Source organism: Primulina tabacum, chromosome 8 (genome assembly GCF_025594145.1).
Source record: "Primulina tabacum isolate GXHZ01 chromosome 8, ASM2559414v2, whole genome shotgun sequence".
NCBI lineage: Eukaryota > Viridiplantae > Streptophyta > Magnoliopsida > Lamiales > Gesneriaceae > Primulina > Primulina tabacum.
The window spans coordinates 41459672-41531760 of NC_134557.1; the positions used below are offsets into that span (position 1 = coordinate 41459672).

Consider the following 72089-nt stretch of genomic DNA (forward strand, 5'->3'; position numbering starts at 1 on the left):
AAAATATCACAATAAGAACGGTACCTGAGCTTAGGATGCTGCAGGTAGAGGCGGTCAAGGCCACGAGAAAGATACTCCGCCCCCAAAATGAAGAGAAGGGGAGACAATGGATCGCCCTGCCGGAGGCCTCTAGTGGAACCAAAAAACCCCAATAGAGAACCATTGATGTTCACGGAGAAATGACAATGGGAAATACAGGCGAGACCAAAGCCACAACACGCTCTGAAAAACCAAAATGTCTCAAAACGTCAAATAGGAAATGCCACTGGACCCTATCATAGGCCTTGGCCATATCCAACTTCAAGATGACATTACCACCACGAGTGGGGAAATTAATGCTGTGAGTGAGCTCCTGGGCAAGGAGAATATTATCAGATATCATCCGCCCCGGAATGAAGCCACTTTGATTCGGAGAAACAAGTCTCTCCACCACATCCCTCATCCGAGAGTACAACAGCTTCGAGATGATCTTGTTCGTGACAATGCACAAACTGATCGGACGGAAGTCCGACCAAGCGCGTGCACCCTCGACTTTGGGAATCAGAGTGATCGTGGTGGCGGTGAAGCCCTGAGGCATAGGAGAACCATGGAAGAAATCAAGAACAGCACCAAAAACATCCTGATGGACAATCTCCCAGCAATGCTGAAAGAACACCGAAGAAAAGCCATCAGGGCCAGCAACGCTATCAGGATGAATGGAGAAGACGGTCGCTCGGACCTCCTCTAGAGAGGGAATCGCAGCAATACCATCATTCTCCATAGCAGAGATAACCAAGGGAAAACCCAAAAAATCAGGGCAATCGAGCGCAGAGGGCTCCCCGGTAAGAAGATCCTGGAAAAACAAGACTTCCAACTGCTGAATCAAATCCTGAGACGTCAGGCAGACCCCATTCTCCCATATGCGAAAAATCTTATTCTCCACGCGCTTTTTCCTCACCATATTATGGAAGAGTTTGGTGTTCCGCTCACCATCCTCAAGACAATGGCAAGCTGCTTTCTGTTTCCAAACATCCGCCTCCATGACGGTGATACGGGCCAGATCCTCATTGCGATCGGACAGGGAATTCCAATTCGCGTCAAAAGGGTCGGCCTCACAGACAGCCTCGGCTGAACGAACAGCCCTCTTAGCCTCAGTGAGTCTATCAAAGATGTTACCAAAAACATCCCGATTCCACCACCGGAGGTGATGCTTGAGATGCTTCATCTTGGCAAAAAGCCGAGGCATGCCGCTCAGAATGCAAGGCAGATTCCAATTAAGCCTCATAGTCTGCAAAAAACCTTGGTGCCTAACCCACATACGGTGGAAGCGAAACAAACTCGGCCCACAGGCAAAAACAGGAGCGGTAACCAAAAGCGGACAGTGATCCGAGACAATACGAGTGAGATGTTCAACCCGAATCGAGCTGAAATGATCTCTCCAATCAACAGAAACCAAGACCCTGTCCAACCGCTTCCAAATGGTCTTATTCGTCCAAGTGAACGAAGACCCCTCAAAACCAGCATCGATCAGGCCAGAATCAAGAATAAAAGTGTTGAACTCCTCCATGGTTAGCAACCTACCACCACGGGAGCCCAAGCACTCAGACGCATCCCTGACGACATTAAAGTCGCCACCAAACAGCCAGGGACCCAAAAGAGGCTTAACCAAAAGCAAAGAAGCCCAATGATCCCTACGCTGAACATAATCACATCTAGCATAGACAAAAGAACAAAATATCTCTGTCGGCAAGAAAGAGGCAGAGACTCTGATGTGGAGGAACTGAGCATGATCAAAAACACACTCCGCCCTCACATCAGCAGCAAAAGATACCCAGATATGACCGGAGAGATTAGAGATGACTCCAGAAATCCCCAAGCGGCGAGTCATGTATCTCTGATCCAAATCAATCATGGGCTCCAAAACAGCCAAAACCTTAATCTGTTTCTCCTTCACAAAGGCATGCATCCTCTGCTGGGACTACGAACCTCGAAGTCCCCGGATATTCCAGATTAAGAAATTTATGGGGAACGGGTGGAAGAAGGATCCAATCGCTTTTTACGCAATCGCCGACCATCATCCTGAGGTCTTTTCCTTGGCTTGGACATGTCAGTGTCCAGAATACTACACTCAGACCCACAGCTAACTCCAGACACAGAATGTCGATCAAAATTCTGATCAGGATCATCAGCTGACATGTGACTGGGAATCATCTCAAGAATGGGGGGTCCCTGTCGAGCAATCAACTCGTCCAGCATAGAAGTGGCATCAGCAGGGGATGCAGGAAAGGATGGGACCGACTGACTGCTATGATTTTCAATACAAACCTCCGGGGGGACAACCACAGTCACCACATCTGGGCGTGGAGAGCCAAGGTCATCCATGCAATCCACATAATGAACACTCTCATCGTCCTCAGCCACCGTGACCTCAGGGCGGTCAGAAATAGGGGCCTCCTAATGAGAACTCAAACCGACAGAGGGATCAGAAACACCTAATCCAAGCTCCTCAGAACCTATCTCTGTCTCCTGCAAATGGGAAAGAACTCCAAAAGAGTTCAAAGCAAGAGGATCATCCCTCGGGAGAGCTTGACGAATAGGCCTCCATCTCTGTCTACGCCGGGGACCATGGCCATTGACATGAAGCTGGGGCTGTGGTCCCGGAACAATGACAGGGGCTGCAACCTCAGGTGGTGCCTGAGCAGAAGGGGCCTCCGGCTGAGGAGGCCCTCGATCAGCAGGCTTGGATCGAGCAGGTTTAGGATTTTTCCCTTGAGAATAGCAAACGTTGGTCGAATGACCCAACATTTTGCAGTCCAAGCAATACCCAGGGATTTGCTCATAAACAACATCAATCTCTTGAGTATGATCACCACAGCCCACCCAAATTTGCTTAACTGGTGGTTCCAAAACATTCAACTCCACACAGACTCGAGCAAAAGCGCTCCGAGAGGAGTCAGCGGTAAAGTCATCCATTTTCACCAGATTGCCCAAAATCTTGGCAAGGGCAAAAAGACTTTTCTTGTTAAACAGGTGAATGGGCGAACCCGGGAGATGCACCCAAACAGGGGCGATGGGAGATTCATCCTGAAGATTGAATTCCGGGGTCCATTTTGAGAAACGGATCCAGAGAGGTCCCACCATCATCTGCCCACGCGTCCAAAAGAACGCATAATCCTCTTCACAATGAAGTGAAAGGATCAGAAAACCCCGAGGCAAGAACCTCAAATCAAAAGATCGCTTCAATCCCAAACGAGCAAATGCCGTAGAAATTTCCGAGTTTGGGACTAAGGATCTATTACCAGAAATCTTTCCAACTAAAGAAAACATAAAAGGCTCGGTCAGAGAAGACATTATCTCATCCGAGAATAAAATGCCCAGTTTCCCATTCTTAAGAGCCGGCAGGGGCATTTCAACCATAGCATTCACGACATCTCCAAAGCCATTCTTCCCCGAGCGAGGCGAAGTAGGATCCAGAGCATCCCTAAATGACACCGGAAACTTCATAGGCGACCGAGGATCAGATTGAGAGGCTGAACCAGTATTGCTGACTTTCAAGAGAACTCGGTGAACTCTCTGAGTTGACCCGGCTGAGTTGACCGCCGAGTTGACCACCGGAGATTTACCCAAGATAGGCGACGGGGAGGAGAACACAGAATCGGTCTTCAATCCACTAGAACCGGGCAGCAGAGGGGCCGATTGCATCAATGAATGAGAAGAAATTCGATTTTGCCCTAGAAATTGGGGATTTCCGACCGGTGGTCGGAAACCAGAAATTGATTGAGGCAAAACACGACCCATGACTGGACGATCATGATGTGAAGAGGAATTGAAAAAATACGCTAGAACGGCGCCGGAAATCAGAGGAAAATGGGACGAGAAATTGACGTCCAGCGCTGTAAGCTTCGATCTGAAATTGCCGTCGACGATGAACGGCGTTGGGGATGAAACTGGTGCCATTGGAATCGTCTCTGAGTGGGTATCACAGATCGGGGCTTGGATTGAACTAAGGGTAAGTGAATCAGTCGGAATCGAAGAAATCATTACCGGCGATTTCGTGAACAGTAACAGCGTAACTTTGCACGTCGATTCCGGTGAAAATACTGAGTTGTTGAGAGTGGGGCTGGTACCCATGGAACCGTCTGCTCGAGGCGAGTCAGATGTTGGGTAGTCGACGCCGAGAGGAACAGTGGGTGGTGGTCAGCCGGGATCCGGCGGCGGAAGCATGGCGGCAGATAGGCGTGAATAGTGTCGAATTTAGTGTGTTTTTTCGCACCTTTTACTGTGTGTTTTTCAGAGAAAATTTTTTGGGGGCGAATGGTTTTTTTTTTTTGGTATAGGGTTTAGGGTTTTTTTTTTAAATAAAATTTATTTATATACAACAAAAGTGCAGTACAAATAAAACCTAATGGGAGGGAGAATGTATCAAGACCTCCGCAAAAGGCTATACAATCACAACATCAAAACAAAAATAACATACTACAACAGGGCAACCCGAAATACAACAGAACAAAAGCCAACAAACCAGAGGTTGCCCCGAAATACATCAAGCAAAATAAGACAAAAGGGTGGGCAAGGAGAATTCTGCAGTGAACGCCCACCACCTAACACCCAAGAAGAGCAGAAAAGCAATATCAACTGGCGTCAGGAGGACGACCATAGGGCGAACTCGACTTAAGAGCCTTGTTGCGGTAATATCTGCGCTGCTGAGAACGCGTACGTCTAGGGAGCGGTAAAGATAAACACTCAATGGTAGAAGAAGGCACCGAACCAGCCTCATCGCCCACACTCACTGAATCCATCCCAAACAATGGCAAATCAATAGGAACAGCAAGAGCAACCACAAGATCCTGAACAGTAGGAGCAAGCTCAACCACCGAAATCGGAACAACCACAGGTGCAATAACATCTGCAACAGAAGTAGACACCACATCAACCATATCTATGACCTGAGACGATCGAGCCGGAGCCGAAGCTGTCTGAGACGAATACCCTGTAGCAGCATTCCCCTCTACCGCTAACTTACTAAGAAGTGATTTGACTCTTTGTGGATGGGGTTTCACTGTACCAAAAGTCTAACCAGGGCCTGACTCAGTAGGTAAATCCCGCAGTATCTCATAATAATTATTCGTAGAAATAGGTCGACTGACGGAACATCGCCGGACGATTGCGGGATGCAAATGAACTCCGTTTGGGCTGATTTTTGGACCAGAGGATCGACTGGAGGAGACGATTCGAATGGTGTAACAATCGTCGCCGGACGATGATCGAATACAGGTGTGATTCCGGGCGACGGAATCTGCGCAATTTCCGGAGCTTTGACCGTCGATTTGGCCGGAGAAACGACCTCCGTTGGACCTGAAATTTGGACAGCAGCCTCGTCTCGCCGAGGCGCACCTGATCGTACCGGTGGCCGGCCGGAAACCGGGGCCGACATGGGGCGATTTTTAGGGCGAAATTGGGGCTTTTTTGACACTATTCACAAATGAGAGAAAAAATTTTGGGGCGTTTTTGGTTTCGGTTTAGGGTTTGGTTTAGGGTTTAGGGTTTAGGGTTTTTTTTTTTTTTTTTTTAAGATAAAACACCGCTGGAAGCGGGGGGGTTAGGCAGACCCCTACCTGTATATATCATCAAAACAAAAATACATCATAAAACCTAACGAGAGGGGGACTATACCAAGACCTCTCGAAAAGCTACCACACAACACACAGAAAACAAAATCTAGGGTGGCAAATATGTGAGCCAAAAACTAATCCCTAGGTAAGGAGCATAATAGAAATGAACGTCCAGAAGCGACGCTAAATACATGAAAATAAATCGAAACCTATCTAAACAGTAGAAATCCGGCTCAGAAGTAGGTGCAAAAGGCCACCGATGGTACCCATCTCTGAGCCATCTGCCAGTGTGATGCCAAACTGAAAAATACATCCTAATCCGAGATCGGTCCGCTGTACACGATCTGGCTATCAAAATATTATGCAGCTGGAAAGTCACTGTGCTAAAACGGTCGAAACACAAAAGAAGGACCGTAATCCAACGAAAGTCAGAAAAGCTCCAAGACCCAAGGAGAGGGGGAAAACTGACGGAGCTCATAAAATCAGAAATCCAAGCATGACTGTAATTCTGAGAGAAGATGCAACCAATAGAGAACAACCAGAGCCACCAAATCACGGAACGAAAGTAGAAACCATATAAATCCCGACATGAATGAGACTCCGGGCCAGAGAGACCATAGAAAAAGATCATCCAGAGCCACCATAACAATCGGCCAGAGAGCATAAAAGTAATAAAGCGGCGGGCAAGGAGAAGCCTGCAGTGAGCGCCGGCCGGATAACAAGAATGATCCAAAGAAAAGCACCAACGAGGAGAGTGCTGGAACCCACCCAAATCAAAAAGAACAAAACAAGGAGAGTGCAAGTGTCTGGGCCAACTTGCACATCTCAAATGAGATATAAAAAACAACCTCCAAGGACAAAATACCTGCAAGAAAAATAAATACATATATATAGAAAAAGAAAGAGAGCCAAAAGGAAGAGTGGGCTGCAAATGGCTAAGAATATCTGGATCTGAGGTATGGAAGCCCTGAACGATCAGAACGGGCAAGGATGGAGATGTGGCTGGGTAAGGAAGGACCTATCTCTAAGGAAAACTGCCTAAGGTCATGGGCCCTAACCGCCAAACCATCCGCCACCGAGTTACCCTCCCGGTATATATGCGAGATATGAACCATACGCCCCCTCAAGAGAACCAAAATCCTAGACACAATGTGATCCAATCCCCAACGACACTGACGAGAGCGGAGGATCTGAATAGAAATCTGGGAATCAACCTCAATCCAAAGAGGGAAAAGAGAAAGATCAGAACAAATAAGGAGACCCCTCCAGACTGCCCAAAGTTCTGCTCGGCTAGTGGATCCAGCTCCAATGAACTCACTGAACGATAACAAGACCCGCCCAGAATGATCACGAACAACGCCACAACCTGTAGAATCCCCTGGATTCCCTCTCGAGCTCCCATCCACATTAAGCTTAAAACAACCGGACGGCGGCTTAAACCAACGAACAATCGTCGTCTGATGATATCTGTGTAAGCAAACCGAAATCCCCAGTAAGTGCGCCACGTGGAAGAAACCCATCCAATGCTTGGGTTTGACAGTACGCGCAGAATGGGCGAGGCGCAGGTAAGATAAAATCTGGAACTTCACCGTCTCCCCAGATATGGAGAGCTGGCGATGCTTCGCATCATTCCGAGCAGTCCAGAGAAACCACAAAATAATGAAAGGGAGAAACTCCCTCACATGGCCCCCTGGAGCCCAGACCAGATTCCTCTTCCACGCACTAAGGAATAACCTGAAATCCTCAGTGTCAGGGATACGAACCCCAAAGACCGCACCAAAAAAAAGCCAAACAAAGCGTGCCACCGGGCTGCGAATAAACACATGAGTGAATGTCTCAGACATATCACAACACTGACAACGAGACGCTAACGCAAAGCCACGGCGCTGAAGCACCTCATCAACTGGGAGCCACTGATGCCAAAATCTCCAAAGAAAGAATGACATCGTAGGCCTCAACCAACTACCCCAACAGGGGCGATTAATATCAGAGATCGGGGCGCGAAAACGGATCAACTCCCAAGCGGACTTGACAGAAAAAGCACCATCGGAGCTATGGATCCAACGAGCCGAATCCGACTCTCCCGAAAGAATCGGGACCAACACAATCTGCTCCGCAATAGAAGGAGCAACTACAGAACAAAGAAGGTCAAAATCCCAGGATCCCTCAAAAAGAAAATGGGAAACCCGGGCCCCACGATCCCCACGAACCTCAGTCTGACTGGACAGAGGCACATCCCTGAACCAACAATCATCCCAAAAATAAACCTCTCCATGGCCAACACGCCAGCGAATACCACTCTCCGCACGAGGCCTGATCTGGAGCAAACGCCGCCAAGTGGGAGAGATAAAACCAAGGGAAGAGACACAAACTGGGTGCGCCAAGAGACAATACTTCCTCATCAAAAATTTGGCCCAGAGGGAAGAACCCTGCCTGAACCGAAACCACAGTTTTATAGAAAAACTATCCACAAGATCTTTCAATCGGCGGAAGCCAAGACCCCCCTCTACCACAGGGAGGCAAGCCCGAGACCAACGAGCCCAATGCCATTTCTTCTCCAAGGGCCTAGACCCCCAAAGAAAGGCATTAAAGACTCGCTCAAGTTTTTCCATGACAGCCAACGGAGGCTGAACAACCTGAAACAAATATATGGGCATCGAGAGGAGCACACTACGAATGAGGGTCATGCGGCTCCCCGGAGAAAGAGTACGAATCTCCCAACCCTCCAGCCGCCTCCTAACAGACTGTAAGAGGGGCTCAAAAAGGGAACACGTCCTATTACCCCGAAATAAGGGAACTCCGAGGTACATGATCGGCAGATGACCCTCCGCAAACCCAGTGATACGCAAAAGTCTAGAGCGAAGGCGCTCTGAGCATCACAAAGGTAAAATCAGGGAACTCTTGAAAGCGTTCACCAGCTGTCCCGAACAGTTCTCATAGTGATGCAGAAAGTCTAAAAGACGCTACATCCCACGAGACCCACCATTGGCAAAAATAATGATATCATCCGCATAGGCCAGGTGGGAAATCAAAAGATCACAACTAGAATGATACCTAATAGCAGGATGACGCAAGTAGAGTCTGTCAAGGCCACGCGAAAGATACTCCGCCCCTAAAATGAAGAGAAGCGGGGACAATGGGTCTCCCTGCCTGAGGCCCCTGGTAGAACCAAAGAACCCCGAAAGAGAACCATTGATATTAACGGAGAAATGACAATGAGAGATACAGGCCGAGACCAACGCCACAACCTGCTCAGAGAAACCAAAATGGCGCAAAATAGCAAAAAGGAAAGGCCATTGGACCCGATCATAGGCCTTAGCCATATCCAACTTCAAAATAACATTACCACCACGAGTGGGAAGATTGAGACTATGAGTGAGCTCCTTAGCAAGTAGGATGTTATCAGAAATCATCCGTCCCGGAACAAAACCACTCTGATTCAAAGAAATAAGTCTCTCCGCCACATCCCGCAAACGAGAGTACAACAACTTAGAAATGATTTTGTTCGTGACATTACACAGGCTTATCGGACGGAAATCCGACCAAGCCCGAGCACCCTCGACTTTTGGGATGAAAGTAATCGTGGTGGCAGTAAAGCTCTGAGGCAGGGGAGAGCCTCGGAAAAAATCCAAAACCGCATCCAACACATCTTGATGAAATATCTCCGAGCAATGCTGAAAAAACGCCGAAGAGAAGCCATCAGGGCCAGCCACACTGTCAGGAGAAATAGAGAAAACAGTCGCACGCACCTCCTCTAAGGAGGGGGTAGCAGTAATCCCATAATTCTCCTCATCAGAAATCACCGAAGGAAACCCCGAAAAATCAGGACAATCAAGCACAAAGGGATCCCCAGTGAGTAAGTGCTGAAAAAATGAGGCACCCGACTGCTGAATCATCTCAGGAGACGTCAGGCAAACCCCATCATCCCATATGCGGAATATCTTATTCGCCACACGCTTCTTCTTAACCATGTTATGAAAGAGTTTGGTGTTCCGCTCACCATCCTCAAGCCAGTTGCATGCAGCTTTTTGTTTCCAAAAATCCGCCTCCATGGCGGTGACACGAGCCAGATCCTCATTACGATCAGACAGAGTAGTCCAATTCGAATCAGAAGGATCGGCCTCACAGGCAGTCTCAGCAGAACGAACCGCACTCTCAGCCTCAGTGATTTTATCAAAGATGTTACCAAAAACATCCCGATTCCACCACATGAAGTGATTCTTAAGACGCTTCAACTTGGCAAAAAGACGCGGCATGCCAACCAGACTGCAAGGCAAATTCCAATTGAGCCTCACAGTCTGCAAAAAACCATGATGCCGAAGCCACATACGCTGAAAGCGAAACGAACTCGGCCCACGGGCAAAAACTGGAGCGGTAACCAAAAGCGGACAGTGATCAGAAACAGTACGGGCAAGATGTTCAACTCGAATGGAGCTGAAATGATCCCCCCAATCAACGGAAACCATAACCCTGTCCAACCGCTTCCAAATGGTCTTATTCGTCCAAGTGAACGAAGACCCCTCATAGCAAGCATCAACCAGACCAGAATCCAAAATGAAAGTGTTGAACTCCTCCATGGGTAGAAGCCTACCACCACGGGTGCCCAAACACTCAGAAGCATCTCTGACGACATTAAAATCGCCCCCAACCAGCCATGGACCCAGAGCAGGCTTAACCTGAAGAAGGGAAGCCCAAAGATTTCTATGCTCAATGTAGTCGCAGCTGGCATAAACAAAAGAGCAGAAAAACTCAGTCGGCAAAAAAGGAGCAGAGACCTTGATGTGCAGAAACTGAGCATGATCAAAAACACACTCAGCCCTCATCAGCAGTAAAAAACGCCCAGATATGACCAGAAAGATTCGAAATGACTCTAGAAAAGCCCAAACGGTGAATCATGAATCTCTGGTCCAACTCAATCATCGGCTCCAAAATAGCCAGAACCTTAACCTGTTTCTCTTTCACAAAGGCATGCAGCCTCTGCTGGGACTCCGAATTCCGAAGTCCCCTGATATTCCAGATCATGAAATTCATAAAGAATGGGCATCAGGATCACCCTGTCGCCTCTTGGACGAATCCTCAAGATCGTCCACCTTCCTCTTCTTCACCTCAGACATGCCAATGTCTGGAACACCAGACGCGGAGTGTCGATCAAACCCTGTGCCGGGGTCCTCCTTAGACACCTGTCTGGCAACGAATTCAGAAACAGGGGGCCCCTGTCTAGCAAACAGTTCCTCCACCATGGAGGAAACCTCCGGAGAAGCAGGAAGGGAAGGAATCGAATGGCTACTACGATTCTCGAAACAGATAACAGAATCAGCAAACAACGTAGCCACCCCAACTTTCGGAGAGCCCAGCTCATCCGTACAATCCTGAAAAGGAGTAGACTCCTCATCTTCAAAGACCTGATCAGTAGACTGAGCAGGCACACCAACCGAGCCCGAAGGGAGAATCTCAAAGGTGGATGTGCCCGAACAAACAAGACCAACATCCACTGGAGAAATCTGCTCCAAGGGAGCATCACCAGGTAAAGCAGCATCCACATCCCCTAAGGGAATAACAACATCAGGACTGTCTCCAACAACCATGTAATCACTACCTCGCTCCGCCTCCGCCTGCCAAGGTGACAAGACATCAAAAGCGTTCGAAGTGCCCACCGGGACTACATGCCCAGCAGGAGGAGCCCTCACAGAAGGAACACGAGGAGCAGCCCGCCTCCTCCTCCTACGCCTGGGGCCAACAAACTGCTAAGGATTCGGGTCCTGAGGACCCTGAACAACCTCAGTGGCCACACCCTCCTGGTGTGTCTTGCCCACAGTATCTGCCTGAGTCGGAGGAACAGTACCAGCAGGCCTGGTCCGGACTGGACGGGGATTCTTTCCATGTGAATAACAAACAGTGGTCGCATGCCCCAGCATCTTGCAATCAGTACAATAAGCTGGGATCTTCTCATATACGACCTCTATCTCCTGTAAATGATCACCCCAGGACACCCAGATGGATTGGACAGGGGGCTCCAATACATTGATCTCCACACAAATGCGAGCAAAGGCCCCCCGAGTCCCATCGGCTGTATGATCATCAATCTTAATGGGAGTGCCCAAAAGCTTCGCAAGAGCACAAAGGCTCTTCTTGTCATAAAGATGGAGTGGTAACTCCGGAAGTCGGACCCAAACCGGGGCAAGTGGAGACTCCGCCTGGAAATTGAACTCCGGGGTCCACTTGGAGAGTCTGATACCCAATGGACCAATAAACAGACTGCCTCTAATCCAGAGACAGGCATAGTCCTCCTCACGAGAGAGTACAATCACAAGGAATCCCCGTGGCAAGAATTTCAAGGTATACGGTCTCGTAAACCCGAAATTGGCAAAAGCCGTAGATATCGCATGATTGGGCTTAATCGATCGGTTGCCAGAAATTTTACCGACCAAAGCAAACTTAAATGGTGCAGATAAAGATGAGATGATCTCATCCGAGAAGTGAATGCCCGGCTTACCGTCCTTAAATGACGGTGCGGGCATCTCATCCATCGACCCAAGAACATCTTCGAAACTGTTCTTGGTCGTCAGAGAGGACGACGGGGCCAAAACTTCACGAAATGACAGTGGAGGGGTAACTGTAGCAAAAGGACCAGAAAAACCCGAAGATGTACCTGGAATAGTAGATCTGACTGGCCGAGCTCGCGGGTTTGACTTCGAAATGTTGACTGTTGACTTTCCGGTTGACTTTCCTACCAAAGTACCACCGTGAAACGGCGCCGGCGTGATGAACACAGAACCGGTACTAGCCGGAGCAGAACCGGACGGCGGAGGGGTCAAATCAGAGGGAACAGTAGCCGGAAATTGAGACGAAATCGAAATTTGGGCGTTTCCGGCGACGATGGAATTTTCACAAATTGAGACTACAGATGTCTTACCCATGGATGGACGAAGAACACTGGAAGTTTGATTGACAAAAGACGCCGGGACGGCGCCGGAATTAGAAAACGAAGATGAAGCATGCAAGCCGTCCGCCAGAACATTCTTAGATCTGAAATTGCCGACGGATGTGAACACCATTGGAGCGGATTCCGGTGCCATTGTCTTCGTCTCAGAGTGGGGATTCCAGATCGGGAGTCCTTTATCACAGAGGTGGCCGGAGTCGGCCGGAATTTGAGAAAAACACTGCGCCTGGGCAGTGAACAGTGTCGGCGAAGATGGAAACGGAGAAATCTCTTCACCGGCGGAGGAAGGAAGTCGCGGAGGTGTGGCAAAAGCTTCACCAGGAAGAGGCGAGTCTATTGGACTATGTCCGACGCCGAGAGGAGTGACGGCCGGCGTCGGCGAAGCAAGAACAATCAAAGGTGTTTTTTCAGTCGCGAAAATGAGCGGGCTGCCGGAATCCGTTTGTGCTAAGATTTTGCTGGAAGGGTCGCCGGAGGATGGCGGTTCAAGTGAGGGAGGTGGCCGGCCGGGATCCGGCGGCGGTAGCATGGTGGCAATTGGACATGAATAGTAACAAAGGTGGTGTGTTTTTTCTCACGCTTTTAGTGTGTGTTTTTTGAGAGCATTTCTGGGGTCTCGGTTTAGGATTTAGGGTTTAGGGTTTAGGGTTTTTTTTTTTTTTTTAAGCAGAAACACCGCCGAAAGCGGGGGGGTTAGGCGGACCCCTACCAGTCTATATACAACAAAAAGAGCAGTACAAATAAAACCTATCGGAGGGGGACTAAACCAAGACCTCCGAAAAGCTTTTCTAGTAATCACATCATAGCAAAATAAAGACACACTACAACAGAGAGCCCAGACAACAACAAAAAACACGCAAAGACCAACGGGGCACCCCTGAATATATCAGCAATACATATCAACCTGAATAAGGCGGTCGCCCGTAAGGTAACCCCACCTGACTCTTCTGAGTCCTGTAAAATCGGCGCTTCTGAGAGCGCGTACGACCTGGTAGTGGCAAGGACTGACAAGCAGTAGTAGGAGGAAGAGTCAAATCAGCCTCTCGAGAACCACTCCCATGGTCGATCTGAAACGGAGTAATGGGACCACAAGCTGTAGGAACAACGAACTGTGCCGGAGAAGTGGAAACAATCATCGGGTCTGTCACAACTGGAACAACTTCAACCGGAGAAGAGCTTGCCCCAGAACTAGACCCATGAGCATCACCTGCAATAACGGAAGTAACAACCACAGAGATACCGGGAGGAATATGCATCGGAGCCACGACAACCTGAGGCACCAATGAAACATCCTCAACAATAGCCTCTAAAGCATGAGAAGAAGATGATGGACATGAAGATGAACCAACACCAGAACCATCGCCTTGGAAGGAATCTCCTGTAATGGAGTGAAGAACCTCAAACTGATTACTCGAAGGAGGAGCCTGAGGAGTAACCTGACTAGAAGCCTGGCGGCGCCTACGTCTCTGCTGAACCCATCCTGGCACAGCACTCCCAGAACCAGGGCCACTAGAAGGAACCGAGCCATGCGGAACACCCTGAAGCTGACCCGAAGACCCTGGATCAGTAGTCGAAGAAGTCTGAGGCCGCTTCCCCTGAGCTTTGGAACGGCCGTCAGAAAACTTGTAACCGGAACGAGAACAACGCTGCACAGAATGACCTAACATCAGGCATTCCATACAAAAATAGGGGACTGTCTCATAGACCACCCTCAAATTCTGTCTGTAACTACCCCACCCCACCCAGATCTGATCCGGACGAGGTTGCAACACATCAATCTCAATGCAAATGCGGGCAAAAGAACCTCGAGAACCATCAGATGTAATCTCATCCACCATAAGAGGGTTCCCTAGAATCTTACCGATCTGATAAAGACACTGCTTGTCATATAAATGCAGAGGTAAATCAAGAATCCGAACCCAAACCGGAGTAATCGATGACTCGGCCTCAAACTTAAACTCTGGTGTCCATTTGGAAAAACGAATCGAAACTTTCCCAATAGAAACCAACTTCTGAGACCATAACTTCAGAAAATCTTCCTCAACAGAAAAAATAATAACCAAAAAGCCTCGAGGAAGAAATTTCACAGTAAACGAGTCCATGACTCCAAAATGGGAAAAAGCAGTCAGGATAGCACTATTGGGTGTAACACCCCTGTTCCCTGTAACACGACCAATCAACGCAAATTTAAAAGGCACTGACAGTGAAGAAATAACCTGATCTGGGAATAAAATACCCGGGATGCCATCAACAAGAGTCGGCTCAGCAGGCCCCCCCAACAAGTCACCAAACCCTGCAAAGCTTTGTTTGGCTGGAGGAGGAGCAGTGATATCTCGAAATGAAGCCAAAGAAGGGACTGTAGAAACCGGAACAGTGGTCGAAACAGCAGGATCAGAAGAACCAGAAGGTTTGACCACCGGTTGACCCCCGGACAAAGATGGCGAGGTGACCACCTGAACACCACTATCGACCAGGGATGACGATGGGAGCACAGAACTGGTGACCAAAGGAGACGAACCAGTCGATGACAATGGTGATCCACTCGACTTAAAGAAACCAAAAGGTATTTCGACTCCATTATGCATAATAGTACCTAACTGTTCCACATGAGCCGGCAGTTTCATCTGAGAAGGCGAACGAACTGTGGAACGCACCTGAGATCTAAACTGCCCAGTCACTAGGGAAGAAAGAGACGATGAGACAGACACCAATGGAAGCGTCGTGGAGATATGAGTGGAGACCGGAGCCACGACCGATCCCGCCAGAACAAACGGAACAGCATCAGAAGAAGAAGCTACTGCCGTGTCACTGCCGCTGAGTTGACTCGGGGACTCGGCCGAGTTCACCTGCGAGTGGCTGACCGGAGCAATGCCGAAGGTCGATAACGAGGAGGAGACCACAGAACCGGTGGCCAAACACTTAGAATCGGTCAAACACGGGGCAAAATTGACGATTTTTGACGCTTGACTCGGCCGAACACCACAAATTTGGGCGTTTCCGATTGGCATGGAATTTCCAGAAATTGATTGAACCATTAGATTGCCCATGGTTTGTTGAGTACTTGGTAAAGAGGAATTGAATATCGGAGGTCGAACGCCGGAGTAATTAGAGAAAACAACCGGCGCAACATGAGCTCCATCAGTAGATCTGAAATTCCGGCCACTACCGGGATTTAAAGGTAACGGGCCTTGGTTCAGTTGAAGCGCCTTTCCATGAGGATTACAGATCGGGGCTTGGATCATATAAAGATTACCTGAAACCGCCGGAATCGACGAAAACGTAGACGGCGGCGCGGTGAACAGTGGCGTCGCGACTTTACGGGTCGATTTGGGGTGGCTGTCGGACTCCGATTGATCTGAAAATTGGACACAAGGTGCGACTTGAGTAGGCGATTCCAATGGTGTAATAATCGAGGCCGGACGATGAGCGGTAGCCGGGGCGATCGAATTCGCCGGAATTTGCGCTATTTTCGAACTTTTGGACGTGCAATTGGCCGAGCAAACTTGCTCCGATTGACCTGATATTTTGACAGTAGCCTCGTCTCTTCGAGGCGCACCTGATGGCACCATTGGCCGGCCAGAAATCGGCGCCGACACGTGTGTGATTTTTTGGGCGATTTTGGGGTTTTTTGGGGTCACTATTCACATCAGAGAAAAAAATTTTTTTTTTCGGTTTTTTGGTTTAGGGTTTTGGTTTAGGGTTTAGGGTTTGGGTTTCGGGTTTCGGGTTTCGGGTTTCGGGGGTTTGGGGGTTTTGGGGTTTGGGGTTTGGGGTTTAGGGTTTAGGGGTTTCGGGTTTGGGGAGCGGGGTTTTTTTTTTTTTTTTTTTAGTATAAACACCGCCGGAGACGGGGGGGTTAGGCAGACCCCTACCTGTATATATCATCAAAAATAGAGAAACAACATAAAACCTAACGAGAGGGGGACTATACCAAGACCTCTCGAAAAGCTACCACAAAACACACATAAACCAAAAATCTAGGGTGGCAAGTATCTGAGCCAAAAAATAATCCCTAGATAAAGCGCATAATACAAATGAACAGCAAGAAACAAAGCTAAATACATAAAAAAAATCGAATCCTCTCTAAGCAGTAGATACCCGGCTCAGAAATAGGTGCAAAAGACCACCGATGGTACCCATCTCTGAGCCATCTGCCAGTGTAATGCCAAACTGAAGAATACATCCTAATCCGAGATCGGTCTGCTATACACGATCTGGCCGTCAAAATAATATGCAGCTGGAAAGTTACTGTGCAAAAATGGTCGAAACACAAAAGGAGGACCATAATCCAGCTCAAGTCAGAAAAGCTCCAAGACCCAAGGAGAGGGGGACAACTGACGGAGCTCATAAAATCAAAAATCCAAGCATGACTGTAACTCTGAAAAAAGAGGAAACCAATAGAGAACGTCCAGAGCCACCAATGCACGGAGCAAAAGTAGAAACCATATAACTCCCGAGATGAATGAGGCTCCGGGCCAAAGAGACCACCGAAATAAATCATCCAGGGCCACCATAACAACCGACAAGAGAGCATAAAAGTAAGAAAGCGGCGGGCAAGTAGAAGTCTGCAGTGAGCGCCAGTCGGATAACAGGAATGGTCCAAAGAAAAGCAAAGAACAAAATATGAAGAGTGCAAGTGTCTGGGCCAACTTGCACTGCTCAAATGTGATATAAAAAACAACCTCCAAGCACAAAAGACCTGCAAGAAAAAAATATACATATATATAGAAAAATAATGAGAGCCAAAAGGAAGAAGGGGCTGCAAATGGCTAAGAGTATCTGGATCTGAGGTATGGAAGCCCTGAATGATCAGAACGGGCAAGGATGGAGATGTGTCTGGGTAAGGAAGGACCTAACTCTAAGGTAAACTGCCTAAGGTCATGCGCCCTAGCCGCCAAAGCATCCGCCACCGAATTACCCTCCCGGTATATGTGCGAGATATGAACCATACGCCCCCTCAAGAGAACCAAAATCCTAGACAAAATGTGATCCAACCCCCAACAACACTGACGAGAACGGAGGATCTGAATAGAAATCTGGGAATCAACCTCAATCCAAAGAGGGAAAAGAGAAATATCAGAACAAAGGTTAAGACCCCTCCAGACCGCCCAGAGTTCCGCCCGGATAGTAGACCCAGCTCCAATGAACTCACTGAACGAAAGCAAGACCCGCCCAGAATGATCACGAACGACGCCACCAACCGAAGAATCCCCAGGATTCCCTCTCGAACTCCCATCCACATTAAGCTTAAAACAACTGAACGGCGGCCGAAGCCAACGAACAATCGCCGTCCGATGATATCTGTAAAAGCAAACCGAAATCCCTAGCGAACGCGCCACTTGGAAATAACCCACCCAATGCTTGGGTTTGACAGTACGCGCAGAATGGGCTAGGCGCAGGTAAGACAAGATCTGGAACTTCACCGTCTCTCCAGAAATGGAGAGCTGGCGGTGCTTCGCATCATTCCGAGCCGTCCAGAGAAACCACAAAATAATGAAAGGGAGAAACTCCCTCACATGGCCCCCTAGAGCCCAGACCAGATCCCTCTTCCACGCACTAAGGAACAACCTGAAATCCTCAGTGTCAGGGATACGAACCCCAAAGACAGCACTAAAAAAATGCCAAACAGACCTAGCCACCGGGCTGCGAATAAACACATGCGTGAATGTTTCAGACATATCACAACACTGACAACGAGACGCTAACGCAAAGCCAGGGCGCTGAAGCACCTCATCAACTGGGAGCCACTGATGCCAAAATCTCCAAAGAAAGAATGACATCGTAGGCCTCAACCAGCTACCCCAACAGGCGCGATTAATACCAGAGATCGGGGCGCGCAAACGGATCAACTCCCAAGCGGACTTGACAGAAAAAGCACCATCGGAGCTATGAATCCAACGAGCCGAATCCAACTCTCCCAAGAGAATCGGGACCAACACAATCTGCTCCGCAATAGAAGGAGCAACTACTGAACAGAGGAGGTCAAAATCCCAGGTTCCCTCCGAAAGAAAATGGGAAACCCGAGCACCATGATCCCCACAGACTTCAGTCTGACTGGACAGAGGAGCATCCCTGAACCAACAATCATCCCAAAAAGAAACATCTCCATGGCCGACACGCCAGCGAATACCACTCTCCGCACGAGGCCTGATCTGGAGCAAACGCCGCCAAGTGGGAGAGATAAAACCACGAGAAGAGACACAAGCTGGGTGCGCCAAGAGACAATATTTCCTCATCAAAAATTTGGCCCAGAGGGAAGATCCCTGCCTGAACCGAAACCACAGTTTTATGGAGAAGCTATCCACCAGATCTTTCAATCTGCGGAAGCCAAGACCCCCCTCTTCCACGGGGAGGCAAGCCCGAGACCAACGAGCCCAATGCCATTTCTTCTCCAAGGGCCTGGACCCCCAAAGAAAGGCATTAAATGCTTTCTCAAGTTTCTCCATGACAGCCAACGGAGGCTGAACAACCTGAAACAAATATATGGGCATCGAGAGGAGCACGCTACGAATGAGGGTCATGCGGCTCCCCGGAGAAAGAGTACGAATCTCCCAACCCTCCAGCCGCCTCCTAACAGACTGTAAGAGGGGCTCAAAAAGAGAACACGTCCTATTTCCCCAAATAAGGGAATTCCTAGGTACTTGATCGGCAGATGCCCCTCCGCATAGCCAATGATACGCAAAAGTCTAGAGCGAAGGCGCTCAGAGCATTGCGGAGGAAGAATCAGGGAACTCTTGATAGCATTCACCAGCTGTCCCGAACAGTTCTCATAGTGATGCAGAAAATCTAAAAGACGCTGCATCCCACGAGACCCACCATTGGAAAAAATAATGATATCATCAGCATAGGCCAGGTGGGAAATCAAAAGATCACAACTCGAACGGTACCTAATAGCAGGATGACGCAAGTAGAGCCCGTCAAGGCCACGCGAAAGATACTCCGCCCCTAAGATGAAGAGAAGGGGGGACAATGGGTCTCCCTGCCTGAGGCCCCTGGTAGAACCGAAGAACCCCGAAAGAGAACCATTGATATTAACGGAGAAATGACAATGAGAAATACAGGCCGAGACCAACGCCACAACCTGCTCAGAGAAACCAAAATGGCGCAAAACAGCAAAAAGGAAAGGCCATTGGACCCGATCATAGGCCTTAGCCATATCCAACTTCAAAATGACATTACCACCACGAGTGGGAAGAGTGAGACTATGAGTGAGCTCCTGAGCAAGGAGGATGTTATCAGAAATCATCCGTCCCGGAACAAAACCACTCTGATTCAAAGAAATAAGTCTCTCCGCCACAGCCCGCAAACGAGAGTACAACAATTTAGAAATGATTTTGTTCGTGACATTACACAGGCTGATCGGACGGAAATCCGACCAAGCCCGAGCACCCTTGACTTTTGGGATCAAAGCAATCGTGGTGGCAGTAAAGCTCTGGGGCAGGGGAGAGCCTCGGAAAAAATCCAAAACCGCATCCAACACATCCTGATGAACGAGCTCCCAGCAATGCAGGAAAAACGCCGAAGAGAAGCCATCAAGGCCTGCCACACTGTCAGGAGAAATGGAGAAAACAGTCGCACGCACCTCCTCAAGGGAGGGGGTAGCAGTAATCCCATAATTCTCCTCATCAGAAATCACCGAAGGAAACCCCGAAATATCAGGACAATCAAGCACAAAGGGTCCCCAATGAGTAAGTTCTGAAAAAATGAGGCACCCGACTGCTGAATCATCTCAGGAGACTTCAGGCAAACCCCATCATCCCATATGCGGAAAATCTTATTAGCCACACGCTTCTTCTTAACCATGTTATGAAAGAGTTTGGTGTTCTGCTCACCATCCTCAAGCCAGTTGCATGCAGCTTTTTGTTTCCAAAAATCCGCCTCCATGGCGGTGACACGGGCCAGATCCGCATTACGATCGGACAGGGCAGTCCAATTCGAATCAGAAGGATCGGCCTCACAAGCAAGCTCAGCGGAACGAACTGCACTCTCAGCCTCGGTGATTTTATCAAAGATGTTACCAAAAACATCCTGATTCCACCACTTGAGGTGATTCTTAAGACGCTTCAACTTAACAAAAAGACGCGACATACCAATCAGACTGCAAGGCAAATTCCAATTAAGCCTGACAGTCTGCAAAAAACCATGATGCCGAAGCCACATACGCTGGAAGCGAAACGAGCTCGGCCCACGGGCAAAAACCGGAGCGGTAACCAAAAGCGGACAGTGGTCAGAAACAGTACGGGGGAGATGTTCAACTCGAATGGAGCTGAAATGATCACCCCAATCAACAGAAACCATAACCCTGTCCAACCACTTCCAAACGGTCTTATTCGTCCAAGTGAACGAAGACCCCTCAAAACCAGCATCAATCAAACCAGAATCCATAATGAAAGTGTTGAACTCCTCCATGGGTAGCAACCTACCACCACGGGTGCCCAAACACTCAGACGCATCACGAACAACATTGAAATCCCCACCAACCAGCCAAGGACCCAGAACAGGCTTGACGTGAAGCAGGGAAGACCAGAGGTCCCGACGCTCAATATAATCACATCTGGCATAAACAAAAGAACAAAAAACAGATGTGGGTAAAAAAAGGGCAGAAACCTTAATGTGAAGGAACTGAGCATGATCAAGGACACACTCAGCCTGCACATCAGCAGCAAAAAACACCCAAATGTGACCAGAAAGATTCGAAATGACTCGAGAAAAACCAAGACGACGAGTCATGAATCTCTGATCTAAATCGATCATCGGCTCCAAAACAGCCAAAACCTTAACCTGTTTCTCCTTCACAAAGGCATGCAGCCTCTGCTGGGACTCCGAACCCCGAAGTCCCCGGATATTCCAGATTAGGAAATTCATGATGAACGGGCAGCAGAAATGCCCGATCGCTTCCTGAGCGACCCAGGGGGATCATCCCTCCCCCTCTTTTTCTTAACATCTGGCATATCTGAGTCCAGGACGCCGTCCTCAGACGCACGGCCATCGCCCGGTTCAGAAAGTCTATCAAAAACCTGGTCAAGATCCTCAACAAACCTCTCACGGACAACCCTCTCAGAAATAGGAGAACCCTGTCTATCAACCAGCTGAGTAAACAAAGAAGACGCATCAGCAGGGGACGAAGGGCCAGAAGGGATCGAGTGACAACTATGATTCTCCAAACAAGTCACGGGTTCAGAAAACACCGTGTCAATACCAGCATGCATAGACCCCAAAACATCCACACAATCAACAAAAGGAATAACATCCTCCTCCTCCAAATCTTTAGCCCCAGACTGGGCTGACACACCACCTAATGCCAACGGGGAAACAACAACGGTGGGTGAACTCAAACCAACAGTATCCATACCCTCGGATGGAGCATGCTCCTAAGGAGGATCCCCGGTGAAAACAACACCCACATCCCCAAAGCGGGGCCCAGACTCAGAAGTGGAACCAACTAACGCACTAGAATCAAAGAGCTGCGCCTCCTTCTGCCAAGGAGAAAGGACATCAAAAGCATTCGGAGTACTCTTCGACTGTGAAGGAGCCTGCCCTGAAGGAGGAACAGTAGCAGGTGGAACTCGACGCGCAGGCCGTCTCCTTCTACGACGCTTAGGGCCAACAAAAGTCTCAGCATTAGGGTCCTGATGACCCTGGACCTCACCAGAAATGACACCCTCCTGGGATGACGGACCCGAAGCAGCAGTCTGAGATGGAGGGACTGGACCAAATGACTTAGCCCGGATCGGCCGGGGATTCTTGCCATGAGAGTAACAAACACTCGTCGCATGTCCCAGCATTTTGCAATCAGTGCAATAAGCCGGGATCCTCTCATACACAACCTCAATCTCTTGAGTGTGATCACCCCAGCCCACCCAAATGTGCTTTACGGGAGGCTCCAACACATTAATTTCCACACACACGCGAGCATAGGCCCCACGAGACACCTCAGCAGTGTGGTCATCAACTTTGATAGGCTTTCCCAAGAGCTTGGCAATAGCACAAAGGCCTTTTTTCTCATATAAATGCAAAGGTAATTCCGGAAGTCGAGCCCAAACTGGCGCAACTGGCGACTCCGCCTGAAACTTGAATTCTGGTGTCCATTTAGAAAAACGGATACCAAGTGAGCCAACCATCATATTACCACGCGCCCAAAGCCGTGCGTAATCCTCTTCACAAGAAAGAGAAATGACCATGAAACCCCGGGGTAAAAATTTCAAATTGAACGGTCTGACCAAACCCACTTTGCCAAAGGCAACAGAAATCATCGAATTGGGCACCACAGACCGATTCCCAGAAATTTTACCCACCAATGCAAATTTAAATGGCTCAATAAGGGATGAAATTACCTTATCCGGGAATAAAATACCCGGTTTCCCATCCAAAAAAGAAGGCTCGAGAATCTCCTCCATCGAGTTGAGAACATCATCAAAGCTATTCTTCACCGTACGAGGAGACGGGGGAGCCAAAACGTCCTTAAAAGACACATGAGGAGAAACAACTTTCGAACTTACATTGACCGCAGAAGCACCAGATGTGACTGCCGAGTTGACCCACGACACTTGACTAAGAGACTCAACCGAGTTGACTCGGCCCTGACCCACCGGACCACCACCGAGGACCGGCGACGTAGCAGCGAACATGAAACCGGTGTCGGAACCAGCAGAACCGGGCGGCGGAGGGGTGAACTCGGTAAACACAGTAGTCGGAAACGGTGAAGAAATCGGAAATTGGGCGTTTCCGATTGCCGGACTGAAACCAGAAATTGAAGATACCGGGATATTGCCCATGACAGGGGGAGTAAACGCCATGGAGGAATTGAGAATTGGAGGTGCGACGCCGGAGGAATTGAGCAAGGAAGCCGTCGCGATCGGTGAACAGTGACTGAAAATCGTAGATCTGAAATTGCCGTCGCATACGAAGGGCGTTGGGGCTGATACCAGAGGCAAACTGATCGTCTGGGTGAGGGGATTCAAGATCGGGGTTCCATTAGCAACGAGGTTGCCGGAGATGGCCGGAATTTGGAGAAAACCAGACGGCGCAGACGTGAACAGTGGCGCCGAGGACAAAAACGAAGAACACGGCGGCTGAGGTGAATAATCCGGTCGCGCATGGGTATCACTGGAAAGCTGACTAAAAACCGATACAGAAGAAGTACCTCCGGTGCCGGGAAGAGCAGCGGCCGCCGGCGACGAAGAAGAAGTAAAAACAGGCAAAATTTCGATCTGAAAATCGGGGGCGTTGCCGGAATCCAATCGGTCTGAGATTTTGGTATGTTGATCGGCGAGGGGAGGCGGTTCTAATGGGGGTGGTCGCCGGCCGGGATCCGGCGGCGGTGACATGGCGGCGGTAATGACGTGAATAGTGCCAAATAGGGGTAATTTTGGAATTTTTTTTTCTTGAGAGCGTTTTTTCGGTTTCGGTTGGTTTAGGGTTTAGGGTTTAGGGTTTTTTTTTTTTTTTAGGGTTTAGGGTTTAGGGTTTAGGGTTTTTTATTTATATACAACAAAAGAGCAGTACAAAGAAAGCCTGATGGGAGGGGGACTAGGCTAAGACCTCCGCAGAAAAAGGCTACAGAAGCATAACATCATAACAAAAATAACGACATACTACAACAGGGCAACCCAGAATAAAGCAAAACACAGAAATAAAAACATCGAGCGCCCCGGAATACATCAGACAAACTAATAACACTGATGGGCAAGGAGAATTCTGCAGTGAACGCCCATCAGAAAATCATATCAACCTGAATCAGGCGGTCGCCCATAGGGTAACCCCGCCTGACTCTTCTGAGATCTGTAAAACCGACGCTGCTGTGAGCGCGTGCGACCTGGTAATGGCAAGGACTGACAGGAAGTAGTAGGAGGAAGATCCAAATCAGCCACTCGAGAACCATTCCCAAGGTCAATGTGTAACGAAGTAATGGGACCAGAAGCTGTAGGAACAACCATCTGTGCCGGAACAGTGGAAACAATCATCGGGTCTGTTACCACTGGAACAACATCCACCAGAGAAGAGCTCGCTCCAGAACCAGACCCCTGAGCATCACCTGCAATAACTGATGTAACAACCACATGTATAGCAGGAGGAGAATGCATCGGAGCCACAACAACCTGAGCACCAATGGAACATCCTCAACAATAGCCTCTAAAACATGAGAAGAAGACGATGGGCATGAAGATGAACCAACACCAGAATTACCACCTGGAAAGGAATGTCCTGAAATGGAGTGAAGAACCGCAAACTGATTACTCGAAATAGGAGACTGTGGAGTAACCTGACTAGAAGCCTGGCGGCGCCTACGTCTCTGCTGAACCCATCCTGGCTCAGTACTCCCAGAACCAGGACCACTAGAAGGAACCGAGCCAGGCGGAAAACCTTGAGGCTGACCCGAAGAAGGAGATCGCTGCCCCTGAGCAAAAGAACGGCCACCAAGAGCCTTATAACTAGAACGAGAACAACGCTGCACTGAATGACCTAGCATCTTACAATCCGTGCAAAAATAGGGGACTTTTTCATAAACCACCCCCAAAGTCTGCCGGTGGCTGCCCCACCCGACCCAGATCTCATCCAGACGAGGAAGCAACACATCAATCTCAACACAAATACGGGCAAAAGATCCCCGAGAACCATCAGCGGTGATCTCATCCACCATAACAGGGTTTCCTAAGAGCTTACCAATCTGATAAAGACACTTCTTGTCATATAAATGCAACGGTAGATCAGGAATACGAACCCAAACCGGAGCAATCGAAGACTCAGCCTCAAATTTAAACTCCGGTGTCCATTTGAAAAAGCGTATCGACACTGACCCAATAGAAACTAAGTCCTGAGGCCAGAACTTCAAATAATCTTCCTCGCTAGAGAAAATAAGAACCAGAAATCCTCGGGGAAGAAATTTCAATGTAAATGAGGCCAAAAAGCCAAAACGAGAAAAAGCAGCCAAGATATCACTATTGGGTGTAACACCCCGGTTCCCTGTAACACGGCCAATCAACGCAAATTTAAAAGGCACTGGCAGAGAAGAAATAACCTGATCCGGGAATAGAATACCCGGTATACCATCAACAATGGCCGGTTCAGGAATCTCGCCCACCAAACCACCAAACCCGGCAAAACTCTGTCTGGCTGGAGAAGGAGCAGTAACATCCCTAAAAGAAGCCAAGGGAGTTGCTGAGTAAGCGGAAACGGAAGCCAGAATTGCATTTGCAAAAGAAACCGAAGAGTTGAGCATCGGTTGACCGCCAAAAATCGGCGACGGAGAGACAACCACCGGAGCACCACCAACCACCGGCGACGACGAGGGTGTCACGGAACCGGTGACCAAAGTTGAAGAACCGGGCTGAAACGGAGGCAATTGACCGGAAACGTTCGCCGGAAACGAACCAAACTCTTGATTTTGGGCGTTTCCGATCGGCGATGAATTTTCCGAAATTGAAGGCATAGATATCTTACCCATGACTTGATGAGTTTGTAGTAGAGAGGAATTGCAAAAATCAGCAACCGATCCGGAGTAATTGAGTTTTGAAGCCATCGCATATATAACTTGGGGGCTGAAATTCGTAGATTTGAAATTCCCGCCGCCACCGGACTCCGATGAAGCAATTGAAGATACCAATGGACGCGCCTGGTCCTGGGCATTCCGGATCGGGGTCTTGATCGGAGAACCAAGACCGGAGCTGGCCGTAATCGGAGCCGAAACATTCGGCGTCGCGGTGAACAGTACTGACGGAACATCGCCGGACGATTGCGGGATGCAAATGAACTCCGTTTGGGCTGATTTTTGGACCAGAGGATCGACTGGAGGAGACGATTGGAATGGTGTAACAATCGTCGTCGGACGATGATCGAAGACAGGTGTGATTCCGGGCGACGGAATCTGCGCAATTTCCGGAGCTTTGACCGTCGATTTGGCCGGAGAAACGACCTCCGTTGGACCTGAAATTCGGACAGCAGCCTCGTCTCGCCGAGGCGCACCTGATCGTACCGGTGGCCGGCCGGAAACCGGCGCCGACATGGGGGCGATTTTTAGGGCGAAATTGGGGCTTTTTTGACACTATTCACAAATGAGAGAAAAAATTTTGGGGCGTTTTTTCGGTTTTGGTTTAGGGTTTAGGGTTTAGGGGTTAGGGTTTGGGGTTAGGGTTTAGGGGTTTGGGGTTTGGGGTTTAGGGTTTAGGGTTTAGGGTTTAGGGTTTTTTTTTTTTTTTTTTTTCCGGAAAACACCGCCGGATGCGGGGGGGTTAGGCAGACCCCTACCTGTATATATCCACAAAATAAAAAGTAACAGCAGAAAGAAAACCTAAAAGAGGAGGGGGACTATACCAAGACCTCCTCAAAAAGGCTAAAGCAGTAGAAACATAAATGCAAAGTAGCCTAGGGACCTAAATACAAAAGCAAAAAAACCCTAGACTACGACCAAAAGTGCGCCAAAAACTAATCAAATACGAGCAGCGCTAAGAGTCAACACGGCGAGGAAGACCAAATGATAACTGGGAGATGAGTGCGGTATCCAAGAAGAAACTCTCATCTCTGAGCCATCACCCTGAAGAATCCAATCTGTCAAAACGACTCTAATCTGAGACCGGATAACTGTATGAATCCCGGCAGTCAAAATAAGAGCTGGCCAGGAAATCACTGTACAATGACGATAAAAGGGCAAAATGAAGATCGCAATCCAGCCAGAACAAAAAAGATCCAGCATCTGAAGTATCAATCTGACGAAGGTATCATAACAATGAAGAGGATCGTCCGGAAATAATCCCTGGAACAACCACGACATCCAGTAAACTCCTATAAAAGAACTGATACGGCGGGCAAGGAGAGCCTGCAGTAAACGCCCGCCAGGGACCAGAAATAGACCAAAGAGAAGCACAAATAGAGATAGCGCTCCAGTTCATATGAGAGGGCCAAGAAAAACACCAATAGGGATAGTGCAAGAGCCCACACAATCCCGAGGAGACCAAACATGTAGTGTGCGAGTGTCTGTGCCCACTCACACCAGACTGGCAAGCCGTGGAAAAAGAGAAACCCCCAACAGAACAGTACCTGCAAAGAAAAAATAAAGATATACATATAGATATACCGAAGAAATGGATCCAAGTGAAGGAAAGGGCTGCAAACAGCTAAGAACATCTATATCTCAGGTAGGGGAGTCCGGAGGTATCCAAACGTAAAGTGCTAAGGGTATGGGCCCTCGCCGCCAATGCATCTGCCACCGAATTACCCTCCCGGAATATATGCGAAATATGAACAGACCGCCCCCTCAAAAGGACCAGAATCCTGGATACAATGTGATCAAGACCCCAGCAACATCGACGGGAACGAATGAGCTGAATAGAAGTCAGAGAATCAAGCTCGATCCAAAGAGGGAAAAAAGAATGATCATAACAAAGGAGAAGACCCCTCCAAACCGCCCAAAGCTCAGCCCGGATAGAAGACCCAGCTCCGATGAACTCGCTGAATGAGAGCACAAGCCTCCCGGAATCATCCCGAACAACGCCACCAGCAGAGGAGTCCCCAGATGTACCACGCGAGCTCCCATCCACATTAAGCTTGAAACACCCGGACGGCGGTCGCAGCCAGCGAACAATCGCCGTCCTATGGAATCTGCGGAGAGCAACCGAAATACCCAGCAATCTCGCCACATGAAACACACCCAGCCAATGTCTGGGCTTGACAGTACGCGCAGAGTGGGCAAGACGCAGGTAATACAAAATCTGATACTTCACCGTCTCCCCAGAAACAGGGAGATGACGGTGCTTAGCATCGTTCCGCGCAGTCCAGAGGAACCACAGAACGATGCAGGGGAGAAACTCCCGCACATGGCCCCCCCGGGACCAGACAAAATCTCTCTTCCACGCACTGAGGAACAAACTGAAATCCTCAGTGTCGGGAATACGAACCCGAAACACGGCACCAAAGAAGTGCCAGACAGACCGAGCAACTGGGCTACGAATAAAAATGTGTGTGAATGTCTCAGCCATATCACAACACTGACATCTCGAGGCTAACGCAAAACCCCGGCGCTGGAGCACCTCATCAACTGGGAGCCACTGATGCCAGAATCTCCAAAGGAAGAACGACATGGTAGGCCTCAACCAACTGCCCCAACACGGGCGGAAAATATCTGAAGACGGAGCACGCTGACGAATCAGCTCCCAAGCAGATCTCACAGAGAAAGCACCATCGGAGCTATGGATCCATCGTGCCATATCAGGGTCTCCCGAAAGAACAGGAATCAAAATAATCTCCTCGGCAACCGAAGGAGCAACAATCGCACAAAGGCGATTAAAATCCCAGGACCCCTCAGACAGAAAATGAGAGACCCGAACATCACGTGCCCCGCGGACCACACACCGGGAGGACAAAGGAACGTCCCCAAACCAAGTTTCATCCCAAAAGGAAACATCTCCGAGACCAACACGCCAACGAATGCCAGGCTCCGCGCGAGGGCGGATCCTGAGGAGACGACGCCAAATGGGGGAAATAGATGCACGGGCGGGGACACAGGCAGGAGCATCCAGCCGGCAATACTTCCGGAAAAGGAATCTCGCCCATAGAGAGGAGCTCTGCCGAAATCTGAACCATAATTTTATAGAGAAACATTCCACGAGATCTTTCAATCTGCGGAATCCAAGGCCCCCCTCAAGCACGGGGAGGCAAGCCCGGGACCACCGGGCCCAGTGCCACTTCCTTTCCAAGGGCCTCGACCCCCAGAGGAAGGCATTGAAGGCTCGCTCAAGCTTCTCCATGACAGCCAGAGGTGGCTGAACCACCTGAAACAGATAAATCGGCATGGAGAGGAGCACGCTACGTATCAGGGTCATACGGCTACCCGGGGAGAGGGTCCGAATCTCCCAACCCTCTAACTTCCTACGAACAGACTGTAGGAGGGGCTCAAAAAGGGAGCACGTGCGATTACCCCGATAAAGGGGAACTCCGAGGTACTTGAGGGGAAGATGACCCTCGGCGAACCCGGTGATTCGCAAAAGCCGGGAGCGGAGGCGCCCAGAGCACCTCGGAGGCAAAATCAAAGAGCTCTTAGCAGCATTCACACGCTGCCCCGAACAATTCTCGTAGTGATGCAGAAAATCAACAAGGCGCTGCATACCACGAGACCCACCACTGGAAAAAATAATGACATCATCAGCGTAAGCCAGGTGGGAAATCAAAATATCACAATCAGACCGATACCTAATCGCAGGATGCTGCAGGTAGAGTCGGTCAAGGCCACGAGAAAGATACTCCGCCCCCAAAATGAAAAGAAGGGGAGACAATGGATCGCCATGCCGGAGGCCTCTGGTGGAACCAAAAAACCCCGATAGAGAGCCATTAATGTTCACGGAGAAATGACAATGGGAAATACAGGCCGAGACCAAAGACACAACACGCTCAGAAAAACCAAAATGTCTCAAAACATCAAACAGGAAAGACCACTGGACCCTATCATAGGCCTTGGCCATATCCAACTTCAAGATGACATTACCACCACGAGTGGGGAGAGTAATGCTGTGAGTGAGCTCCTGGGCAAGAAGAATATTATCAGAGATCATCCGACCCGGAACGAAGCCACTCTGATTCGGGGAAACAAGTCTCTCCACCACATCCCTCAACCGAGAGTACAACAGCTTCGAGATGATTTTGTTCGTGACATTGCACAGACTGATCGGACGGAAGTCCGACCAGGCGCGTGCACCCTCGACTTTGGGAATTAGAGTGATCGTGGTGGCGGTAAAACCCTGAGGCATAAGAGATCCCTGAAAAAATTCAAGAACAGCACCAAAAACATCCTGATGGACAATCTCCCAGCAATGCTGAAAGAACGCCGAAGAAAATTTATCAGGGCCAGCAACGCTATCAGGGTGAATGGAGAAGACGGTCGCGCGGACCTCCTCCAAAGAGGGAATCGCAGCAAAACCATCATTCTCCACGTCAGAGATAACCGAGGGAAAACCCGAAAAATCAGGGCAATCGAGCGCAGAGGGCTCCCCGGTAAGAAGATCCTGGAAAAACAAGGCTCTTGACTGCTGAATCAAATCCTGAGACGTCAGGCAGACCCCATTCTCCCATATGCGGAAAATTTTATTCGCAACGCGCTTTTTCCTCACCATATTATGGAAGAGTCTGGTGTTCCGCTCACCATCCTCAAGCCAATGGCAAGCCGCTTTCTGTTTCCAAAAATCCGCCTCCATGGCGGTGATACGGGCCAGATCCTCATTGCGATCGAACAACGAAGTCCAATTCACGTCAGAAGGGTCGGCCTCACACACAGCCTCGGCTGAACGAACAGCCCTCTCGGCCTCAGTGAGTCTATCAAAGATGTTACCAAAAACATCTCGATTCCACCACCGGAGGTGATGCTTGAGACGCTTCATCTTGGCAAAAAGCCGAGGCATGCCGCTCAGACTGCAAGGCAGATTCCAATTAAGCCTCACAGTCTGCAAAAAACCATGGTGCCTAACCCACATACGCTGGAAGCGAAACGAGCTCGGCCCACGGGCAAAAACAGGAGCGGTAACCAAAAGCGGACAGTGATCCGAGACAGTACGAGCGAGATGTTCAACCCGAATCGAGCTGAAATGATCTCCCCAATCAACAGAAACCAAGACCCTGTACAACCGCTTCCAAATGGTCTTATTCGTCCAAGTGAATGAAGACCCCTCAAAACCAGCACCGATCAGGCCAGAATCAAGAATAAAAGTGTTGAACTCCTCCATGGGTAGCAACCTACCACCACGGGAGCCCAAACACTCAGACGCATCCCTGACGATATTAAAGTCGCCCCCAACCAGCCAGGGACCCAAAACAGGCTTAACCAAAAGCAAAGAAGCCCAAAGCTCCCTACGCTGAACATAATCACATCTAGCATAGACAAAAGAACAAAATATCTCTGTCGGCAAGAAAGAGGCAGAGACTTTGATGTGAAGGAACTGAGCATGATCAAAAACACACTCCGCCCTCACATCAGCAGCAAAAAAAACCCAGATATGACCGGAGAGATTAGAGATGACTCCAGAAAACCCCAAACGGCGAGTCATGAATCTCGGATCCAGATCAATCATGGGCTCCAAAACAGCCAAAACCTTAATCTGTTTCTCCTTCACAAAGGCATGAAGCCTCTGCTGGGACTCCGAACCTCGAAGTCCCCGGATATTCCAGATTAAGCAATTCATGGGGAACGGGTGGAAGAAGGATACGATCGCTTTTTACGCGATTGCCGACCATCATCCTGTGGTCTTTTTCTGGGATTGGACATGTCAGTGTCCAGAATACTACACTCAGACCCACAGCTAACCCCAGACACAGAATGTCGATCAAAATCCTGATCAGGATCATCAGCCGACATGTGACTGGGAATCATCTCAAGAATAGGGGGTCCCTGTCGAGCAATCAACTCGTCCAGCATAGAAGTGGCATCAGCAGGGGATGCAGGAAAAGATGGGACCGAGTGACTGCTATGATTTTCAATACATACCTCCGTGGAGGCAAACACAGGCACCACGTCCGGGCGTGGAGATCCAAGGTCATCCACGCAGTCCACAAAAGGAACACTCTCATCGTCCTCAGCCACCGTGACCTCAAGGCGGTCAGGGAAAAGCGCCTCCCGATGAGAACTCAAACCGACAGAGGGATCAGGAACACCTAATCCAAGCTCCTCAGAGCCTACCTCTGTCTCCTGCAAATGGGAAAGAACTCCAAAAGAGTTCGAAGCAAGAGGATCATCCCTCAGGAGAGCCTGTCGAACTGGCCTCCGTCTCTGTCTACGCCGGGGACCATGGCCATTGACATGAAGCTGGGGCTGTGGTCCCGGGACAATGACAGGAACAGCACCCTAAGGAGGTGCCGGAACAGGAGGGGCCTGTGGCTGAGGAGGGTCTCGATCAGTAGGCTTGGATCGAGCAGGTTTTGGATTTTTCCCATGTGAATAGCAAACTTTTGTCGAATGACCCAACATTTTGCAATCCAAGCAATACCCAGGGATTTTCTCATAGACAACATCAATCTCTTGAGTGTGATCACCCCAGCCCACCCAAATTTGCTTAACGGGTGGTTCCAACACATTCAACTCCACACAGACACGAGCAAAAGCGCTCCGAGAGGAGTTAGCAGTAAAGTCATCCATTCTCACCGGGTTGCCCAAAATCTTGGCAAGGGCAAAAAGGCTTTTCTTGTTAAACAGGTGAATGGGCAAACCCGGGAAACGCACCCAAACCGGGGCAATTGGAGATTCTTCCTGAAGATTAAATTCCGGGGTCCATTTGGAAAAACGGATCCCGAGAGGTCCAACCATCATCTGCCCACGCGTCCAAAAGAACGCATAATCCTCCTCACACTGAAGTGACAGGATCAGAAAACCCCGAGGCAAGAATCTCAAATCAAAAGATCGCTTCAATCCCAAACGAGCAAATGCCGCAGAAATACTCGAGTTAGGGACTAAGGATCTATTACCAGAAATCTTCCCAACTAAAGAAAACTTAAAAGGTTCGGTCAGAGAAGACATTACCTCATCCGGGAATAAAATACCCGGTTTCCCATCCTTAAGAGTCGGCAGGGGCATTTCATCCATAGCATTCACTACATCTCCAAAGCCATTCCTCCCCGAGCGAGGTGAAGTAGGAACCAGAGCATCCCTAAATGACACCGGAAACGTCTTAGTCGCCCGAGAATCAGATTTAGAAGCCGAACCTGAGTTGTTGACTGCCGAGTTGACCGGAGAGTTGACCACCGGAGATGTACCGAAGATCGGCGACGGCGAGGAGGTCATAGAACCGGTCTTCAATCCACTAGAACCGGGCATAAGAGGGGTCAATTGAACCAAAGAAGGGGAGGAAAATCGATTTTGACCTAGAAATTGGGGGTTTCCGACCGGTGGTCGGAAACCTGAAATTGAAGGTGGCAAAACTCGACCCATGACTGCACGATTATAGCCTAAAGAGGAATTGAAGAAATAAGCCGGAACAGTACCTGAAATCGGCGGTGAAGTGGACGGAAACTCACCGATTTGGGGTTTTTTGATCGGCGGCGGATTTTCTGAAATTGATGGAATGATTGGAGAGCCCATGGAATGAGGAGTATACGGTAGTGAAGAATTAGCCAAAGGAACCGCCACGCCGGAGTAATTTGAGAAACATTCCGACGCAGCTAGGGTTTGAGGGTGGAAATCAGTAGATCTGAAATTGTCGCCGGAGGGGAACACCGTTGACGACGGGGCCTGTGGCAGTGGAATCGTCTGGACCTCACGATTCCAGATCGGGGCTTGTTGTGGAAAATGGTGACCAGAATCGGCCGGACGAAGCGGAGAAGAACTCGCCGCCGCGGGGAACAGTGCTGGCGCAACTTGTGACGAAGATTCCGGTGAAAATACTGAGTTATTGATAGTGGGGCTGGTACCAATGGAACCGTCTGCTCGAGGCGAGTCAGATGGTTTGTAGTTGGCGCCGGGAGGAACAGTGCACGGCGACGACGCGATTTTGGACGGAAATGGCGAGATTTCGGTCGGGAAATTAGAGGGGTTACCGGACTTCATTTGGACTGAAACTTGGACAGGGTGGTCACCGTGAGGAGGCGGTTCAGGTGGGGTGGTTGGCCGGCCGGGATCCGGCGGCGGCGGCATGGCAGCGTGTAGGCGTGAATAGTGACGGGTTTAGTGTGTTTTTTCTCACCTTTTACTGTGTGTTTTTTCAGAGAAAATTTTTTTGGGGGCAAAAGGGTTTAGGGTTTAGGGTTTAGGGTTTAGGGTTTTTTTTTTTTTAATAAAACACCGCCGAAAGCGGGGGGGTTAGGCGGACCCCTACCTGTATATATAAACACAAAAGAAAAACAAGATAAGGCCTAAAGAGAGGGGAGGTATACCAAGACCTCTCTAAAAGCGAGTCTGACAACACATAAAACATAAAGACATAAAACCTAGGGTGGCAAATACACGTGCCAAAATCTAATCCCTAGGAAAAGCGCATAATAAAAATGAACATATAAGAGCAGCGCTAAATACATCAAAACAAATCGAAACATGTCTAAACTGTAAAGATCCGACTCAGATGTAGGTGCAAAAGACAACCAATTGTACCCATCTCTGAGCCGTCTATCGCTGTAAGTCAAACATGAAAATGGCGTCCTAGTCCGAGATCGGTCGCAATCCAGCAGAAGTAAGAGAAACTTCAAATCCCCAGAAGAAGGTGAAAACGTATGGAGCTCATAACGTCATAAATCCAAGCGTGACTGGAACGTTGATATAAGAGGTAGCCAAGAGATAACATGGAGAGCCACCAATGCACGTAGCAAAAGCAGAGAACATATAAATCCCGACATGAATGGAGCTCTGGGCCAGAGAAACCACTGAGAGAGATCATCCAAAGCCACCATAAAACCCGGCAAGAGAACACAAAATATAGAAAGCGGCGGCCAAGGAGAAGCCTGCAGAGAGCGACCGCCAGAGAACAGGGTGGTCCAAATAAAAGCACCAATGGAGAAGGTGCGAGAGTCCACCCAGATCCAAAGAAACAAAGCACTCCAAAGAGACAGTACCTGCAAAGGAAAAAATACATATAGATATATATAAATATATATATATATATAGAAATAGATCCAAATAAAGGAAGGGGCTGCAAATAGCTAAGAACATCTGTATCTAAGGTAGGGAAGCCCGGAGATATCCGAGCGGGTCAGTATGGATATGTGTCTGGGTAGTGAAGGACCTAACTCTAAGGTATAAACCCTAATGGTATGAGCCCTCGCCGCCAACGCATCCGCCACCGAATTTCACTCCCGAAAAATATGTGAAAAATGAACCGCCCGCCCCCTCAAAAGAAACAGAATCCGAGTGACTGTATGATGAAGGTCCCAATGACACCGACGAGAACGCAGGATCTGAAGAGAAATCTGAGAATCGGTCTCAACCCAAAGGGGAAAAAGACCGAGATCGGAACAGATAAGAAGGCCCCTCCAAACCGCCCAAAGCTCCGCCCGGACATTGGTCCCGACTCCGATAAACTCGCTGAAGGAGAGCACCACCCTGCCAGAAGAATCACGCACAACACCACCGACAGACGACTCCCCAGGATTGCCCCTCGAACTCCCATCAACATTCAGCTTAAAGCACCCAGGTGGTGGACAGAGCCACCGGACAATCGCTAACCTATGGGTCCGCTGAAAGGCAACAAAAATTCCCAGCGATCTCGCCGCCTCAAAGGCACCAAGCCAGTGCTTGGGCTTAACAATGAAAGCAGCATGGGCAAGACGCAGATAAGACAAAATCTGAGACTTCACAGTCTCCCCAGAAATACGCAACTGACGGTGCTTCGCATCATTACGAGCCATCCAGAGAAACCACAAAACAATGAAGGGCAGAAACTCCTTGACGTGGCCCCCAGGTGCCCAATGAAGATTTCTCTTCCAAGCGCTAAGGAACAACCTGAGATCCCCTGTGCAGGGGATCCGGACACGAAATATGGCCCCAAAGAAATGCCAGACATAACGGGCTATCGGGCCATCAATGAAGACATGTGTAAATGTCTCCGACATATCACAACACTGGCATCGAGAAGCCAACTCAAAGCCACGACGTTGGAGCATATCCTCCAACGGGAGCCACTGATGCCAAAATCTAAAAAGAAAAAAAGACATCGTGGGCCTCAACCAACGGCCCCAACAAGGAGTCAAGATATCAGAAACAGGGTCTCTCAATCGGACAAGCTCCCAAGCAGACCTAATCGAAAAAGCACCGTCAGAACTGTGAATCCAAAGCGCCAAATCAGGCTCGCCAAAGGCAATCGGGGTCAAAGTAATCGCCTCAGCAACAGAAGGGGCCACCACAGCGCAAAGAAGATCGAAATCCCAAGCCCCCTCAGACAAAAAGTGAAAAACCCGAACATCACGGCCCCCACGGACCTCACACTGGCTGGACAGAGCAGTATCCCCAAACCATATGTCATCCCAAAAGGACACGTCTCCAAGGCCAACGCGCCAGCGAATGCCGGGCTCGGCGCGAGGTCTGATCCGTAGGAGACGACGCCAGGTGGGGGATATTAAACCACGAGGGAGAACAGAGGCAGGAGCATCCATCTGGCAATACTTCCGTAAAAGGAATCTCGCCCAGAGAGAGGAGCCCTGCCGAAACCGGAACCACAACTTAATAGAAAAGCTATCCACCAGATCTTTCAATCTGCGGAAGCCAAGACCACCCTCCATCACTGGGAGACAAGCTCGAGACCACTTGGCCCAGTGCCATTTCTTCTCCAGTGTCCGCGACCCCCAGAAAAAAGCGTTGAAAACCAGCTCAAGCTTCTCCATGACAGCAAGCGGTGGCTGTACCACCTGAAACAGATAAATCGGCATGGAGAGGAGCACACTGCGGATAAGGGTTATGCGGCTACCCGGAGAGAGCGTCCGGATCTCCCAACCCTCTAACTTCCTACGAACAGATTGTAGGAGGTGCTCAAAAAGGGAACATACTCGGTTACCCCTAAACAAGGGGACTCCGAGGTACTTGAGGGGCAAATGACCCTCCGCAAACCTGGTGATGCGCAAAATCCGAGAGCGAAGTCGCTCAGAGCACCTCGGAGGCAAGATAACAGAACTTTTGACAGCGTTCACCAGCTGACCCGAACAATTCTCATAATGATGCAGTAAACCCATAAGGCGCCGCAAACTACGAGACCCACCATTGGCGAAAATAATGACATAATCAGCATAAGCCAGATGGGAAATCAGGATATCACAACCAGAGCGGTACCTGAGCTCAGGATGCTGCAGGTAGAGGCGGTCAAGGCCGCGCGATAGGTGCTCCGCCCCCAAAATGAAAAGCATGGGGGACAAGGGATCGCCCTGTCTGAGGCCTCTAGTGGAACCAAAGAACCCCGAGAGAGAGCCATTGATGTTCACGGAGAAATGACAATAAGATATGCAAGCCGAGACCATCTCCACAACCCGCTCCGAGAAACCAAAGTGTCTCATAACCTCGAAGAGGAAAGGCCACTGGACCCTGTCATAGGCCTTGGCCATATCCAACTTCAGGATAACATTACCGCCACGAGTGGGGAGAGTGAGACTGTGAGTGAGCTCCTGGGCTAGGAGAATATTATCGGAGATCATCCGACCCGGAACGAAGCCACTCTGATTCGGTGAAATAAGTCTCTCCGCCACAACCCTCAGCCGAGAGTACAACAGCTTAGAGATGATCTTATTAGTGACATTGCACAGACTAATCGGACGGAAGTCCGACCAAGCATGAGCACCCGCGACTTTGGGGATCAGAGTGATTGTGGTGGCGGTAAAACCCTGGGGGAGGGGAGAACCCCTGAAAAAATCCAGGACAGCATCAAAAACATCCTGATGAACAATCTCCCAACAATGCTGAAAGAACGCCGAGGAGAAGCCATCAGGCCCAGCCACACTATCAGGATGTATGGAGAAGACGGTCGCACGAACCTTCTCCAAAGAAGGGGTCACAACAATACCCTCATTCTCCACAGCAGAGATAACGGAGGGGAAGCCCGAAAAATCAGGACTCGCAAGCGCAGAGGGGTCACCAGTAAGCAAATGCTGGAAAAACGAGGCTCCCGACTGCTGAATCAACTCAGGAGACGTCAGGAATACCCCATTATCCCAGATGCGGAAAATCTTATTCGCCACCCTTTTCTTCTTCACCATGTTGTGAAAGAGTTTGGTGTTCCTCTCACCATCCTCTAACCAGTGGCAAGCAGCTTTCTGTCTCCAAAAATCCGCCTCCATGGCGGTGACACGGGCCAGATCCTCATTGCGATCAGACAGAGAAGTCCAATTCAACTCAGAAGGATCAGCCTCACAGACAACCTCAGCGGACCGAACAGCCCTCTCAGCCTCAATGATTTTATCGAAAAGGTTCCCAAAAACATCCTGATTCCACCACTTGAGGTGATGTTTGAGGCGCTTAATCTTAGCAAAAAGGCGAGGCATACCACTCAAACTACAAGGCAGAAACCAATTAAGCCGAACAGTCTGCAAAAAACCATGATGCCGAAGCCACATACGCTGGAAGCGAAACGAGCTCGGCCCACGGGCAAAAACCGGAGCGGTGACCAAAAGCGGACAGTGGTCAGAGAAAGTACGGGGAAGATGTTCAACACGAATGGAGCTGAAATGATCACCCCAATCAACGGAGACCATAACCCTGTCCAACCGCTTCCAAATGGTCTTATTCGTCCAGGTGAACGAAGAGCCCTCAAAACCGGCATCAACCAGACCAGAATCCAAAATGAAAGTATTGAACTCCTCCATGGGTAGAAGCCTACCACCACGGGTGCCCAAACACTCAGATGCATCTCTGACTACATTAAAATCACCTCCAACAAGCCAAGGACCCAGAGCAGGCTTGACCTGAAGAAGGGAAGACCAAAGATCTCTGCGCTCAACGTAGCCGCAGCTGGCATAAACAAATGAACAAAACACCTCAGTCGGTAAAAAAGAGGCGGACACCTTGATGTGCAGGAACTGAGCATGATCAAAAACACACTCAGTCTGCACATCCGCGGATGAAAAAACCCAAATATTACCAGAAAGATTCGAAATGACTCTAGAAAAACCAAAATGGCGAGTCATGAATCTCTGGTCCAACATGATCATCGGCTCCAAAATGGCCAAAATCTTAATCTGATGCGCCTTCACATAAGCATGAAGCCGCTGTTGGGACTCCGAACTCCGAAGTCCCCGAACATTCCAAATGAGGGAATTCATGGAGATCGATGAGCAGAAGCACCCGGCCGCCGCTTAAACGAATCTCCCAACGCTTCCTTTTTCCTTTTATTCACGTTCGACATATCAGTATCCTGAGCACCAGAATCAGAATATCGATCAAACCCCGTGTCGAGGTCATCAGCAGACATACGCTCGACAATCCGCTCACAAACAGGAGACCCCTGTTGAGCAACAAGTTCCTCAAGATGAGAGGAAACATCTGGAGAAGAAGGAATGGAAGGAATCGAATGGCAGCTGTGATTCTCCATGCACTGAACAGAAGTGCCAAAACCCCCCTCCTCAAACTGATGAACCAAAGAGTGAACAGACACACAAGCCGTACCCGAAGGTAAGGCGTCAACAATGGGCAGACCCAAACTAATCGGGTCAACATCAACAACAGGAGCCTGATCCAAAGGAGCATCTCCAAGTAAACCATCACCCACAACCTCCAAGTGGGATCCAAGATCAGGATTAAGACCAACCAACTCAGTAGTGTCGCAACGCTGAGCCTCATCATGCCAGGGTGACAAAACCTCAAAGGCATTTGAGGAAGTAACTTGATGCGGAACATCAGGAACTGTAGGGGGGGCTCCAGCAGGAGGACCCCTGTGCACAGGCTGCCTCCTCCGTCTACGTCTAGGGCCATCGCCATTTAAATGAAGCTGAGGCTGTGGTCCAGGATTAAAGACAGGAACAGCACCCTCCTGGGGTGTTTGTGCTTTGGGAGGAACTGGATCTTGAGATTTTTGAAAAACGCGTTTAGGCCTCGACGGCCTAGGATTCTTCCCGTGAGAATAACACACGGTAACTGAATGTCCCAGCATCTTGCAGTCAATGCAATATGCGGGGATCTTCTCATAAATGACATCAATAACCTGTGTGTGATCACCCCAACCAACCCAAACCTGCTGAATGGGAGGCTGTAAAACATCAATTTCCACACATACTCGGGCGAAAGCGTCTCGAGAGACATCAGCGGTGTGGTCGTCCATCTTAACAGGCTTACCTACAAGACTCGCAAGAGCAAAAAGAGTACGCTTGTTGAACAAATGCAAGGGTAAGCCCGGAAAACGGATCCAGACTGGCGCAATGGGGGATTCCTCATGCAGATTAAATTCGGGGGTCCACTTAGAAAAACGGATCCCAAGTGGTCCCACAAAAATGTTCCCCCTCGACCAAACGCGCGCGTAATCTTCTTCACATGAGAGAGAAATGACCAAAAAACCTCTGGGTAAGAATTTCAAGTCAAACGATCGCACTAGTCCCATTTTTTCGAAAGCCACAGAAATCGAAGAATTAGGGACTAAGGACCTGTTCCCCGAAATTTTACCGACTAGAGCATATTTAAAAGGTTCGATCAGTGAAGAAATTACCTCAACCGGGAATCGGATACCCGGCTTACCATCCAGAATAGACGGCTCAGGCAGCTCCTCCATCGAATTACGCACATCCTCGAAACTTTTCTGCACGGTGCGAGGAGACGGAGGTGCAAGAGCGTCACGAAAAGAAACAGTAGCCCGAACCTCAGCACGAAGGACGGGTTTGACCGCAGATGCAGAACCATTGACTGCCGAGTCAACTCGGTCAACACGGCGGTTTGACTCGCCCGAGTTGACCAGCGAGTTACCGGCCGGAGTTGCAGCGATCGCCGGCGACATCATGGGGAGTACAGAACCGGTATCCAAAGCACGAGAACCGGAAGTCGGAGGGGCCGATTGGACACTAGAATTGGATGAAATCGATTGAAAATCGCCAATTTGGGCGTTTCTGATCGGCCATGAATTAGCTGAAATTGAAGATATAATTGGCTTACCCATAGATCGTGGAGTATATGGTTCAGAGGAATTGACCAACGGAGCGGCGAAGATGCCGGAATTGAAGAAAAACCCCGTCGGCGTTAGGGTTTCTGCGGCGGAAAACGTAGATCTGAAATTCCCGTCGGCGTTGAACACCGTTGACGACGGGGCTTGTGGCGTTGGAATCGTCTGGTCATGGGCTTTCCAGATCGGGGTCCCGATTGAACAGAGGTTGCCGGAATCGGCCGGCGTGGACAGAAACGTGGGACGTGGCGCGGTGAACAGTACCGGCGCAACTTTGGATGTAAAATCGGCTGGGCAAACGGACTCCGATCTTTCTGATTTTTGGACACATGAGTCGCCGTGAGGAGGCGCTTCAAATGATGTATGATCGGCGGCAATCGGACCGGTGGAGACTGTCGACGAAAAAGTGGCCGGAATTTGCGGAAATTGAAGAGGCAATTTGGACAGGCAATCCTTTTCCAATGAAGCTGATTTTTGAGTATGTTGTTCATCAAGGTGAGGCGACTCGGGTGAAGGGGTGAACCGGCCGGAAACCGGCGGCGGCGACATGGCAGCGGAGCAGCAAAGTTTAGGCGATTTTTGGGGTGTTTTTTTGGGTTTTTTTGGTTGAGAGCATTCGGGGTGGTTTAGGGTTTAGGGTTTAGGGTTTTTTTTTTTTTTTTCCGGAAAACACCGCCGGATGCGGGGGGGTTAGGCAGACCCCTACCTGTATATATTCACAAAATAAAAAGTAACAGCAGAAAGAAAACCTAAAAGAGGATGGGGACTATACCAAGACCTCCTCAAAAAGGCTAAAGCAGTAGAAACATAAATGCAAAGTAGCCTAGGGACCTAAATACAAAAGCAAAAAAACCCTAAACTACGACCAAAAGTGCGCCAAAAACTAATCAAATACGAGCAGCGCTAAGAGTCAACACGGCGAGGAAGACCAAATGATAACTGGGAGATGAGTGCGGTATCCAAGAAGAAACTCTCGTCTCTGAGCCATCACCCTGAAGAATCCAATCTGTCAAAACGACTCTAATCTGAGACCGGATAACTGTATGAATCCCGGCAGTCAAAATAAGAGCTGGCCAGGAAATCACTGTACAATGACGATAAAAGGGCAAAATGAAGATCGCAATCCAGCCAGAACAAAAAAAATCCAGCATCTGAAGTATGAATCTGACGAAGGTATCATAACAATGAAGAGGATCGTCCGGAAATAATCCCTGGAACCACCACGACATCCAGTAAACTCCTGTAAAAGAACAGATACGGCGGGCAAGGAGAGCCTGCAGTAAACGCCCGCCAGGGACCAGAAATAGACCGAAGAGAAGCACAAATAGAGATAGCGCTCCAGTGAATATGAGAGGGCCAAGAAAAACACCAATAGGGATAGTGCAAGAGCTCACACAATCCCGAGGAGACCAAACATGTAGTGTGCGAGTGTCTGTGCCCACTCACACAAGATTGGCAAACCGGGGAAAAAGAGAAACCCCCAACAGAACAGTACCTGCAAAGAAAAAATAAAGATATACATATAGATATACCGAAGAAATGGATCCAAGTGAAGGAAAGGGCGGCAAACAGCTAAGAACATCTATATCTCAGGTAGGGGAGTCCGGAGGTATCCGAACGTACAAGTATGGAAATGTGCCTAGGGAGGGAGGGACCTAACTCTAAGGTAAAGTGCCTAAGGGTATGGGCCCTCGCCGCCAATGCATCTGCCACGGAATTACCCTCCCGGAATATATGCGAAATATGAACAGACCGCCCCCTCAAAAGGACCAGAATCTTGGATACAATGTGATCAAGACCCCAGCAACATCGACGGGAACGAATGAGCTGAATAGAAGTCAGAGAATCAAGCTCGATCCAAAGAGGGAAAAAAGAATGATCAGAACAAAAGAGAAGACCCCTCCAAACCGCCCAAAGCTCAGCCCGGAGAGAAGACCCAGCTCCGATGAACTCGCTGAATGAGAGCACAACCCTCCCGGAATCATCCCGAACAACGCCACCAGCAGAGGAGTCCCCAGATGTACCACGCGAGCTCCCATCCACATTAAGCTTGAAACACCCGGACGGCGGTCGCAGCCAGCGAACAATCGCCGTCCTATGGAATCTACGGAGAGCAATCGAAATACCCAGCAATCTCGCCACATGAAACACACCCAGCCAATGTCTGGGCTTGACAGTACGCGCAGAGTGGGCAAGACGCAGGTAATACATAATCTAATACTTCACCGTCTCCCCAGAAACAGGGAGATGACGGTGCTTAGCATCGTTCCGCGCAGTCCAGAGGAACCACAGAACGATGCAGGGGAGAAACTCCCGCACATGGCCCCCCCGGGACCAGACCAAATCTCTCTTCCACGCACTGAGGAACAAACTGAAATCCTCAGTGTCGGGAATACGAACCCGAAACACGGCACCAAAGAAGTGCCAGACAGACCGAGCAACCAGGCTACGAATAAAAATGTGTGTGAATGTCTCAGCCATATCACAACACTGACATCTCGAGGCTAACGCAAAACCCCGACGCTGGAGCACCTCATCAACTGGGAGCCACTGATGCCAGAATCTCCAAAGGAAGAACGACATGGTAGGCCTCAACCAACTGCCCCAACACGGGCGGAAAATATCTGAAGACGGAGCACGCTGACGAATCAGCTCCCAAGCAGATCTCACAGAGAAAGCACCATCGGAGCTATGGATCCATCGTGCCATATCAGGGTCTCCCGAAAGAACAGGAATCAAAACAATCTCCTCGGCAACCGAAGGAGCAACAACCGCACAAAGGCGATCAAAATCCCAGGACTCCTCAGACAGAAAATGAGAGACCCGAACATCACGGCCCCCGCGGACCACACACCGGGAGGACAAAGGAACGTCCCCAAACCAAGTGTCATCCCAAAAGGAAACATCTTCGAGACCAACACGCCAACGAATGCCAGGCTCCGCGCGAGGGCGGATCCTGAGGAGACGACGCCAAATGGGGGAAATAGAAGCACGGGCGGGGACACAGGCAGGAGCATCCAGCCGGCAATACTTCCGGAAAAGAAATCTCGCCCATAGAGAGGAGCCCTGCCGAAATCTGAACCATAATTTTATAGAGAAACATTCCACGAGATCTTTCAATCTGCGGAATCCAAGGCCCCCCTCAAGCACGGGGAGGCAAGCCCGGGACCACCGGGCCTAGTGCCACTTCCTTTCCAAGGGCCTCGACCCCCAGAGGAAGGCATTGAAGGCTCGCTCAAGCTTCTCCATGACAGCCAGAGGTGGCTGAACCACCTGAAACAGATAAATCGGCATGGAGAGGAGCATGCTACGTATCAGGGTCATACGGCTACCCGGGGAGAGGGTCCGAATCTCCCAACCCTCTAACTTCCTACGAACAGACTGTAGGAGGGGCTCAAAAAGGAAGCACGTGCGATTACCTCGATAAAGGGGAACTCCGAGGTACTTGAGGGGCAGAGGACCCTCGGCAAACCCGGTGATTCGCAAAAGCCGGGAGCGGAGGCGCCCAGAGCACCTCGGAGGCAAAATCAAAGAGCTCTTAGCAGCATTCACACGCTGCCCCGAACAATTCTCGTAGTGATGCAGAAAATCAACAAGGCGCTGCATACCACGAGACCCACCATTGGATGAGAGCACAACCCATCAACAAGGCGCTTTCTGTTTCCAAAAATCCGCCTCCATGGCGGTGATACAGGCCAGATCCTCATTGCGATCGGACAACGAAGTCCAACTCACGTCAGAAGGGTCGGCCTCACACACAGCCTCGGCTGAACGAACAACCCTCTCGGCCTCAGTGAGTCTATCAAAGATGTTACCAAAAACATCCTGATTCCACCACCGGAGGTGATGCTTGAGACGCTTCATCTTGGCAAAAAGCCGAGGCATGCCGCTCAGACTGCAAGGCAGATTCCAATTAAGCCTCACAGTCTGCAAAAAACCATGGTGCCTAACCCACATACGCTGGAAGCGAAACGAGCTCGGCCCACGGGCAAAAACAGGAGCGGTAACCAAAAGCGGACAGTGATCCGAGACAGTACGAGCGAGATGTTCAACCCGAATCGAGCTGAAATGATCTCCCCAATCAACAGAAACCAAGACCCTGTCCAACCGCTTCCAAATGGTCTTATTCGTCCAAGTGAACGAAGACCCCTCAAAACCAGCATCGATCAGGCCAGAATCAAGAATAAAAGTGTTGAACTCCTCCATGGGTAGCAACCTACCACCACGGGAGCCCAAACACTCAGACGCATCCCTGACGATATTAAAGTCGCCCCCAACCAGCCAGGGACCCAAAACAGGCTTAACCAAAAGCAAAGAAGCCCAAAGCTCCCTACGCTGAACATAATCACATCTAGCATAGACAAAAGAACAAAATATCTCTGTCGGCAAGAAAGAGGCAGAGACTTTGATGTGAAGGAACTGAGCATGATCAAAAACACACTCCGCCCTCACATCAGCAGCAAAAAAAACCCAGATATGACCGGAGAGATTAGAGATGACTCCAGAAAACCCCAAACGGCGAGTCATGAATCTCGGATCCAGATCAATCATGGGCTCCAAAACAGCCAAAACCTTAATCTGTTTCTCCTTCACAAAGGCATGAAGCCTCTGCTGGGACTCCGAACCTCGAAGTCCCCGGATATTCCAGATTAAGCAATTCATGGGGAACGGGTGGAAGAAGGATCCGATCGCTTTTTACGCGATCGCCGACCATCATCCTGTGGTCTTTTTCTGGGATTGGACATGTCAGTGTCCAGAATACTACACTTAGACCCACAACTAACCCCAGACACAGAATGTCGATCAAAATCCTGATCAGGATCATCAGCCGACATGTGACTGGGAATCATCTCAAGAATAGGGGGTCCCTGTCGAGCAATCAACTCGTCCAGCATAGAAGTGGCATCAGCAGGGAATGCAGGAAAAGATGGGACCGAGTGACTGCTATGATTTTCAATACATACCTCCGTGGAGGCAAACACAGGCACCACGTCCGGGCGTGGAGATCCAAGGTCATCCACGCAGTCCACAAAAGGAACACTCTCATCGTCCTCAGCCACCGTGACCTTAGGGCGGTCAGGGAAAAGGGCCTCCTGATGAGAACTCAAACCGACAGAGGGATGAGGAACACCTAATCCAAGCTCCTCAGAGCCTACCTCTGTCTCCTGCAAATGGGAAAGAACTCCAAAAGAGTTCGAAGCAAGAGGATCATCCCTCAGGAGAGCCTGTCGAACAGGCCTCCGTCTCTGTCTACGCCGGGGACCATGGCCATTGACATGAAGCTGGGGCTGTGGTCCCGGGACAATGACAGGAACAGCACCCTGAGGAGGTGCCGGAGCAGGAGGTGCCTCCGGCTGAGGCGACCCTCGATCAGCAGGCTTGGATCGAGCAGGTTTTGGATTTTTCCCATGGGAATAGCAAACACTGGTCGAATGACCCAACATTTTGCAATCCAAGCAATACCCAGGGATTTTCTCATAAACAACATCAATCTCCTGGGTATGATCACCCCAGCCCACCCAAATTTGCTTAACGGGTGGTTCCAACACATTCAACTCCACATAGACACGAGCAAAAGCGCTCCGAGAAGAGTTAGCAGTAAAGTCATCCATTTTCACTGGGTTGCCCAAAATCTTGGCAAGGGCAAAAAGGCTTTTCTTGTTAAACAGGTGAATGGGCAAACCCGGGAAACGCACCCAAACCGAGGCAATGGGAGATTCTTCCTGAAGATTAAATTCCGGGGTCCATTTGGAAAAACGGATCCCGAGAGGTCCAACCATCATCTGCCCACGCGTCCAAAAGAACGCATAATCCTCCTCACACTGAAGTGACAGGATCAGAAAACCCCGAGGCAAGAATCTCAAATCAAAAGATCGCTTCAATCCCAAACGAGCAAATGCCGCAGAAATACTCGAGTTAGGGACTAAGGATCTATTACCAGAAATCTTCCCAACTAAAGAAAACTTAAAAGGTTCGGTCAGAGAAGACATTACCTCATCCGGGAATAAAATACCCGGTTTCCCATCCTTAAGAGTCGGCAGGGGCATTTCATCCATAGCATTCACTACATCTCCAAAGCCATTCCTCCCCGAGCGAGGTGAAGTAGGAGCCAGAGCATCCCTAAATGACACCGGAAACGTCTTAGTCGCCCGAGAATCAGATTTAGAAGCCGAACCTGAGTTGTTGACCGGCGAGTTGACCGGTGAGTAGACCGGCGAGTTGACCACCGGAGATGTACCGAAGATCGGCGACGGCGAGGAGGTGATAGAACCGGTCTTCAATCCACTAGAACCGGGCATAAGAGGGGTCGATTGAACCAAAGAAGGGGAGGAAAATCGATTTTGACCTAGAAATTGGGGGTTTCCGACCGGTGGTCGAAAACCTGAAATTGAAGGTGGCAAAACTCGACCCATGACTGGACGATTATAGCCTAAAGAGCAATTGAAGAAATAAGCCGGAACAGTACCTGAAATCGGCGGTGAAGTGGACGGAAACTCACCGATTTTGGGTTTTTTGATCGGCGGCGGATTTTCTGAAATTGATGGAATGATTGGAGAGCCCATGGAATGAGGAGTATACGGTAGTGAGGAATTAGCCAAAGGAACCGCCACGCCGGAGTAATTTGAGAAACATTCCGACGCAGCTAGGGTTTGAGGGTGGAAATCAGTAGATCTGAAATTGTCGCCGGAGGGGAACACCGTTGACGACGGGGCCTGTGGCAGTGGAATCGTCTGGACCTCACGATTCCAGATCGGTGCTTGTTGTGGAAAATGGTGACCAGAATCGGCCGGACGAAGCGGAGAAGAACTCGCCGCCGCGGGGAACAGTGCTGGCGCAACTTGTGACGAAGATTCCGGTGAAAATACTGAGTTATTGATAGTGGGGCTGGTACCAATGGAACCGTCTGCTCGAGGCGAGTCAGATGGTGGGTAGTTGGCGCCGGGAGGAACAGTGCACGGCGACGACGCGATTTTGGACGGAAATGGCGAGATTTCGGTCGGGAAATTAGAGGGGTTACCGGACTTCATTTGGACTGAAACTTGGACAGGGTGGTCGTCGTGAGGAGGCGGTTCAGGTGGGGTGGTTGGCCGGCCGGGATCCGGCGGCGGCGGCATGGCAGCGTGTAGGCGTGAATAGTGACGGGTTTAGTGTGTTTTTTCTCACCTTTTACTGTGTGTTTTTTCAGAGAAAATTTTTTTTGGGGGCAAAGGGGTTTAGGGTTTAGGGTTTAGGGTTTTTTTTTTTTTTTTTTCCGGAAAACACCGCCGGATGCGCGGGGGTTAGGCAGACCCCTACCTGTATATATTCACAAAATAAAAAGTAACAGCAGAAAGAAAACCTAAAAGAGGAGGGGGACTATACCAAGACCTCCTCAAAAAGGCTAAAGCAATAGAAACATAAATGCAAAGTAGCCTAGGGACCTAAATACAAAAGCAAAAAAACCCTAGACTACGACCAAAAGTGCGCCAAAAACTAATCAAATACGAGCAGCGCTAAGAGTCAACACGGCGAGGAAGACCAAATGATAACTGGGAGATGAGTGCGGTATCCAAGAAGAAACTCTCATCTCTGAGCCATCACCCTGAAGAATCCAATCTGTCAAAACGACTCTAATCTGAGACCGGATAACTGTATGAATCCCGGCAGTCAAAATAAGAGCTGGCCAGGAAATCACTGTACAATGACGATAAAAGGGCAAAATGAAGATCGCAATCCAGCCAGAACAAAAAAGATCCAGCATCTGAAGTATGAATCTGACGAAGGTATCATAACAATGAAGAGGATCGTCCGGAAATAATCCCTGGAACCACCACGACATCCAGTAAACTCCTGTAAAAGAACTGATACGGCGGGCAAGGAGAGCCTGCAGTAAACGCCCGCCAGAGACCAGAAATAGACCAAAGAGAAGCACAAATAGAGATAGCGCTCCAGTGAATATGAGAGGGCCAAGAAAAACACCAATAGGGATAGTGCAAGAGCCCACACAATCCCGAGGAGACCAAACATGTAGTGTGCGAGTGTCTGTGCCCACTCACACAAGATTGGCAAACCGGGGAAAAAGAGAAACCCCCAACAGAACAGTACCTGCAAAGAAAAAATAAAGATATACATATAGATATACCGAAGAAATGGATCCAAGTGAAGGAAAGGGCTGCAAACAGCTAAGAACATCTATATCTCAGGTAGAGGAGTCCGGAGGTATCCGAACGTACAAGTATGGAAATGTGCCTAGGGAGGGAGGGACCTAACTCTAAGGTAAAGTGCCTAAGGGTATGGGCCCTCGCCGCCAATGCATCTGCCACCGAATTACCCTCCCGGAATATATGCGAAATATGAACAGACCGCCCCCTCAAAAGGACCAGAATCCTGGATACAATGTGATCAAGACCCCAGCAACATCGACGGGAACGAATGAGCTGAATAGAAGTCAGAGACTCAAGCTCGATCCAAAGAGGGAAAAAAGAATGATCAGAACAAAGGAGAAGACCCCTCCAAACTGCCCAAAGCTCAGCCCGGAGAGAAGACCCAGCTCCGATGAACTCGCTGAATGAGAGCACAACCCTCCCGGAATCATCCCGAACAACGCCACCAGCAGAGGAGTCCCCAGATGTACCACGCGAGCTCCCATCCACATTAAGCTTGAAACACCCGGACGGCGGTCGCAGCCAGCGAACAATCGCCGTCCTATGGAATCTGCGGAGAGCAACCGAAATACCCAGCAATCTCGCCACATGAAACACACCCAGCCAATGTCTGGGCTTGACAGTACGCGCAGAGTGGGCAAGACGCAGGTAATACAAAATCTGATACTTCACCGTCTCCCCAGAAACAGGGAGATGACGGTGCTTAGCATCGTTCCGCGCAGTCCAGAGGAACCACAGAACGATGCAGGGGAGAAACTCCCGCACATGGCCCCCCCGGGACCAGACCAAATCTCTCTTCCACGCACTGAGGAACAAACTGAAATCCTCAGTGTCGGGAATACAAACCCGAAACACGGCACCAAAGAAGTGCCAGACAGACCGAGCAACCGGGCTACGAATAAAAATGTGTGTGAATGTCTCAGCCATATCACAACACTGACATCTCGAGGCTAACGCAAAACCCCGGCGCTGGAGCACCTCATCAACTGGGAGCCACTGATGCCAGAATCTCCAAAGGAAGAACGACATGGTAGGCCTCAACCAACTGCCCCAACACGGGCGGAAAATATCTGAAGACGGAGCACGCTGACGAATCAGCTCCCAAGCAGATCTCACAGAGAAAGCACCATCGGAGTTATGGATCCATCGTGCCATATCAGGGTCTCCCGAAAGAACAGGAATCAAAACAATCTCCTCGGCAACCGAAGGAGCAACAACCGCACAAAGGCGATCAAAATCCCAGGACCCCTCAGACAGAAAATGAGAGACCCGAACATCACGGCCCCCGCGGACCACACACCGGGAGGACAAAGGAACGTCCCCAAACCAAGTGTCATCCCAAAAGGAAACATCTCCGAGACCAACACGCCAACGAATGCCAGGCTCCGCGCGAGGGCGGATCCTGAGGAGACGACGCCAAATGGGGGAAATAGAAGCACGGGCGGGGACACAGGCAGGAGCATCCAGCCGGCAATACTTCCGGAAAAGGAATCTCGCCCATAGAGAGGAGCCCTGCCGAAATCTGAACCATAATTTTATAGAGAAACATTCCACGAGATCTTTCAATCTGCGGAATCCAAGGCCCCCCTCAAGCACGGGGAGGCAAGCCCGGGACCACCGGGCCCAGTGCCACTTCCTTTCCAAGGGCCTCGACCCCCAGAGGAAGGCATTGAAGGCTCGCTCAAGCTTCTCCATGACAGCCAGAGGTGGCTGAACCACCTGAAATAGATAAATCGGCATGGAGAGGAGCACGCTACGTATCAGGGTCATACGGCTACCCGGGGAGAGGGTCCGAATCTCCCAACCCTCTAACTTCCTACGAACAGACTGTAGGAGGGGCTCAAAAAGGGAGCACGTGCGATTACCCCGATAAAGGGGAACTCCGAGGTACTTGAGGGGCAGATGACCCTCGGCGAACCCGGTGATTCGCAAAAGCCGGGAGCGGAGGCGCCCAGAGCACCTCGGAGGCAAAATCAAAGAGCTCTTAGCAGCATTCACACGCTGCCCCGAACAATTCTCGTAGTGATGCAGAAAATCAACAAGGCGCTGCATACCACGAGACCCACCACTGGAAAAAATAATGACATCATCAGCGTAAGCCAGGTGGGAAATCAAAATATCACAATCAGACCGATACCTAATCGCAGGATGCTGCAGGTAGAGTCGGTCAAGGCCACGAGAAAGATACTCCGCCCCCAAAATGAAAAGAAGGGGAGACAATGGATCGCCATGCCGGAGGCCTCTGGTGGAACCAAAAAACCCCGATAGAGAGCCATTAATGTTCACGGAGAAATGACAATGGGAAATACAGGCCGAGACCAAAGCCACAACACGCTCAGAAAAACCAAAATGTCTCAAAACATCAAACAGGAAAGACCACTGGACCCTATCATAGGCCTTGGCCATATCCAACTTCAAGATGACATTACCACCACGAGTGGGGAGAGTAATGCTGTGAGTGAGCTCCTGGGCAAGAAGAATATTATCAGAGATCATCCGACCCGGAACGAAGCCACTTTGATTCGGGGAAACAAGTCTCTCCACCACATCCCTCAACCGAGAGTACAACAGCTTCGAGATGATTTAGTTCGTGACATTGCACAGACTGATCGGACGGAAGTCCGACCAGTCGCGTGCACCCTCGACTTTGGGAATTAGAGTGATCGTGGTGGCGGTAAAACCCTGAGGCATAAGACATCCCTGAAAAAAATCAAGAACAGCACCAAAAACATCCTGATGGACAATCTCCCAGCAATGCTGTAAGAACGCCGAAGAAAATCCATCAGGGCCAGCAACGCTATCAGGGTGAATGGAGAAGGCGGTCGCGCGGACCTCCTCCAAAGAGGGAATCGCAGCAAAACCATCATTCTCCACGTCAGAGATAACCGAGGGAAAACCCGAAAAATCAGAGCAATCGAGCGCAGAGGGCTCCTCGGTAAGAAGATCCTGGAAAAATAAGGCTCCTGACTGCTGAATCAAATCCTGAGACGTCAGGCAGACCCCATTCTCCCATATGCGGAAAATTTTATTCGCAACGCGCTTTTTCCTCACCATATTATGGAAGAGTCTGGTGTTCCGCTCACCATCCTCAAGCCAATGGCAAGCCGCTTCCTGTTTCCAAAAATCCGCCTCCATGGCGGTGATACGGGCCAGATCCTCATTGCGATCGAACAACGAAGTCCAATTCACGTCAGAAGGGTCGGCCTCACACACAGCCTCGGCTGAACGAACAGCCCTCTCGGCCTCAGTGAGTCTATCAAAGATGTTACCAAAAACATCTCGATTCCACCACCGGAGGTGATGCTTGAGACGCTTCATCTTGGCAAAAAGCCGAGGCATGCCGCTCAGACTGCAAGGCAGATTCCAATTAAGCCTCACAGTCTGCAAAAAACCATGGTGCCTAACCCACATACGCTGGAAGCGAAACGAGCTCGGCCCACGGGCAAAAACAGGAGCGGTAACCAAAAGCGGACAGTGATCCGAGACAGTACGAGCGAGATGTTCAACCCGAATCGAGCTGAAATGATCTCCCCAATCAACAGAAACCAAGACCCTGTCCAACCGCTTCCAAATGGTCTTATTCGTCCAAGTGAATGAAGACCCCTCAAAACCAGCACCGATCAGGCCAGAATCAAGAATAAAAGTGTTGAACTCCTCCATGGGTAGCAACCTACCACCACGGGAGCCCAAACACTCAGACGCATCCCTGACGATATTAAAGTCGCCCCCAACCAGCCAGGGACCCAAAACAGGCTTAACCAAAAGCAAAGAAGCCCAAAGCTCCCTACGCTGAACATAATCACATCTAGCATAGACAAAAGAACAAAATATCTCTGTCGGCAAGAAAGAGGCAGAGACTTTGATGTGAAGGAACTGAGCATGATCAAAAACACACTCCGCCCTCACATCAGCAGCAAAAAAAAACCAAGATATGACCGGAGAGATTAGAGATGACTCCAGAAAACCCCAAACGGCGAGTCATGAATCTCGGATCCAGATCAATCATGGGCTCCAAAACAGCCAAAACCTTAATCTGTTTCTCCTTCACAAAGGCATGAAGCCTCTGCTGGGACTCCGAACCTCGAAGTCCCCGGATATTCCAGATTAAGCAATTCATGGGGAACGGGTGGAAGAAGGATACGATCGCTTTTTACGCGATTGCCGACCATCATCCTGTGGTCTTTTTCTGGGATTGGACATGTCAGTGTCCAGAATACTACACTCAGACCCACAGCTAACCCCAGACACAGAATGTCGATCAAAATCCTGATCAGGATCATCAGCCGACATGTGACTGGGAATCATCTCAAGAATAGGGGGTCCCTGTCGAGCAATCAACTCGTCCAGCATAGAAGTGGCATCAGCAGGGGATGCAGGAAAAGATGGGACCGAGTGACTGCTATGATTTTCAATACATACCTCAGTGGAGGCAAACACAGGCACCACGTCCGGGCGTGGAGATCCAAGGTCATCCACGCAGTCCACAAAAGGAACACTCTCATCGTCCTCAGCCACCGTGACCTCAAGGCGGTCAGGGAAAAGCGCCTCCCGATGAGAACTCAAACCGACAGAGGGATCAGGAACACCTAATCCAAGCTCCTCAGAGCCTACCTCTGTCTCCTGCAAATGGGAAAGAACTCCAAAAGAGTTTGAAGCAAGAGGATCATCCCTCAGGAGAGCCTGTCGAACAGGCCTCCGTCTCTGTCTACGCCGGGGACCATGGCCATTGACATGAAGCTGGGGCTGTGGTCCCGGGACAATGACAGGAACAGCACCCTGAGGAGGTGCCGGAACAGGAGGGGCCTGTGGCTGAGGAGGGTCTCGATCAGTAGGCTTGGATCGAGCAGGTTTTGGATTTTTCCCATGTGAATAGCAAACTTCTGTCGAATGACCCAACATTTTGCAATCCAAGCAATACCCAGGGATTTTCTCATAGACAACATCAATCTCCTGAGTGTGATCACCCCAGCCCACCCAAATTTGCTTAACGGGTGGTTCCAACACATTCAACTCCACACAGACACGAGCAAAAGCGCTCCGAGAGGAGTTAGCAGTAAAGTCATCCATTCTCACCGGGTTGCCCAAAATCTTGGCAAGGGCAAAAAGGCTTTTCTTGTTAAACAGGTGAATGGGCAAACCCGGGAAACGCACCCAAACCGGGGCAATGGGAGATTCTTCCTGAAGATTAAATTCCGGGGTCCATTTGGAAAAACGGATCCCGAGAGGTCCAACCATCATCTGCCCACGCGTCCAAAAGAACGCATAATCCTCCTCACACTGAAGTGACAGGATCAGAAAACCCCGAGGCAAGAATCTCAAATCAAAAGATCGCTTCAATCCCAAACGAGCAAATGCCGCAGAAATACTCGAGTTAGGGACTAAGGATCTATTACCAGAAATCTTCCCAACTAAAGAAAACTTAAAAGGTTCGGTCAGAGAAGACATTACCTCATCCGGGAATAAAATACCCGGTTTCCCATCCTTAAGAGTCGGCAGGGGCATTTCATCCATAGCATTCACTACATCTCCAAAGCCATTCCTCCCCGAGCGAGGTGAAGTAGGAACCAGAGCATCCCTAAATGACACCGGAAACGTCTTAGTCGCCCGAGAATCAGATTTAGAAGCCGAACCTGAGTTGTTGACTGCCGAGTTGACCGGCGAGTTGACCACCGGAGATGTACCGAAGATCGGCGACGGCGAGGAGGTCATAGAACCGGTCTTCAATCCACTAGAACCAGGCATAAGAGGGGTCAATAGAACCAAAGAAGGGGAGGAAAATCGATTTTGACCTAGAAATTGGGGGTTTCCGACCGGTGGTCGGAAACCTGAAATTGAAGGTGGCAAAACTCGACCCATGACTGGACGATTATAGCCTAAAGAGGAATTGAAGAAATAAGCCGGAACAGTACCTGAAATCGGCGGTGAAGTGGACGGAAACTCACCGATTTGGGGTTTTTTGATCGGCGGCGGATTTTCTGAAATTGATGGAAGGATTGGAGAGCCCATGGAATGAGGAGTATACGGTAGAGAGGAATTAGCCAAAGGAACCGCCACGCCGGAGTAATTTGAGAAACATTCCGACGAAGCTAGGGTTTGAGGGTGGAAATCAGTAGATCTGAAATTGTCACCGGAGAGGAACACCGTTGACGACGGGGCCTGTGGCAGTGCAATCGTCTGGACCTCACGATTCCAGATCGGGGCTTTTTGTGGAAAATGGTGACCAGAATCGGCCGGACGAAGCGGAGAAGAACTCGCCGCCGCGGGGAACAGTGCTGGCGCAACTTGTGACGAAGATTCCGGTGAAAATACTGAGATATTGATAGTGGGGCTGGTACCAATGTAACCGTCTGCTCGAGGCGAGTCAGATGGTTGGTAGTTGGCGCCGGGAGGAACAGTGCACGGCGACGACGCGATTTTGGACGGAAATGGCGAGATTTCGGTCGGGAAATTAGAGGGGTTACCGGACTTCATTTGGACTGAAACTTGGACAGGGTGGTCGCCGTGAGGAGGCGGTTCATGTGGGGTGGTTGGCCGGCCGGGATCCGGCGGCGGCGGCATGGCAGCGTGTAGGCGTGAATAGTGACGGGTTTAGTGTGTTTTTTCTCACCTTTTACTATGTGTTTTTTCAGAGAAAATTTTTTTGGGGGCAAAAGGGTTTAGGGTTTAGGGTTTTTTTTTTTTTTTTTTTTTTTTAATAAAACACCGCCGAAAGCGGGGGGGTTAGGCGGACCCCTACCTGTATATATAAATACAAAAGAAAAACAAGATAAGGCCTAAAGAGAGGGGAGGTATACCAAGACCTCTCTAAAAGCAAGTCTGACAACACATAAAACATAAAGACATAAAACCTAGGGTGGCAAATACACGTGCCAAAATCTAATCCCTAGGAAAAGCGCATAATAAAAATGAACATATAAGAGCAGCGCTAAATACATCAAAACAAATCGAAACATGTCTAAACTGTAAAGATCCGACTCAGATGTAGGTGCAAAAGACAACCAATTGTACCCATCTCTGAGCCGTCTGTCGCTGTAAGTCCAACATGAAAATGGCGTCCTAGTCCGAGATCGGTCGCAATCCAGCTGAAGTAAGAGAAACTTCAAATCCCCAGAAGAAGGTGAAAATGTATGGAGCTCATAACGTCATAAATCCAAGCGTGACTGGAACGTTGATATAAGAGGTAGCCAAGAGATAACATGGAGAGCCACCAATGCACGTAGCAAAAGCAGAGAACATATAAATCCCGACATGAATGGAGCTCTGGGCCAGAGAAACCACTTAGAGAGATCATCCAAAGCCACCATAAAACCCGGCAAGAGAACACAAAATATAGAAAGCGGCGGCCAAGGAGAAGCCTGCAGAGAGCGACCGCCAGAGAACAGGGTGGTCCAAATAAAAGCACCAATGGAGAAGGTGCGAGAGTCCACCCAGATCCAAAGAAACAAAGCACTCCAAAGAGACAGTACCTGCAAAGGAAAAAATACATATAGATATATATAAATATATATATATATATAGAAATAGATCCAAATAAAGGAAGGGGCTGCAAATAGCTAAGAACATCTGTATCTAAGGTAGGGAAGCCCGGAGATATCCGAGCGGGTCAGTATGGATATGTGTCTGGGTAGTGAAGGACCTAACTCTAAGGTATAAACCCTAATGGTATGAGCCCTCGCCGCCAACGCATCCGCCACCGAATTTCCCTCCCGAAAAATATGTGAAAAATGAACCGCCCGCCCCCTCAAAAGAAACAGAATCCGAGTGATTGTATGATGAAGGTCCCAATGACACCGACGAGAACGCAGGATCTGAAGAGAAATCTGAGAATCGGTCTCAACCCAAAGGGGAAAAAGACCGAGATCGGAACAGATAAGAAGGCCCCTCCAAACCGCCCAAAGCTCCGCCCGGACATTGGTCCCGACTCCGATAAACTCGCTGAAGGAGAGCACCACCCTGCCAGAAGAATCACGCACAACACCACCGACAGACGACTCCCCAGGATTGCCCCTCAAACTCCCATCAACATTCAGCTTAAAGCACCCAGGTGGTGGACAGAGCCACCGGACAATCGCTAACCTATGGGTCCGCTGAAAGGCAACAAAAATTCCCAGCGATCTCGCCGCCTCAAAGGCACCAAGCCAGTGCTTGGGCTTAACAATGAAAGCAGCATGGGCAAGACGCAGATAAGACAAAATCTGAGACTTCACAGTCTCCCCAGAAATACGCAACTGACGGTGCTTCGCATCATTACGAGCCATCCAGAGAAACCACAAAACAATGAAGGGCAGAAACTCCTTGACGTGGCCCCCAGGTGCCCAATGAAGATTTCTCTTCCAAGCGCTAAGGAACAACCTGAGATCCCCTGTGCAGGGGATCCGGACACGAAATATGGCCCCAAAGAAATGCCAGACATAACGGGCTATCGGGCCATCAATGAAGACATGTGTAAATGTCTCCGACATATCACAACACTGGCATCGAGAAGCAAACTCAAAGCCACGACGTTGGAGCATATCCTCCAACGGGAGCCACTGATGCCAAAATCTCCAAAGAAAAAAAGATATCGTGGGCCTCAACCAACGGCCCCAACAAGGAGTCAAGATATCAGAAACAGGGTCTCTCAATCGGACAAGCTCCCAAGCAGACCTAATCGAAAAAGCACCGTCAGAACTGTGAATCCGAAGCGCCAAATCAGGCTCGCCAAAGGCAATCGGGGTCAAAGTAATCGCCTCAGCAACAGAAGGGGCCACCACAGCGCAAAGAAGATCGAAATCCCAAGCCCCTTCAGACAAAAAGTGAAAAACCCGAACATCACGGCCCCCACGGACCTCACACTGGTTGGACAGAGCAGTATCCCCAAACCATATGTCATCCCAAAAGGACACGTCTCCAAGGCCAACGCGCCAGCGAATGCCGGGCTCGGCGCGAGGTCTGATCCGTAGGAGACGACGCCAGGTGGGGGATATTAAACCACGAGGGAGAACAGAGGCAGGAGCATCCATCTGGCAATACTTCCGTAAAAGGAATCTCGCCCAGAGAGAGGAGCCCTGCCGAAACCGGAACCACAACTTAATAGAAAAGCTATCCACCAGATCTTTCAATCTGCGGAAGCCAAGACCACCCTCCATCACTGGGAGACAAGCTCGAGACCACTTGGCCCAGTGCCATTTCTTCTCCAGTGTCCGCGACCCCCAGAGAAAAGCGTTGAAAACCAGCTCAAGCTTCTCCATGACAGCAAGCGGTGGCTGTACCACCTGAAACAGATAAATCGGCATGGAGAGGAGCACACTGCGGATAAGGGTTATGCGGCTACCCGGAGAGAGCGTCCGGATCTCCCAACCCTCTAACTTCCTACGAACAGATTGTAGGAGGTGCTCAAAAAGGGAACATACTCGGTTACCCCTAAACAAGGGGACTCCGAGGTACTTGAGGGGCAAATGACCCTCCGCAAACCTGGTGATGCGCAAAATCCGAGAGCGAAGTCGCTCAGAGCACCTCGGAGGCAAGATAACAGAACTTTTGACAGCGTTCACCAGCTGACCCGAACAATTCTCATAATGATGCAGTAAACCCATAAGGCGCCGCAAACTACGAGACCCACCATTGGCGAAAATAATGACATCATCAGCATAAGCCAGATGGGAAATCAGGATATCACAACCAGAGCGGTACCTGAGCTCAGGATGCTGCAGGTAGAGGCGGTCAAGGCCGCGCGATAGGTACTCCGCCCCCAAAATGAAAAGCATGGGGGACAAGGGATCGCCCTGTCTGAGGCCTCTAGTGGAACCAAAGAACCCCGAGAGAGAGCCATTGATGTTCACGGAGAAATGACAATAAGATATGCAAGCCGAGACCATCTCCACAACCCGCTCCGAGAAACCAAAGTGTCTCAAAACCTCGAAGAGGAAAGGCCACTGGACCCTGTCATATGCCTTGGCCATATCCAACTTCAGGATAACATTACCGCCACGAGTGGGGAGAGTGAGACTATGAGTGAGCTCCTGGGCTAGGAGAATATTATCGGAGATCATCCGACCCGGAACGAAGCCACTCTGATTCGGTGAAATAAGTCTCTCCGCCACAACCCTCAGCCAAGAGTACAACAGCTTAGAGATGATCTTATTAGTGACATTGCACAGACTAATCGGACGGAAGTCCGACCAAGCATGAGCACCCGCGACTTTGGGGATCAGAGTGATTGTGGTGGCGGTAAAACCCTGGGGGAGGGGAGAACCCCTGAAAAAATCCAGGACAGCATCAAAAACATCCTGATGAACAATCTCCCAACAATGCTGAAAGAACGCCGAGGAGAAGCCATCAGGCCCAGCCACACTATCAGGATGTATGGAGAAGACGGTCGCACGAACCTTCTCCAAAGAAGGGGTCACAACAATACCCTCATTCTCCACAGCAGAGATAACGGAGGGGAAGCCCGAAAAATCAGGACTCGCAAGCGCAGAGGGGTCACCAGTAAGCAAAATGCTGGAAAAACGAGGGTCCCGACTGCTGAATCAACTCAGGAGACGTCAGGCATACCCCATTATCCCAGATGCGGAAAATCTTATTCGCCACCCTTTTCTTCTTCACCATGTTGTGAAAGAGTTTGGTGTTTCTCTCACCATCCTCTAACCAGTGGCAAGCAGCTTTCTGTTACAAAAATCCGCCTCCATGGCGGTGACACGGGCCAGATCCTCATTGCGATCAGACTGAGAAGTCCAATTCAACTCAGAAGGATCAGCCTCACAGACAACCTCAGCGGACCGAACAGCCCTCTCAGCCTCAATGATTTTATCGAAAAGGTTCCCAAAAACATCCTGATTCCACCACTTGAGGTGATGTTTGAGGCGCTTAATCTTAGCAAAAAGGCGAGGCATACCACTCAAACTACAAGGCAGAAACCAATTAAGCCGAACAGTCTGCAAAAAACCATGATGCCGAAGCCACATACGCTGGAAGCGAAACGAGCTCGGCCCACGGGCAAAAACCGGAGCGGTGACCAAAAGCGGACAGTGGTCAGAGAAAGTACGGGGAAGATGTTCAACATGAATGGAGCTGAAATGATCACCCCAATCAACGGAGACCATAACCCTGTCCAACCGCTTCCAAATGGTCTTATTCGTCCAGGTGAACGAAGAGCCCTCAAAACCGGCATCAACCAGACCAGAATCCAAAATGAAAGTATTGAACTCCTCCATGGGTAGAAGCCTACCACCACGGGTGCCCAAACACTCAGATGCATCTCTGACTACATTAAAATCACCCCCAACAAGCCAAGGACCCAGAGCAGGCTTGACCTGAAGAAGGGAAGACCAAAGATCTCTGCGCTCAACGTAGCCGCAGCTGGCATAAACAAATGAACAAAACACCTCAGTCGGTAAAAAAGAGGCGGACACCTTGATGTGCAGGAACTGAGCATGATCAAAAACACACTCAGTCTGCACATCCGCGGATGAAAAAACCCAAATATTACCAGAAAGATTCGAAATGACTCTAGAAAAACCAAAATGGCGAGTCATGAATCTCTGGTCCAACATGATCATCGGCTCCAAAATGGCCAAAATCTTAATCTGATGCGCCTTCACATAAGCATGAAGCCGCTGTTGGGACTCCGAACTCCGAAGTCCCCGAACATTCCAAATGAGGGAATTCATGGAGATCGATGAGCAGAAGCACCCGGCCGCCGCTTAAACGAATCTCCCAACGCTTCCTTTTTCCTTTTATTCACGTTCGACATATCAGTATCCTGAGCACCAGAATCAGAATATCGATCAAACCCCGTGTCGAGGTCATCAGCAGACATACGCTCGACAATCCGCTCACAAACAGGAGACCCCTGTTGAGCAACAAGTTCCTCAAGATGAGAGGAAACATCTGGAGAAGAAGGAATGGAAGGAATCGAATGGCAGCTGTGATTCTCCATGCACTGAACAGAAGTGCCAAAACCCCCCTCCTCAAACTGATGAACCAAAGAGTGAACAGACACACAAGCCGTACCCGAAGGTAAGGCGTCAACAATGGGCAGACCCAAACTAATCGGGTCAACATCAACAACAGGAGCCTGATCCAAAGGAGCATCTCCAAGTAAACCATCACCCACAACCTCCAAGTGGGATCCAAGATCAGGATTAAGACCAACCAACTCAGTAGTGTCGCAACGCTGAGCCTCATCATGCCAGGGTGACAAAACCTCAAAGGCATTTGAGGAAGTAACTTGATGCGGAACATCAGGAACTGTAGGGGGGGCTCCAGCAGGAGGACCCCTGTGCACAGGCTGCCTCCTCCGTCTACGTCTAGGGCCATCGCCATTTAAATGAAGCTGAGGCTGTGGTCCAGGATTAAAGACAGGAACAGCACCCTCCTGGGGTGTTTGTGCTTTGGGAGGAACTGGATCTTGAGATTTTTGAAAAACGCGTTTAGGCCTCGACGGCCTAGGATTCTTCCCGTGAGAATAACACACGGTAACTGAATGTCCCAGCATCTTGCAGTCAATGCAATATGCGGGGATCTTCTCATAAATGACATCAATAACCTATGTGTGATCACCCCAACCAACCCAAACCTGCTGAATGGGAGGCTGTAAAACATCAATTTCCACACATACTCGGGCGAAAGCGTCTCGAGAGACATCAGCGGTGTGGTCGTCCATCTTAACAGGCTTACCTACAAGACTCGCAAGAGCAAAAAGAGTACGCTTGTTGAACAAATGCAAGGGTAAGCCCGGAAAACGGATCCAGACTGGCGCAATGGGGGATTCCTCATGCAGATTAAATTCGGGGGTCCACTTAGAAAAACGGATCCCAAGTGGTCCCACAAAAATGTTCCCCCTCGACCAAACGCGCGCGTAATCTTCTTCACATGAGAGAGAAATGACCAAAAAACCTCTGGGTAAGAATTTCAAGTCAAACGATCGCACTAGTCCCATTTTTTCGAAAGCCACAGAAATCGAAGAATTAGGGACTAAGGACCTGTTCCCCGAAATTTTACCGACTAGAGAATATTTAAAAGGTTCGATCAGTGAAGAAATTACCTCAACCGGGAATCGGATACCCGGCTTACCATCCAGAATAGACGGCTCAGGCAGCTCCTCCATCGAATTACGCACATCCTCGAAACTTTTCTGCACGGTGCGAGGAGACGGAGGTGCAAGAGCATCACGAAAAGAAACAGTAGCCCGAACCTCAGCACGAAGGACGGGTTTGACCGCAGATGCAGAACCATTGACTGCCGAGTCAACTTGGTCAACACGGCGGTTTGACTCGCCCGAGTTGACCAGCGAGTTACCGGCCGGAGTTGCAGCGATCGCCGGCGACATCATGGGGAGTACAGAACCGGTATCCAAAGCACGAGAACCGGAAGTCGGAGGGGCCGATTGGACACTAGAATTGGATGAAATCGATTGAAAATCGCCAATTTGGGCGTTTCTGATCGGCCATGAATTAGCTGAAATTGAAGATATAATTGGCTTACCCATAGATCGTGGAGTATATGGTTCAGAGGAATTGACCAACGGAGCGGCGAAGATGCCGGAATTGAAGAAAAACCCCGTCGGCGTTAGGGTTTCTGCGGCGGAAAATGTAGATCTGAAATTCCCGTCGGCGTTGAACACCGTTGACGACGGGGCTTGTGGCGTTGGAATCGTCTGGTCATGGGCTTTCCAGATCGGGGTCCCGATTGAACAGAGGTTGCCGGAATCGGCCGGCATGGACAGAAACGTGGGACGTGGCGCGGTGAACAGTACCGGCGCAACTTTGGATGTAAAATCGGCTGGGCAAACGGACTCCGATCTTTCTGATTTTTGGACACATGAGTCGCCGTGAGGAGGCGCTTCAAATGATGTATGATCGGCGGCAATCGGACCGGTGGAGACTGTCGACGAAAAAGTGGCCGGAATTTGCGGAAATTGAAGAGGCGATTTGGACAGGCAATCCTTTTCCAATGAAGCTGATTTTTGAGTATGTTGTTCATCAAGGTGAGGCGACTCGGGTGAAGGGGTGAACCGGCCGGAAACCGGCGGCGGCGACATGGCAGCGGAGCAGCAAAGTTTAGGCGATTTTTGGGGTGTTTTTTTTGGGTTTTTTTGGTTGAGAGCATTCGGGGTGGTTTAGGGTTTAGGGTTTTTTTTTTTTTTTTCCGGAAAACACCGCCGGATGCGGGGGGGTTAGGCAGACCCCTACCCGTATATATTCACAAAATAAAAAGTAACAGCAGAAAGAAAACCTAAAAGAGGAGGGGGACTATACCAAGACCTCCTCAAAAAGGCTAAAGCAGTAGAAACATAAATGCAAAGTAGCCTAGGGACCTAAATACAAAAGCAAAAAAACCCTAGACTACGACCAAAAGTGCGCCAAAAACTAATCAAATACGAGCAGCGCTAAGAGTCAACACGGCGAGGAAGACCAAATGATAACTAGGAGATGAGTGCGGTATCCAAGAAGAAACTCTCGTCTCTGAGCCATCACCCTGAAGAATCCAATCTGTCAAAACGACTCTAATCTGAGACCGGATAACTGTATGAATCCCGGCAGTCAAAATAAGAGCTGGCCAGGAAATCACTGTACAATGACGATAAAAGGGCAAAATGAAGATCGCAATCCAGCCAGAACAAAAAAAATCCAGCATCTGAAGTATGAATCTGACGAAGGTATCATAACAATGAAGAGGATCGTCCGGAATTAATCCCTGGAACCACCACGACATCCAGTAAACTCCTGTAAAAGAACAGATACGGCGGGCAAGGAGAGCCTGCAGTAAACGCCCGCCAGGGACCAGAAATAGACCAAAGAGAAGCACAAATAGAGATAGCGCTCCAGTGAATATGAGAGGGCCAAGAAAAACACCAATAGGGATAGTGCAAGAGCCTACACAATCCCGAGGAGACCAAACATGTAGTGTGCGAGTGTCTGTGCCCACTCACACCAGACTGGCAAACCGGGGAAAAATAGAAACCCCCAACAGAACAGTACCTGCAAAGAAAAAATAAAGATATACATATAGATATACCGAAGAAATGGATCCAAGTGAAGGAAAGGGCGGCAAACAGCTAAGAACATCTATATCTCAGGTAGGGGAGTCCGGAGGTATCCGAACGTACAAGTATGGAAATGTGCCTAGGGAGGGAGGGACCTAACTCTAAGGTAAAGTGCCTAAGGGTATGGGCCCTCGCCGCCAATGCATCTGCCACGGAATTACCCTCCCGGAATATATGCGAAATATGAACAGACCGCCCCCTCAAAAGGACCAGAATCTTGGATACAATGTGATCAAGACCCCAGCAACATCGACGGGAACGAATGAGCTGAATAGAAGTCAGAGAATCAAGCTCGATCCAAAGAGGGAAAAGAGAATGATCAGAACAAAGGAGAAGACCCCTCCAAACCGCCCAAAGCTCAGCCCGGAGAGAAGACCCAGCTCCGATGAACTCGCTGAATGAGAGCACAACCCTCCCGGAATCATCCCGAACAACGCCACCAGCAGAGGAGTCCCCAGATGTACCACGCGAGCTCCCATCCACATTAAGCTTGAAACACCCGGACGGCGGTCGCAGCCAGCGAACAATCGCCGTCCTATGGAATCTGCGGAGAGCAACCGAAATACCCAGCAATCTCGCCACATGAAACACACCCATCCAATGTCTGGGCTTGACAGTACGCGCAGAGTGGTCAAGACGCAGGTAATACATAATCTAATACTTCACCGTCTCCCCAGAAACAGGGAGATGACGGTGCTTAGCATCGTTCCGCGCAGTCCAGAGGAACCACAGAACGATGCAGGGGAGAAACTCCCGCACATGGCCCCCCCGGGACCAGACCAAATCTCTCTTCCACGCACTGAGGAACAAACTGAAATCCTCAGTGTCGGGAATACGAACACGAAACACGGCACCAAAGAAGTGCCAGACAGACCGAGCAACCAGGCTACGAATAAAAATGTGTGTGAATGTCTCAGCCATATCACAACACTGACATCTCGAGGCTAACGCAAAACCCCGGCGCTGGAGCACCTCATCAACTGGGAGCCACTGATGCCAGAATCTCCAAAGGAAGAACGACATGGTAGGCCTCAACCAACTGCCCCAACACGGGCGGAAAATATCTGAAGACGGAGCACGCTGACGAATCAGCTCCCAAGCAGATCTCACAGAGAAAGCACCATCGGAGCTATGGATCCATCGTGCCATATCAGGGTCTCCCGAAAGAACAGGAATCAAAACAATCTCCTCGACAACCGAAGGAGCAACAACCGCACAAAGGCGATCAAAATCCCAGGACCCCTCAGACAGAAAATGAGAGACCCGAACATCACGGCCCCCGCGGACCACACACCGGGAGGACAAAGGAACGTCCCCAAACTAAGTGTCATCCCAAAAGGAAACATCTTCGAGACCAACACGCCAACGAATGCCAGGCTCCGCGCGAGGGCGGATCCTGAGGAGACGACGCCAAATGGGGGAAATAGAAGCACGGGCGGGGACACAGGCAGGAGCATCCAGCCGGCAATACTTCCGGAAAAGGAATCTCGCCCATAGAGAGGAGCCCTGCCGAAATCTGAACCATAATTTTATAGAGAAACATTCCACGAGATCTTTCAATCTGCGGAATCCAAGGCCCCCCTCAAGCACGGGGAGGCAAGCCCGGGACCACCGGGCCCAGTGCCACTTCCTTTCCAAGGGCCTCGACCCCCAGAGGAAGGCATTGAAGGCTCGCTCAAGCTTCTCCATGACAGCCAGAGGTGGCTGAACCACCTGAAACAGATAAATCGGCATGGAGAGGAGCACGCTACGTATCAGGGTCATACGGCTACCCGGGGAGAGGGTCCGAATCTCCCAACCCTCTAACTTCCTACGAACAGACTGTAGGAGGGGCTCAAAAAGGAAGCACGTGCGATTACCCCGATAAAGGGGAACTCCGAGGTACTTGAGGGGCAGAGGACCCTCGGCAAACCCGGTGATTCGCAAAAGCCGGGAGCGGAGGCGCCCAGAGCACCTCGGAGGCAAAATCAAAGAGCTCTTAGCAGCATTCACACGCTGCCCCGAACAATTCTCGTAGTGATGCAGAAAATCAAAAAGGCGCTGCATACCACGAGACCCACCATTGGATGAGAGCACAACCCATCAACAAGGCGCTTTCTGTTTCCAAAAATCCGCCTCCATGGCGGTGATACGGGCCAGATCCTCATTGCGATCGGACAACGAAGTCCAACTCACGTCAGAAGGGTCGGCCTCACACACAGCCTCGGCTGAAAGAACAGCCCTCTCGGCCTCAGTGAGTCTATCAAAGATGTTACCAAAAACATCCCGATTCCACCACCGGAGGTGATGCTTGAGACGCTTCATCTTGGCAAAAAGCCGAGGCATGCCGCTCAGACTGCAAGGCAGATTCCAATTAAGCCTCACAGTCTGCAAAAAACCATGGTGCCTAACCCACATACGCTGGAAGCGAAACGAGCTCGGGCCACGGGCAAAAACAGGAGCGGTAACCAAAAGCGGACAGTGATCCGAGACAGTACGAGCGAGATGTTCAACCCGAATCGAGCTGAAATGATCTCTCCAATCAACAGAAACCAAGACCCTGTCCAACCGCCTCCAAATGGTCTTATTCGTCCAAGTGAACGAAGACCCCTCAAAACCAGCATCGATCAGGCCAGAATCAAGAATAAAAGTGTTGAACTCCTCCATGGGTAGCAACCTACCACCACGGGAGCCCAAACACTCAGACGCATCCCTGACGATATTAAAGTCGCCCCCAACCAGCCAGGGACCCAAAACAGGCTTAACCAAAAGCAAAGAAGCCCAAAGCTCCCTACGCTGAACATAATCACATCTAGCATAGACAAAAGAACAAAATATCTCTGTCGGCAAGAAAGAGGCAGAGACTTTGATGTGAAGGAACTGAGCATGATCAAAAACACACTCCGCCCTCACATCAGCAGCAAAAAAAACCCAGATATGACCGGAGAGATTAGAGATGACTCCAGAAAACCCCAAACGGCGAGTCATGAATCTCGGATCCAGATCAATCATGGGCTCCAAAACAGCCAAAACCTTAATCTGTTTCTCCTTCACAAAGGCATGAAGCCTCTGCTGGGACTCCGAACCTCGAAGTCCCCGGATATTCCAGATTAAGCAATTCATGGGGAACGGGTGGAAGAAGGATCCGATCGCTTTTTACGCGATCGCCGACCATCATCCTGTGGTCTTTTTCTGGGATTGGACATGTCAGTGTCCAGAATACTACACTTATACCCACAGCTAACCCCAGACACAGAATGTCGATCAAAATCCTGATCAGGATCATCAGCCAACATGTGACTGGGAATCATCTCAAGAATAGGGGGTCCCTGTCGAGCAATCAACTCGTCCAGCATAGAAGTGGCATCAGCAGGGGATGCAGGAACACCTAATCCAAGCTCCTCAGAGCCTACCTCTGTCTCCTGCAAATGGGAAAGAACTCCAAAAGAGTTCGAAGCAAGAGGATCATCCCTCAGGAGAGCCTGTCGAACAGGCCTCCGTCTCTGTCTACGCCGGGGACCATGGCCATTGACATGAAGCTGGGGCTGTGGTCCCGGGACAATGACAGGAACAGCACCCTGAGGAGGTGCCGGAGCAGGAGGTGCCTCCGGCTGAGGCGACCCTCGATCAGCAGGCTTGGATCGAGCAGGTTTTGGATTTTTCCCATGGGAATAGCAAACACTGGTCGAATGACCCAACATTTTGCAATCCAAGCAATACCCAGGGATTTTCTCATAAACAACATCAATCTCCTGGGTATGATCACCCCAGCCCACCCAAATTTGCTTAACGGGTGGTTCCAACACATTCAACTCCACACAGACACGAGCAAAAGCGCTCCGAGAAGAGTTAGCAGTAAAGTCATCCATTTTCACCGGGTTGCCCAAAATCTTGGCAAGAGCAAAAAGGCTTTTCTTGTTAAACAGGTGAATGGGCAAACCCGGGAAACGCACCCAAACCGAGGCAATGGGAGATTCTTCCTGAAGATTAAATTCCGGGGTCCATTTGGAAAAACGGATCCCGAGAGGTCCAACCATCATCTGCCCACGCGTCCAAAAGAACGCATAATCCTCCTCACACTGAAGTGACAGGATCAGAAAACCCCGAGGCAAGAATCTCAAATCAAAAGATCGCTTCAATCCCAAACGAGCAAATGCCGCAGAAATACTCGAGTTAGGGACTAAGGATCTATTACCAGAAATCTTCCCAACTAAAGAAAACTTAAAAGGTTCGGTCAGAGAAGACATTACCTCATCCGGGAATAAAATACCCGGTTTCCCATCCTTAAGAGTCGGCAGGGGCATTTCATCCATAGCATTCACTACATCTCCAAAGCCATTCCTCCCCGAGCGAGGTGAAGTAGGAGCCAGAGCATCCCTAAATGACACCGGAAACGTCTTAGTCGCCCGAGAATCAGATTTAGAAGCCGAACCTGAGTTGTTGACCGGCGAGTTGACCGGTGAGTAGACCGGCGAGTTGACCACCGGAGATGTACCGAAGATCGGCGACGGCGAGGAGGTCATAGAACCGGTCTTCAATCCACTAGAACCGGGCATAAGAGGGGTCGATTGAACCAAAGAAGGGGAGGAAAATCGATTTTGACCTAGAAATTGGGGGTTTCCGACCGGTGGTCGAAAACCTGAAATTGAAGGTGGCAAAACTCGACCCATGACTGGACGATTATAACCTAAAGAGGAATTGAAGAAATAAGCCGGAACAGTACCTGAAATCGGCGGTGAAGTGGACGGAAACTCACCGATTTGGGGTTTTTTGATCGGCGGCGGATTTTCTGAAATTGATGGAATGATTGGAGAGCCCATGGAATGAGGAGTATACGGTAGTGAGGAATTAGCCAAAGGAACCGCCACGCCGGAGTAATTTGAGAAACATTCCGACGCAGCTAGGGTTTGAGGGTGGAAATCAGTAGATCTGAAATTGTCGCCGGAGGGGAACACCGTTGACGACGGGGCCTGTGGCAGTGGAATCGTCTGGACCTCACGATTCCAGATCGGTGCTTGTTGTGGAAAATGGTGACCAGAATCGGCCGGACGAAGCGGAGAAGAACTCGCCGCCGCGGGGAACAGTGCTGGCGCAACTTGTGACGAAGATTCCGGTGAAAATACTGAGTTATTGATAGTGGGGCTGGTACCAATGGAACCGTCTGCTCGAGGCGAGTCGGATGGTGGGTAGTTGGCGCCGGGAGGAACAGTGCACGGCGACGACGCGATTTTGGACGGAAATGGCGAGATTTCGGTCGGGAAATTAGAGGGGTTACCGGACTTCATTTGGACTGAAACTTGGACAGGGTGGTCGTCGTGAGGAGGCGGTTCAGGTGGGGTGGTTGGCCGGCCGGGATCCGGCGGCGGCGGCATGGCAGCGTGTAGGCGTGAATAGTGACGGGGAGTCCGGAGGTATCCGAACGTACAAGTATGGAAATGTGCCTAGGGAGGGAGGGACCTAACTCTAAGGTAAAGTGCCTAAGGGTATGGGCCCTCGCCGCCAATGCATCTGCCACCGAATTACCCTCCTGGAATATATGCGAAATATGAACAGACCGCCCCCTCAAAAGGACCAGAATCCTGGATACAATGTGATCAAGACCCCAGCAACATCGACGGGAACGAATGAGCTGAATAGAAGTCAGAGAATCAAGCTCGATCCAAAGAGGGAAAAAAGAATGATCAGAACAAAGGAGAAGACCCCTCCAAACCGCCCAAAGCTCAGCCCGGAGAGAAGACCCAGCTCCGATGAACTCGCTGAATGAGAGCACAACCCTCCCGGAATCATCCCGAACAACGCCACCAGCAGAGGAGTCCCCAGATGTACCACGCGAGCTCCCATCCACATTAAGCTTGAAACACCCGGACGGCGGTCGTAGCCAGCGAACAATCGCCGTCCTATGGAATCTGCGGAGAGCAACCGAAATACCCAGCAATCTCGCCACATGAAACACACCCAGCCAATGTCTGGGCTTGACAGTACGCGCAGAGTGGGCAAGACGCAGGTAATACAAAATCTGATACTTCACCGTCTTCCCAGAAACAGGGAGATGACTGTGCTTAGCATCGTTCCGCGCAGTCCAGAGGAACCACAGAACGATGCAGGGGAGAAACTCCCGCACATGGCCCCCCCGGGACCAGACCAAATCTCTCTTCCACGCACTGAGGAACAAACTGAAATCCTCAGTGTCGGGAATACGAACCCGAAACACGGCACCAAAGAAGTGCCAGACAGACCGAGCAACCGGGCTATGAATAAAAATGTGTGTGAATGTCTCAGCCATATCACAACACTGACATCTCGAGGCTAACGCAAAACCCCGGCGCTGGAGCACCTCATCAACTGGGAGCCACTGATGCCAGAATCTCCAAAGGAAGAACGACATGGTAGGCCTCAACCAACTGCCCCAACACGGGCGGAAAATATCTGAAGACGGAGCACGCTGACGAATCAGCTCCCAAGCAGATCTCACAGAGAAAGCACCATCGGAGCTATGGATCCATCGTGCCATATCAGGGTCTCCCGAAAGAACAGGAATCAAAACAATCTCCTCGGCAACCGAAGGAGCAACAACCGCACAAAGGCGATCAAAATCCCAGGACCCCTCAGACAGAAAATGAGAGACCCGAACATCACGGCCCCCGCGGACCACACACCGGGAGGACAAAGGAACGTCCCCAAACCAAGTGTCATCCCAAAAGGAAACATCTCCGAGACCAACACGCCAACGAATGCCAGGCTCCGCGCGAGGGCGGATCCTGAGGAGACGACGCCAAATGGGGGAAATAGAAGCACGGGCGGGGACACAGGCAGGAGCATCCAGCCGGCAATACTTCCGGAAAAGGAATCTCGCCCATAGAGAGGAGCCCTGCCGAAATCTGAACCATAATTTTAAAGAGAAACATTCCACGAGATCTTTCAATCTGCGGAATCCAATGCCCACCTCAAGCACGGGGAGGCAAGCCCGGGACCACCGGGCCCAGTGCCACTTCCTTTCCAAGGGCCTCGACCCCCAGAGGAAGGCATTGAAGGCTCGCTCAAGCTTCTCCATGACAGCCAGAGATGGCTGAACCACCTGAAACAGATAAATCGGCATGGAGAGGAGCACGCTACGTATCAGGGTCATACGGCTACCCGGGGAGAGGGCCCGAATCTCCCAACCCTCTAACTTCCTACGAACAGACTGTAGGAGGGGCTCAAAAAGGGAGCACGTGCGATTACCCCGATAAAGGGGAACTCCGAGGTACTTGAGGGGCAGATGACCCTCGGCGAACCCGGTGATTCGCAAAAGCCGGGAGCGGAGGCGCCCAGAGCACCTCGGAGGCAAAATCAAAGAGCTCTTAGCAGCATTCACACGCTGCCTCGAACAATTCTCGTAGTGATGCAGAAAATCAACAAGGCGCTGCATACCACGAGACCCACCACTGGAAAAAATAATGACATCATCAGCGTAAGCCAGGTGGGAAATCAAAATATCACAATCAGACCGATAACTAATCGCAGGATGCTGCAGGTAGAGTCGGTCAAGGCCACGAGAAAGATACTCCGCCCCCAAAATGAAAAGAAGGGGAGACAATGGATCGCCATGCCGGAGGCCTCTGGTGGAACCAAAAAACCCCGATAGAATGCATCTCGAGGCTAACGCAAAACCCCGGCGCTGGAGCACCTCATCAACTGGGAGCCACTGATGCCAGAATCTCCAAAGGAAGAACGACATGGTAGGCCTCAACCAACTGCCCCAACACGGGCGGAAAATATCTGAAGACGGAGCACGCTGACGAATCAGCTCCCAAGCAGATCTCACAGAGAAAGCACCATCGGAGCTATGGATCCATCGTGCCATATCAGGGTCTCCCGAAAGAACAGGAATCAAAACAATCTCCTAGG

General features: G+C 50.0%; 1 protein-coding gene across 1 annotated transcript; it reads right to left on the minus strand.

The window, feature by feature from the left end:
* Window positions 1–34719: 34719 nt before the first annotated feature.
* LOC142554796 (uncharacterized) lies at window positions 34720–38247 on the minus strand. Its single transcript, XM_075665473.1, has 2 exons — window positions 35467–38247; window positions 34720–35043 (listed from the first exon to the last, which is right to left on the minus strand). The coding sequence occupies exons 1-2, from the start codon at window positions 38245–38247 to the stop codon at window positions 34720–34722; spliced, it is 3105 nt and encodes a 1034-aa protein (XP_075521588.1).
* Window positions 38248–72089: the final 33842 nt, after the last annotated feature.

Excerpts from the sequence above, each read along its gene's own strand:
- LOC142554796 (XM_075665473.1), bottom strand. The coding sequence starts at position 38,247 with ATGGAGGCGGATTTTTGGAGACAGAAAGCTGCTTGCCACTGGTTAGAG. Across the intron at positions 35,044-35,466 it reads TCCGGGCGGAGCTTTGGGCG|GTACTGTCTCTTTGGAGTGC; the intron begins GTTTGGAGGGGC and ends TTTCCTTTGCAG.